Source organism: Spermophilus citellus (assembly GCF_964194105.1).
Source record: "Spermophilus citellus genome assembly, chromosome: 17".
Classification (NCBI taxonomy): Eukaryota; Metazoa; Chordata; class Mammalia; order Rodentia; family Sciuridae; genus Spermophilus; species Spermophilus citellus.
Genome location: NC_138199.1, coordinates 44,439,688 through 44,511,776, shown reverse-complemented (window position 1 = coordinate 44,511,776; position 72,089 = coordinate 44,439,688). Strand labels below are relative to the sequence as shown.

The following is a 72,089-nucleotide window of genomic DNA, read 5'->3' as shown; positions in this document are numbered from 1 at the left end:
AGAAGAAAGCCAGATTGGTTGATTTGGGTTTCAAGACCACAGCCTCTGGCGTCCACCTAAATAGAAGCCCCTCCTGGGGAGGCATCTGGGTAGTTGATGGATTTCTGAAAGAAGGGTTCCATTAACAAAGTCACTGTGTTGTACTGTTATGTTAGCAATTATCACAGAGGAAGTTAGTCTAGGATTAGGACCAGATTTTCCAAAGCTGGGCTTGTAAACACCATGGAAGTAGACTTTCCTGTTGGTGTTAGAAAGATTGACATTTAACAGCAGCCTTTTGTGCAGAAATGACAGGTCTGATTATTCTGAAGTTTGACCAAGTGTGCAGGTTGATTAGATTATGGTTTAATGGGTGTTACTGTTCCACTAGGCTCTAGCTATCAACAGTGGGACCAAAATTTTTCACTTACGATTCCTTTCTGCTGTGCTAGCCCAAACAATATCTGAGGGAAGGTTCTAGACTGTAACCACTAGGTAAAATTAAAGAGACAGTATAGCATAGGCTGTCATGAAAAGCCCAGATCTGTCATCCTAAATCTCCTGGAAGTTCTCTTAGAATCAGTGAGGTTCCCCGCCCTCCCAGAAGAATTTATGCTCCAGTCCAGAATCTTAAAATCCAGCAACAAGTGTATTCTCTGAAGATTGGGAGTGAGAACATATTATTTTCCCCAAATAAATGGAAATTCATTGAAATTTAATGAACCAAACCTTATTCCATTGAAGGAAGCAATCTCTCTTCATTCCAAACAGGACCTATCTGAACCAGATTAAGATGATAGGAAGCTTAATGTTGTTTGCTTTTGAGCCAACAGAATAAAATGCTCCTGGAAAAACAACTGTAATACTCAGAAGATAGAAAGAAATGGGAAAGATATTCAATTAATCCTCAGAAAATGTTTCGGCCTTACCTTACTAAGTTGTCCCGGACCACAAAGGAAGGGCTAAAATCTGCTAATAAAAAATAGCTACCAGGGTTGATTTAATTTGGTGAAGCTTTAATGTTATTTATTGCATTAGAAAAGAAATACTACGATATCATTTTACTTTGAGCTGGCTGATTATAAAATCGGAAAGAAGACACATTCTCTAGAATAGTGTGGCAATGTGCAAAAATTGGCTATCATTCATCAGTTCTTTCAAAATATTATGGGATAAACTTAAAGATGAATTGGCGTAGTGCGAGGCTAAAAGTAGAGCAGAGATCATTTTGAGTCAGTCATGATCCTTGTGCAATAAATATCACTCTTAATAGTATTTTTAAAGTCACTGAAATTCGTAATAATTTCAAACCCCAGTGGACATGCTCTTTTGCTGGGCGATGTAAGCAATAACATGGGCTGCTACTAGTGATCATGTTGCAACAGGGCTCCACAAATGGAAGGCAGCTTATCCTTGGGAAACTTTCATTACTACAAGAAACAGGAACAGGGGTGAAGCAAAACTGAGAAATGCTGTTAACTTATTCACACTTCAGGCCAGTCATTCTCCAGTGTGTTCATGTGGGTGTGAAGAAGATGGTGGCCAAGAGGACACTTGGCAAGGTCATGCCAGGGTGATGATGTTAGCATCATCCTGTGGGTGGGGGAACCTGGGATTCTGCTACCCACCCTGCAGTGCACTTAGCATCCCCTAGTGACAAAGAACTAACTGGCCCAAATGCCAATAGTGCAAAGATGAAGAACCTCTCATCAGTCTGTGCAGTCTGGCTGGGCACAAGATCACGAGCCACTCACAGCTTTGTAGATTCAAACAGCAATTCTTTATTCCCGAACTCACACCGGCCTCTACACACGTTCTGGGGAAATCCAAGTTCTGCCGCAAAATTCACGTACTCCACCAGGCTTAGAATCCCAAATACTTTCTCAATCCCACGAGAACTCAACAGGAACTCAGGCAGCAGGATACGCCCTATTCCCAGCAGGAATAACCTTAAACCTGGAACTGCCCTAAACCCAGATTGTTCTAAACCGGGAATGCCCTAAACCCAAGGAGCGGGATACTTCCTAAAACCTGCAGGATACACCCTAAACCTGGATCCACCCTGGTCCTTGAGCAGGGTCACCTTTCTCAAACATACATGCAATGTCACAGCGAATGTCCAAGGCAAGTCCATTTCCACGAGTCCTTCCTCTAAGCAACATGGGGTACGCTGGCAAGGAAATTTTGATGCGTCATTCCTACTTGGCAATGGCTTTCAGCACCTGCTCTCTTTCTCAGAACACACCATTACTTTCCTTCAAAGCACTTATCCTCTTTGAATAATGTATTATTTGAGGGTAGGTGCTGGGTCCACTTGGCTTGCACTTTTATCCCCAGTACCATGCTCAGAGAAGGTCAATGGATATTTGTTTGAAGGGAAGAAGGAAAAAGACAAAGGAAGCAAGACAAGAAGAAAGCCCTGGGTTTTCTGAACCTTTCCTTTGTTATTATTTTGCTAATCTAACAATTCACATTTTTTTCCTTATTTCTAGGGCAGGAATGATAATTCATTCCCTGCTTTGTGGCTTGGGATATATGAAGAATAAAAGTGCATCCCTCTGGAATTGAGCATAGAAAGCTGGGAAGTGGAGGTGGAATGGAGCACAGCATCTGTTGCAGCAATTCATGCAGAGGCAGATTTGGGAGCAAGGAGTACAGGACTTCTGTCATCCTGGAGGAGAAGCAGCAGCAGCAATGAGCTGTTCATAGACCTGATTGACCTGCCACCCTGGCTGGGTTGGCCAAGGGCACAGCAAAGTCCTTTCATGGAGCTGAGGCTGCAGTTTAGGCAGGAGAGTAGAAAGCAGGTGCACCTCTCCAAGGAGGAAGAAGAGGTGCGAGGTGAAAATTAGAAAACACCCCTGGACGCACTTCAGCTTCAAAAGCAGTGACTACAACTGTTCTCAGCAGTACACAAGGGAAGGGAAAGGGAGGCTTAGGCAAGGAGGAGCTCTAAAGGGATGCCTTTAGACGGGGTCACCTTGTAACAAGATGGGTACCCAGTGAGACTGTTCCTTGCAAGAGAAGGCATGGGGTGAGAACAGGACAGGGAGCTCAGAACACCTTTCAGTGGGCTCCATCTTCCTGTGGGCTCCATCTAGGGGTTAGTCACATGTTAGGAACTCAGGAGATGGGAGGCAGCTGAGCAGGAAACAAAAAGCCAAAGAACTGGCTAAAAATGACAGCCATGCAGTGTGCTCAATTCCCTGTGACATGCCCACATTTTGCATAAACTTGTTGACTATTACTCACCCCCACCCCCCCGCTTTTTTAATACTGGGGATTGAACCCAAGGGCACTTAACCAGGAAGCCACATCCCCAGCCTTTTTAAAAATATATATTTTATTTTGGGACAGGGACTCACTAAGCTGTTTCGGGCCCAAGTTGCTGAGGCTGGCTTTGAATTTACCATCCTCCTGCCTCAGCCTCCCAAGCTACTGGGACTACAGGTGTGTGCCACTGCACCTGATTTATCACACCATTCTTATGACTAGATTGTGGGTAGAAAAGTAAGAGGGGACAGACTCTCAGATCTGAGTGTGGCAGAGCAAAGACCTACCAAAGCTGCAGACTTGGGAGAAAAGTCAAAGAAATGAATGAAACTTGGGGGACAGCTTTGCAAGACTTGCTCTCAGGTCTCAACCCTTGGTCTCTAAGGATTTGGGCAGGTAGGCTTGCTTTGGAATGAGGGCAATACTGAGAATTTATCTAGTGGGAATACTGCTATTCAATTACCTTGTAAACCTTCAGGGACTGCAGATTAAAAAGAAAACTGGATTTGCTTGGTGAAAAGGACCTAGGTGTTTTGGAAGGAATGTATTTAATATGAAAAAAATCTCTTCTTCCTCTCAAACATCAAAATGTCACAAATAGGGAGATATTTGACTTAGTTGAACAGATTGCCATGTATTTATAGACTAGTTCAAGGCAGTTTGAGATGCAGGGCTTAGCAGAACATCATAGTGGTCAAGATGCATTTGTATATAATTGCATGAGTGTATGTGTACGGTGTGTGTGTGTGTGTGTGTGTGTGTGTGTGTGTGCGCGCGCGCGTATGCCAGTGCACAGAAAAGTGGGGGAGTTTGTTCCCCAAACTACTAACATTGCCTGTCTATGTGTGATGGTATTTATATTTTGGTGATATTTATATTCTTTTATCCTTATGTTGCTTTAATTTTTATGATAAGATGTTTTACTATTATAATAAATGGCAATAAAACTGTTTTAGTTTTGAAAAGAGAGGAGTCTTATCTCTATCTATATAAATAATACTATAAAAATAAAGTACTTAAAAATACATATTTTTTCTTTTCGTGGGAAAAATAGTTTAAATAGGAATAAAATGGGAACAAAAATGTGAAATATAAGGCAAAATAAGAATCATGCCATAAAAGAAATACAAAGAAAGAATCTAGGTACTGGCAGGTAATGTGCCCCCTCTCAGAGAGTCTACATTGGGACCTCAAAATACCTCTTTTAAGACCCCAAAAGCATAAGAGATTAGTCAGTACTTGGAAACAATTATTATAGGAATTACAAGATGCTATACGTACATAATTAATTTAATTTCAAAAGAAGCACACGAGATATATGTTCATCTCTATTTGACAGATGAGTAAACTAAGGTTTAAATAGGATCATTAACTTGAACCTTCTGTCCCAGTAGATAGTGGAGCCAGACCTGACTCAGGATCTCTGATATCATAGCTCTGACTCTTACACATGTCTCAAGAGCTCATCCCAAAGGATCCTCAGCCTAGGATAAAGAGGAACTTGGTTTATGACAAACATAAATGATATAGATGCAGATGGGTCATGGTTCAGAAAAAGGGTTGTTGGGACACATTCAGTTGGGTGATTGAGGCTTCAATGAAAGAGCCATGTACAAAGCCATAGGCAGCTGTATCATGCCATTCGCTAGGAATGGCAGAGCACCCTGGGCAGTCATAGTGGGTGCCTCTTACTGTGGGCGAAAGGGATGCTTGGCTCATCAAAGCACTAATATCTATATAAGGGGCTGAAAGCAATGGAACTGAGTAACAAAGTGGATTTGTGAGTGGCTCTCAAAACTCATCTGTCATTTGCAGACACAGCTTTTATTTATCTCTTCTGAAGTTCCCTGGGAAGAGGCAAAGGATTACTCAGCATTAATGCATCTTTATTCACAGTCACTGAACACATGCAGAACAAAAATGGTGCTATCAACACCTCACAGAGCAATGTGGAAGATTCCAACACAGTGCACGTCGTTGTACACAGACCCTCCAAGCAACATGGAGTGGACAATGCGTGATGAGATCTCAGAGCCTTCTCTCAACTCCCTGCACGTTTGTCTTCCCATAAAACACACTCAACCTTTTTCACTTACAATCACAGGAAACTAGGCAGCAAATATCTTAAGATCATCTGGATTCAAAGGGCCCCTAAATATATTTCCTTAATGTTTCATCCTGGGGCAGAGGGAAACTGAGGCCCAATGTTAAGTAAGCATTTGTGGAAACGTCTCACCAGGATCAGTCCCAACAGGGCCAGCGTGTTCAAACCCACATTGAGCAAAGTATGTGCTGTGGAAAACCAGGCCTTTGTCCTCCGAATTTCTCTGGCTGGTAGGGAGTGTTGTTCTCAAGCTGGGCCTGGCTTTTCCTGAACCTCTAGGTATTCATCTTATAAAAGGAGCAACATAATAACTTCCTCCAAAGTTTACAATAATAAAAGTAAGTGAATGTATGGGGCTGGGGTTGTGGATCAGTGGTAGAACGCTTGCCTAGCATGTGTGAGGCACTGGGTTTGATTCTCAGCACCACATATAAATAAATAAAATAAAGATCCATTGACAACTAAACAATATTTTTTTTAAAAAGTAAGGGAATGTGTGTAAGCTTTATAAAGTATAAAATGAGTAAAATTCACTTAGTTATCCACTAATAAGTTTAACAATGTTCACTGATGGCCAACTCTACCCTCCTCCACTTGGGCTTTGGAGTCCAGCTCAGCTCAAGACTTTTGCTCCCGAAAGTTCCCTTTATTCTGCCTCATTTTTTTTTTTAAATAAACCCTTTATTTTATAAGACTTGGGTTTGCAGAAAAATTAGCAAGATAATGCACATTTCCCATGCACCCCACACTTGAACTCATCTGTTTTTTTCTTTGTGACCCTTCCCAACAGTGTTCAGACATAAAGTAGTGCCACCTACCTAAAACAGAATGGAAACACTTTTTTCTTTCACCTTCCCCATCAACTACTATTTTATCTTCCACTCCACAGCAAAACTACTCAGTTACTCATCTCACTAATGGTCCAGGCATTGGTGGATACAAGGGTCCTCCAGAGGCTCCCTGGAGATGCTGCTGAACACAGAGCATCAGTGATGCAACTAGATGTCCCATGGCCAGCCAGGCCTTGTTTGGCTTAGTTTGTGCCTGTGGCTTCCTTTCACTAAGCTTTAAACATTTGGGGAGTTAATTGGATATAAAGGGGATGAAGAAATGGAAGTCAAGAACTGAGTGGCTCAGGAGGCTGAGGCAGGAGGATTGTGAATTCAAATTCAGCCTCAGCAAAGGGGAGGTGCTAAGCAACTCAGTGAGACCCTGTCTCCAAATAAAATACAAAATAAGTCTGGGGATGTGGCTCAGTGGTTGAGTGCCCCTGAGTTCAATCCCCCGAACCGAAAAAAAAAAAGAAAGAAAGAAAGAAATGGAAGTCAAGGATGATTTCCTAGCTTTGGAGCAGGGTGTTTTGTTTAATTCTTTCTTATTTAGAAGGAAGATCATGAAATCAGATTGGGGTTATGTTGAGACAGAGGTGTCTATGAGACATCAAGTGGGATGCTCAGCTGAAGAAACAGGGTAGAATCTCAAAATGAAAAAAAAAAAAAAACTAAAGAAGCTGAGACATGGCCTATAAATAATAAACCAAAGGATGGGAAATACATCTTCTGAGAGGTGCACTGTGGAATTTAATAACCCATATAGAGGGAATTGTTTTATACTATAAAGACAAGGCTTTTTGTTGCTGTTGTTGTTGTCTTTAACATTCAAGTTTCTTTCATTGGGGCAATAACCCAACAAAAAAATAAAGGAAAGCAAACAAAATCAAAGCCCTACACCACCTTCTCTGCATATTGTCTTTGAATGAGCTTATCTTGTCTTGTATTCTTTAGCATGAAATCAGATAATCATTTCCCTCAAGGGAAGGAAGGAGGCATAAAAATTGAATTGAATTCTAGCAAAATCACCTAATATCTTTCCCCTCCACTTATATATGTAATCTCAGTTCATCTCAGCTATGACAGATGCCTCCGATAAGGGAGCCCCACATCTGTGGCTAATTTAAACCAAGTTGTACAACACATCCTCCATCAGGAGCAAACTTTTATGTTTTTTTTTTTACATTTTTTTTATTGGTTGTTCACAACATTACAAAGCTCTTGACATATTATATTTCATACATTAGATTGACATGGGTTATGAACTCCCAATTTTACCCCAAATGCAGATTGCAGAATCACGTCAGTTACACATCCACAATTTTACATAATGCACTAATAGTAATTGTTGTATTCTGCTACCTTTCCTATCCCCTACTATCCCCCCTCCCCTCCCCTCCCATCTTCTCTCTCTACCCCATCTACTGTAATTCATTTCTCTCTTTGTTTATTTTCCCATTCCCCTCACAACCTCTTATATGTAATTTTGTTTAGCAATGAGTGTCTCCCTTCATTTCCATGCAATTTCCCTTTTCTCTCCCTTTCCCTCCCATCTCAAGTCTCTGTTTAATGTTACTCTTTTCTTCCTACTCTTCCTCCCTGCTCTGTTCATACTTGCTCTCATTATATCAAAGAAGACATTTGGTATCTGTTTTTTAGGGTTTGGCTAGCTTCACTAAGCATAATCTGCTCTAATGCCATCCATTTCCCTGAAAATTCTATGATTTTGTCATTTTTTATTGCTGCATAGTACTCCATTGTGTATAGATGCCACATTTTTTTTTTATCCATTCATCTATTGAAGGGCATCTGGGTTGGTTCCACAGTCTAGCTATTGTGAATTGTGCTGCTATGAACATCGATGTGGCAGTGTCCCTGTAGCATGCTCTTTTAAGGTCTTCAGGGAATAATCTTGTCTTGTTTAAAGGGAAGCTTTTCCACTTTTGCTATTTTTTTTTTCTTGTGAAAATGAAAAGACAGATGTAGACTTTGAGACAAAAGATCAAGATTTCTCAGCAAAATGAAATTAAACCACTATCTGGGGAACTGAGTTCTCCCAAAGACACAGTCATATGAAGTGAAGATCAAATGAAAACCACGAGTCTTCATAATACTTTTCTATTTCAAAGATGAGGCATCACTTGTAATTTTCCTACTCCTAGCTTGGGTGTTAACCTAACTTTTATTTCATCATGGAGTTCCTCTGATGGCTTCTGACATGACCAGTCACGTCTCTGAATCAAAAAGCAATTGAATTGGAACTTCTTATGCAAACTATTTATAGTCCAGTGGCTGGGATGGCTATGTGGGTGTTTATAAACTTTTTCCAAGAGATCAAATTGGAGGGAGGGAGCACAGGGCAGAAATGGTGATGGTTGTTTTATCTCCCTAATTTAGGACAGGAAATTAGAACAAGGAATTAGAAAGAGCACAGGGTAAGGAACTAGGAGACCTGGCTTTTCTATGAACTTGCTGTGACTTTGCGAAAGTCCTTCAACCTCTCTCAACTTCTCTCATTGTGTCTAGAGGTCAGGATAGGGAAGATAGCCTTCCCAATTTCCAAAGTTTGGATTTTTAAGGTGATGGAGCATGCTGGAATAGTAGCCACAAGGAGCTTTGATGAGCTTTGGAAAGCTGAGAAACTTCAGAAACGGCTACAGTAGCTCAGGTAGATCAACTGAGATGAGGAGAAGAGGAAGGAGGAAGAAGATCACCAGGCTCTGATGGCCTCAAGACTGTGGTGTGATCCAGACAGAGACAACCAAGCCGCAAGAACTGCAGTGTGACAGCACCACAGAAATTCACACACATGGATTCATGAAGCTTCTGCCTGCCTAACTTTGACAGGGGGTACAAAGTCCAACAGGGTGTTTGAATAAAGGAAAAAGAATGGTCACAGTGGGAAAAAAAATACAGAAGTGGGGAATAACGCAGGAAAGGGAGCTTAAAGAAGAGAAGAAATCACAGAAGAAAAATCTCAAAAAAAGATAATGCTATTTGCTATTCTCTTCCATGAGTACCTTCTATCAAGTTCAGGACATGCCCTAGCCACTGTCTTCACCTGCCTGGATTACTTCAGTGAACTCCTAACAGACCCCCTTGCTTTCAGTCTTGACCCCTCTGATCCTTTCTGCATGGGCAGCCAGAGCATTTTTCCTAAAACACAAGTCTGGTGACCATGTCACTCTCTTGCTTAAAGTCCTTAATCAGCCTTCCTGTTGTTTTTCAGAATAAAGTCCAATTTTTAAATTTTTTTTTTAGGTTGACATCTGAGGGTTTTCTATTCTTATAGCAATAGCTGGTGTATTTGTCCGCTCTCCATCATTATAATGAAATACACACTTGGCTCCGGATACTTATGAAGTACAAAGAGGCTTATCTTGGCTCATGGTTCTGGAGGTCCAAGTTCAAGATTGGGCAGGTGCATGGTCTGGGCCTCTGGACGGGCAAAACTTCATGGCAGGAGTGTGTGTTGGAGTGAGTGCTCACATCTCGAGCCAGGAGGCAGAGAAAGGCAGAACTCAGGCCAGGTCCCCCAGTCCCTTCCAAGGGCATGCTTCCCAAGGATATAAGGACCTCCCACAATGCCCCACCTCTTAAAGGTACACCCTACTTCCCAATACTGCCACTCTGGGGACTTTTGGGTAACACTCTTTCAAACCATAGCACTTTAACAGTGTGGATCTTTTGTAAAGGCCAGATAGTAAGTAAATACTTTCTGCTCTGCAGGCCAAATTGTCTCTATGGCAACTACACAACTCTGCTGACATTGCAACAAAGTAATCATAAGCAACATGCAAACGAATGTATGTAACTATGTTCCAATAAAGCTTGACTTATCAAAACAAGCAGCCCTTTGTGGGCCTTAGTTGACTGACCCTGCCAGAGACCACCTCCCTTATCTATTCCCTTTGCCCTCTGTATTCAAAACCCACATAACTCCCTGTAGTTCCCTAACCCTGTTTTATACCCCCTCAACATCATGCTTTTGCACACACTTCTCTGAAGTCTAGGTCAGCTTCTCCCACCACCCTTGTGATTCTATTTGAATTTTCTGGCCCAGCCCCTCCCAACATCATCACATTCTAGTGTAATTACCGGTTCGCCTGTGTTTCTCACAACTTGCCCCACCAAAGCCCATTAGGGGAACTGAATCACCTGTTGCTGATTTCTGTAATAACCAGCATCCTAGCCAAGTAGTAGACACTAAAGTCCATTTGTCAGGGTAAGCCTAAAATATCCATTGTTCTCATGCCTCGTTACAGAATGAATGCATGGCACGGACTCTGACGATTCTAGGAGAACATAGGCCATATTTTCAATAATTCTAGTTCCTAGAAGTTAAGGGTTTCCTATAAAGTCCCATAAAGGAGAAACAACTTAATTTGGAGTACATTTCAGAAGATGAGAGGGTAGAGGCACCAGCAGTGTTATATGACTTGGAAAGACTTTAAGTGATTCTAAAGGCTGCTTGAAGAGATGCTATGAGGAACATGCAGAGGAAATCGAGCAGATGGTTCTGATATTGGACTGAAAAATAAATGAGCCACTAGCTCTGTGACAGGGAGAGTCACACCTGCTGTGCTCTTTTCATCTGTAACAGAACAATTTTAGCTGATAGAGCTGATAGCCAAAGAAACGCCCAGTCAATACTCAGCACAGAGAGTGTAAGAATGCAGACACATTTCTGATGTGGAGAACCAGACCTTCGAAGCATTTTCTATGGAAGGGGATTGTGAATAATTGCCTTTGTGAATGTGAAAATCACCAAGAGATTGCCCCAAGGAGAACAGGGATAGCGAATGTTTCCTTGGATGACTACTTTGTGCCCAGCACCGAATCTCACCACTAATAATCCTCTCAAAAACACATGAAGCATGTTCCAATTTTATGGGTGATAAAAACAAGGCTCAGAGGGCTTAAACAACTTCCACAGGATCACACAACTCTGTTCTTTCCAATGCACTAGCAGGTGCAGCACAGCCAGTGTCCAAGGCAGGGGAATCAAAGAACTGAGCTGGTTATGGCTGGTCAATTAAATGGAGAGCATCTATTTGGATTTTTAAAAAAGAGAGAGAAGACAGGAGACTAAAAGCTCATAATGGGCACCTACATGTCTTTCTTTCTTTCTTTTCTCTGTTCATACTGCTCCCTAACAGCACTCCTGTTTCCTGGTGGAGAATAATCCACCCCATTTTACATACACTTGTTGGGACTGTAAATGAAGCAGTCCCCCCCTACCCGCCGCCCCCCCCCCCCATTTTCTGCATGGAAGCTGAAGGGTCCCTAGAGGCAATTTCTTTTTTTTTTTTATGGTTTTTTAAGAATTTTATTTTATTAAGAAATTATCCCATGTGAAATATCACAAGACTATAAATATTCAACAATTATGATACTATTTTCATAACAAAAGGACATTCTCATCTATCATGTCAAAGAATAATTACAGGAAATTGAATATAGATCTTAAGAAGTTCAATTTAGATATAAGTTAATAATGTTATAAGGAGTCTAGGAAAAAGATGAAGTATAAAAGTAGAGAATTATAAACTTGTTTAAAAACTTTTTTTTTTTTTAAGTGGGATAACATGTGTTTATTTTTTTTTTTTTACATTTTTTTTATTGGTTGTTCACAACATTACAAAGCTCTTGACATATTATATTTCATACATTAGATTGACATGGGTTATGAACTCCCAATTTTACCCCAAATGCAGATTGCAGAATCACGTCAGTTACACATCCACAATTTTACATAATGCCATATTAGTGACTGTTGTATTCTGCTACCTTTCCTATCCCCTACTATCCCCCCTCCCCTCCCCTCCCATCTTCTCTCTCTACCCCATCTACTGTAATTCATTTCTCTCTTTGTTTATTTTCCCATTCCCCTCACAACCTCTTATATGTAATTTTGTTTAGCAATGAGTGTCTCCCTTCATTTCCATGCAATTTCCCTTTTCTCTCCCTTTCCCTCCCATCTCAAGTCTCTGTTTAATGTTACTCTTTTCTTCCTACTCTTCCTCCCTGCTCTGTTCATACTTGCTCTCATTATATCAAAGAAGACATTTGGTATCTGTTTTTTAGGGTTTGGCTAGCTTCACTAAGCATAATCTGCTCTAATGCCATCCATTTCCCTGAAAATTCTATGATTTTGTCATTTTTTATTGCTTCATAGTACTCCATTGTGTATAGATGCCACATTTTTTTTATCCATTCGTCTATTGAAGGGCATCTGGGTTGGTTCCACAGTCTAGCTATTGTGAATTGTGCTGCTATGAACATCGATGTGGCAGTGTCCCTGTAGCATGCTCTTTTAAGGTCTTCAGGGAATAGTCCGAGAAGGGCAATAGCAGGGTCAAATGGTGGTTCCATTCCCAGCTTTCCCATGAATCTCCAAACTGCTTTCCAAATTGGCCGCACCAATTTGCAGTCCCACCAGCAATGTACAAGTGTACCCTTTTCTCCACATCCTCGCCAGCACTTGTTGTTGTTTGACTTCATAGTGGCTGCCAATCTTACTGGAGTGAGATGGTATCTTAGGGTGGTTTTGATTTGCATTTCTCTGACTGCTAGAGATGGTGAGCATTTTTTCATGTACTTGTTGATTGATTGTATATCCTCCTCTGAGAAGTGTCTGTTCAGGTCCTTGGCCCATTTGTTGATTGGGTTATTTGTTATCTTATTGTCTAGTTTTTTGAGTTCTTTGTATACTCTGGATATTAGGGCTCTATCTGAAGTGTGAGGAGTAAAAATTCGTTCCCAGGATGTAGGCTCCCTATTTACCTCTCTTATTGTTTCTTTTGCTGAAAAAAAACTTTTAAGTTTAATTAAGTCCCATTTGTTGATTCTAGTTGTTAACTCTTGTGCTATGGGTGTCCTATTAAGGAATTTGGAGCCCGACCCCACAATCTGTAGATCTGAGCCAACTTTATCTTCTATCAGACGCAGAGTTTCTGATTTGATATCAAGCTCCTTGATCCATTTTGAGTTAACTTTTGTGCATGGCGAGAGAAAGGGATTCAGTTTCATTTTGTTGCATATGGATTTCCAGTTTTCCCAACACCATTTGTTGAAGATGCTATCCTTCCTCCATTGCATGCTTATAGCCCCTTTATCAAATATAAGATAGTTGTAACTTTGTGGGTTAGTCTCTGTGTCCTCTATTTTATACCATTGGTCCACCCGCCTGTTTTGGTACCAGTACCATGCTGTTTTTGTCACTATTGCTCTGTAATATAGTTTGAAATCTGGTATCGCTATACCGCCTGATTCACTCTTTCTGCTTAGAATTGCTTTTGCTATTCTGGGTCTTTTATTTTTCCATATGAATTTCATGATTGCTTTATCTATTTCTACAAGAAATGCCGTTGGGATATCTCATTTTTTCTCAAACCTCCCTGATACTTAGCATGGCCAATTGGACTCCATCTCTGAGGTCTTTAAAACTTGAGTGGAGAGACAGGTGCCAAGGAAATGGCTGAGTTCATCCACGACCATTTTCATGGTTGACAGTTCCCATCCTATTTCTAATCCTGTTTCCCAGCCTTCCCATTGATTCTTTAACTCCCAATAAGCTGCTCAGGGAACCCCCGCTTTGGTCAGTGTTGATTCCCATTGCTATCAATGAAAGGTGTAATCGTTTCTTTGTTAACAAGGAAAAGAACAGAACAAATAATACATAATCAGGTCTAGGATATACAATGATAGCTAGGTTTTAAGAATAACTCAACTATGTAGATTAAAGAGGCCAACTGAGTATCAGACTATATTAATGTAAACAGGCCAATAGTCGAACAAATTTTGGTGCAATTTCTCCCTCTCAGGGATAAACTGAGAACCCTATAACCTTGTATGCCAGAAATGTTCAGCTATCAACAAGGGAATAAGATTCAGACTAACATGAAGCTTCTCCCCAGAGATTAAAAAAAAAAAAAAAAAAAACTGAACTTAAAAAAAAAATGAGCATTTTGAGGAAAAGCAGTTGTAACTCAGGTATTATTCAGTTGTCATTCAGCCCCAATACTATCTAATCATGAAAACAATAGAAAGACATTTTCAGATAACCACAGGGCATTCCACTCATGCATACTTCCTGCACAACACAATCCAAGCAATATCTGACTTGGAAGAGCTCGATAACAAGTAAACCAAAGTATGAAAACCAGCATAGAAAAATTAACAAAATATCCATATTCAATTATAGTTATATATGTTGTATTTATATAATTTTATATATAATTCTTTTACAAACATATAAATTATACATATGGTAAAATTAGAAGGGGAAATAAGAATCTGAGCTCACAAATATTAACGCATAGGACTAGTAGAATTTATAGTAACTAATTTATCAAACAGCAAAAGCTAATTTGTAGGAATAGAGAAGATTTGAGCCAAGAGGATTAACACACTTGGCTAAAGTGAAATATGGCAGCATATGATCAAAAAAAAACCTAGTATTTTTCAAGCACACATACAACATGTACTAAATTGGACCAAATTCTGAGCCACAATGGCAATCTCAATAAATCTCAAAGGCTTGAAATCATATAGAGGACATTTTCTGAGCAGATGGTATTAAGCTAGAAATCACTTAACATCTACAATCACCACCACAAAAAACAAACAAACAAGAATATTTTCAAATGTTTGAAATTTTGTCAGTATACATAAGTAGTACAAATAAATTATAAATATTACACAGAAATGAAAGAAGTAAAAATGTTAACTATATTCAATATGGTTAAATCTTATAAAATAAAACTGAGTAAAAGAAAAAGACATAAAGAGACTTATTGCAGGATTCCTTACACAAAGAATAAAAATATAATATATAATATGTGTGTGTGTATATATATTATTTCTGGAAGTTGGAGTAGAGTAGTGGTTACTTTCATGGTGGGATTAGTGACTTGGGAGGAGATGAAAAGGTGTCCACTGTTTCCTGTGATTGATGCGTATGCCATAACATGAGACAGAAAGCCAAGGTTGGGGGGAGACAAGAAAACTGAAAAAAATAAAGGTAACAAAATCACATATATTAATTTTGACAATCATGTGGACTGGATTATCTTCTTTTATTCAAAGTACACACTCTCTCATTGACCTAACAAAACTCCAAACTATACCATTTGCTGCCTTAGAGCGATACAATGAAAACAAAGCAAAACAGAAATGCTAATGGGCAGGAAAACACAATGCAGGCAAACACTAAAAATAGGAATAACTTAATATCAAAATAACTCACAAACATTCAGCAAAGTTGACAGTGAAGATGTTGTAGCTTTGAAATGTAGGCCATGAATAATATTACCCTACCTCTCCTCCTCTTTCTCGTTATCTCTCTCTCTCTCTCTCTCATAAAAGAAAACATTTCAAGTATACAAATATAAAATGTACCTATGTTTTCATTAGCCAACGAAGCCAAATCCTAACACAGAGCTATGGCCTGGAGAACGGGTCATGGCCATGTGGACCCTGCCACACCAAGCATGAGCCAGGGCAGTGGCAAGCCAGCATGCATCTTCATGTCACACCCCTGACCAGTCCAGGCTTAATGTGGACACCCACTCCACACAGCCCTCAGCCCCCACCACAACTATCCTTCGACTTCAACCTTCAGCTTTCTAACGGGCAAGGGGAAAACAGAAGTGGGGCAGACCTGAATGAAGATTGCAAGGCTGACCAATAGCACCAGGACTTTTCCAAACCTTGATTTGCATATATTTGGGCCAATAGTGTTGACCCAAGTGCTATAGAATCCCCTGTAGGAGTACACTCAAGCAGCAACCCTATTAAGTCCCCTCTCTTCCTGTGAGAGTTCTGCCTTTTGTTTTGTGACTTGAGTAAATTCTATCTTTTGCACATACTCTTCCTCTTCTGTGGATTTCAATCTTCGAATTTGTGAGATAAGAACCCAGAACAGAGAAATTGGCAGTGAGCTCCTGGGGTCTGCTGCAACAGTGGTGGGCATAGTTCACCACTAAGAGCTGCAACTCTATGGTGGTGGAGAAGAATTGGTCTTTGCTGGCTGTAACCCCCAGAGCTGATGCTGAATGGCATCCCCTAGCTGCTAACACTATAATAGGCTTTTTTTTTTTTTTTTTTTTTTTTTGGCTGTAGAGGCTGCAGCATAAACAGACCCCACCCACCAACAGAAGCAGAGAAATTCCAGTTTCAATAGTTTTAGAAATTAAACAACATGGTTATTTCCACACATTCTTCTCCTCCTCGGTGGTTATTGAACTAAGTTTTCTCACCTTACTACCCTTTCAGTCTTTTTTTGGACACTTTGGCAATTGGCTGTATTGTGGTTAATTGTGTGAATGATTTTTACTGAAGACTTACTCAATGACAATATTCTTTGATTTTAGATGCTTTACTTATTTACCACTTCCGCCCACCTTTGAAAATGTGGTTAGATGGAGGAGATAGTGTTATGCTCTGTAATCTTCATTTCAGGATATTTCACATACCTGAAACTGATTCTCATCTTCAGCAATTACTATCTCAATTTTTGAGATAGGACTATGCAAACCCAGGTTCGCATACACTCTACCAACCTGATCGAAGTCCCAAGCATTCCCAGAGAGAAACTCTGAAGCCAAACCTGCTCCTTAAGAAAGGGGGTTTTCATTGACTTTTTTTTTTTTTTTTTTTTTAGAGAGAGAGAGAGAGAATTTTTAATATTTATTTTTTAGTTCTCGGCGGACACAACAGCTTTGTTGGTATGTGGTGCTGAGGATCGAACCCGGGCCGCACGCATGCCAGGCGAGTGCGCTACCGCTTGAGCCACATCCCCAGCCCCTTTCATTGACTTTTATTAAACAATTAAAATACTATAACTAAAGGTACAATGACTTTAAATGCAGCTGGTTGGAATAATTGCTCTTGGTAATCTTTTATCTATATGCTGTTATTTGAAAGCAGATTCTTTGCACTGTGGCATTCTGCCTATTTATCTTCTTTTAGGGTTCTCTGACTCTGTGATCCTCATGCCTCTGAGTCCTGGTGATAACAAATCTTCTCTTCCTATCCCTGATGGAGCTCACTCATCTCTTTGATAACTGTCCCATGACGGATCCTCTTCACATTATCCTAATTTGAGTATGCCCCTGTTTCCTACTGGGTCTCTGGAAAAACAAAAGGCAAGTATCACAAGGAACATTTATAGTCACTCAGCCATTTCTGCTACTTGTAGGCACACAAATCCTTCAGCCCCTCTTCCTGGGGTTCTCCTATCCTCTCCTAATGATTTTCAGAGAAAGAGATTCAATGGCTTCTCTCAATACATTAACCTTCTCACTAATAAATCCAGCACTAACTCAGCCTTTGCTGATGAAAGTCTACACTTCATATTCATTGAAAAATCCATTTGTCTTTCCCATTTATGCTCACTACTAAGCTATAGGATGTCAGGGTGAAGAAGGGGCCTCAGACACCATCGAATCAAGAAGTTTCTGTTTATCCCTGACAAACTTTCTCAAGTTCAAATAAATAAATGGAAAATTTTCTATTACCTGGGATAGGACCACATGGGTTATTCTGTTGTTTGCACTATATTTGAGTGGACAAAATCTTTTCAAACGCACATAGTCTGTATGAAATTTTGAAATTTGGGGAGCTCACTTACCTAGTTAACCTCCTCTTTTTACTGTAGCTTAGAGAAATTGCAGTTTATCCAAAGTTGTACACATAGTTTGTTGTGGCTTGGAATGATTCCCCATTACATAATTGTCTTTCCATCACATAATTGTCTTCAGATGAAAACTTCCTGCTCCAATATAGCTATATTTGGATAAGTATAGGTATTGATATATGTATATATATCAATACCTAGATAGATAGATAGATAGATAGATAGATAGATAGATAGATAGATAGATTATAGAGGTAGATGTAGTTAGGGAGAATTATTATAAGAAATTGGTATAAACAATTATGGATGCTAAGTCCCAAGATCTTCATTTGGCACCTGGCAACCCAGCAGGGCCAATGATAGAGTTCTAGTCTGGCTCTGGAAGCCCCAGAACCAGGAGGACTGAAGGTGCAAATTCAAGTCTGAGTCCAAATCCAGAGGGAGAAGACTGATGTTCTAGCTCAAAGAAGGTCAGGAGGGAAAAGCGTAGTCTCACTTTGTTTTTTTTTTTGTTCTTTTAAGGTATACACTAGATTGCATAAGGCCCATGCACATAGGGGTTCTCCTATCTGCTTTTCTCAGTCTAACTATTCAAATATGAATCTCATTCACAAACACCCTCACAGACTCACCCAGAACAATGTTTAACCAACCATCTGAGCATCCCAGGGCCCAGTCAAGTGGACACATAAAATTAACTCTCAGATTCATATACATAGAATTTAAGACACTTGACCCATCATCTTGCTAATTTCCCAGTGTGAATAGAATCTATAGGCAACTCCTCTAGATGCTCCCCAGAATCCAGATGCTCAATTAAATGTCTGTTTCCCCCAACTTTGTCACTCCCAGGAAAATTTCTATAAAAAGGCTCATAGACAAAGGAATTATCTGATACATTCTTTCTTCTCTGAACCTAAGGTAGGTGCTGCATTAATGTGACTCCCCAGACCCTTAAGAGATCTCTGCTTTAAGATTAAATGAGTTTCAACGTGCCCACTGTTAGGTGTCTTAATTAATCAGAACTCCCTGAGAACTCACGTTTTGGCTACTTTGTTATCTAAAACCTAATAAAAAATAGGGAATTAAACTGACAGGGATAAAGGGGACCTGGGGGGAGGGTGTGTGTTCAACCGGACAAAGTGAAATCATTTGCAAATTAAAAAACAAAACAAAATATGAATGCTGGAGTCTGGAAGTTGAGGAGGGAAGTTTTAGGTCATGCTAGCCAGGTGATGTCATCCTTCTCTGACTGGCCAGGGAGGCCAGGGGAAGGGGGGGATGTGGAGGAGGGAAGAACCCAGACCCCCTCCTTTACATAAAGCTCAGCTTTATGTGTGTAGAGTGAGGTCAGCCAGAACAAAGGGATGTGTCTGAGCCACAGCCAGGGCCATTTCCCTGCAGAGATGATTCTGCAATCCCAAAGAGAAGGCCTGCTGTGAGTTTAAACCTCTGTCATTCTTCTGGGCCTTCCCCCCTCCCTTGGCCAGACTTCTGTGACCTCCTGAGCCCACCCACAGCAGTGGTGACGCCTTCCAGCCTTCCAACTCCTCTGTGTTCAGGAATGGGAGGGTCGGGGCCACTGACACACACCAGTATCCTGCAGCCTATTATTTCCTGCCTGTCCTGGCTCTCCTCCAAGACCCAACAGGGCAGGTGGATGAAGTTCATCAGAAAGCTCAGCAGTGGGCCAGTTTTCCAGGAATGCTGCTGCTAACTAGATTCACAGACTAAGCCAACTCCTCACCACCTGAGGCTTGAATGGAGAGGCCGCTGAATGGGGGTGGATGCTTTCTTTCTTCTTCTTTTTTTTTTTTTTTCTTTCCCCAGCTCTGTCTCCACTCTAGATCCTGTGATATTTTTTTCAGCTGCTAAGGATCTGCTAACTCAGATTCCAGGGTTCCGAGTGCTTCCAAGGCCCATGTAAGGAACACAGGTAATAAAATTCATGCTTTCATTTCCAAACCAATGACCCACAATTGAGGACTGGAAGAGAAGACAGTTTGTGCTATTATGGAGAATGGGAGGAGCGAGGGAGCAGAGATTCTTGGCTTCCTTTAGCAAGAAAAGTCTCAGGGCAATTAGTATTCTGACTGTGGAAGGAGGAGGTGAGAAACAGCAAACAAAATCAGTACTGGGGCTTAAATTTATGCTGGACACATTCTCTATCTCTGAGCTACATTCCCAGCCCATTTTTAAATTCTTGAGAAAGGATCACACTAAGTTGCCCAGTCTGGATTTGAACTTGCAACCCTCCTGCCTCAGCCTCCCAAGTCACTGGGATTACAGGCCTGTGCCACTGTTCCCTGAAATATTACACTTTTTAATAGGCAATCTGGAATGATGTAGAGAGCCAGATTAAATTTAGACAATTTATTGCATTTTTTTAAAAAAATATTTTTTTTAGTTGTAGATGAACACAATACCTTAACTTTATGTATTTATTTTTATGTGGTGCTGAGGATCAAACCCAGTGCCTCACATGCCTCACATATGCTAGACAAGCACTCTACCACAACCCCACAACCCCAGCTCCATTTATTGCATTTGAACACAGCTTAGAGATTATAAGTGTCTGTTCTTCCAATGTTTATGACATTTTTCCCCAAGTCAAACTATAAGTTAATAGAACAAATAACCATACAAATGCTTTTTATCTACTGCCTCAGCCTAAGCAGTTTAAACAAACACCAAGCCATCCTATACTATATGGTCCATTCAACATAACACCCATTGTGCACCTAATCTGTGCCTTCAATTGTGCTGAGACAGAGGATAGGGAGGGGATGCAGAAATAAGTGTAAGTCCCTGCCCTCTTGGGTCTCATATGCAAGCAAGAAACACAGACACACAGCTGGAGAGATTATATAATAATCTATCCCGTTGTGACGGAGCTAGAGGTGGGTGGAAAGGCTCAGCCAATACAGAGTAAGGAGACACAGGAAAAGACACTAGTGCCAGGGGATGACAGCTGCACTCTTTACAATTCTGGGCAAGCAGAACCAGAATGAGATAGTCCTGGCCTACCAGATTTTAAGGTGGTAAGACCTGCTAATAAAACTGGCAGCTGGAAGAGTGACTAAATAAAAGGACCCATTTGTGGGTCAGAGTCAACATCTATTTTATCTTGAGTTCTCAATGCATGCTAAATAATCACCACCTCCTACTACTGTGTTCTCAGACACAGGTAAGGTAGGCATTCTCACAGGAGTCCTTAGAAAGTTTCCCAGAGTGAGCCTGGCTGCAGAGGGAGCTAGCTTCAGGCTTCATACAGAGTCCCAAAGACCTGGAAGGAAATTATTTGGGAACAGGATTGCTACCTAATGTCCTGGCCAATATAGAAATATCTTAATTTAATTGCTGCCTCCATGGTTAAATAATCCGTCTATGTTTCTATGTTTCCATGTTTTAGAATCAGTGCGAAGGTACAAAACAAACCACCCCAAATCACTTCCATTCTGCCTGCAGATGGGGAGGGGGTGATTTTTTTTTTTTTTTTTTTTGTGAATAAACTCTTTTACAACCTCTGAACAAGATTTAGAAAATCTACCACGCGGCCTGCGCAGTGGTTTCATTAATGAGGTTCTGGCATTCAGTTAGTTAGAAGAGATCAAAATAAAACACACAGACAGTACCTTATTTTAATGCTAGGTCCGAGACGGCTCGGTCTCCCTGTTTCCCTGCCTCCAGCCGCTCAGCAGGGCAGCGAGGATTACTCTGGGCTAGCAGGAGAGAGAGAGAGCGAACACGCCGGGGATCAGCCTTTTATTTGGGGGAAACAAGAGATTCAGGGGAGAATTCCATCCAATGAAGGTTGAGGGGGGGCTGTACTCCAAGGTCAGGGTCAGTGATTGGGTCTCCAGGGTCAGTGGTTACGCACACCCCCACACGGATGGGCTCTCTCATCAGGAAAGGGTCGGGATAACTCCGACACAGCCAGAGTGCCTCAGGCCCTTAACGGGAGTCACCCAATCACGTGTCAGAATGGCTCCCCACATATTCCCCCTTTTTATTCTTAACAATGAGGCGGCGGTTCACTCTCTGGAGTCCCCGGATTCTTGATTGGAGGACTCGCCATCCTATAGTTACAATACAAAAGAGAATTAACAGCAAAGAGAATAATCCAATAATGTACCAAGCGGAGTGTTTAAGAATATTTCTAGGGTTGAATCCATTTAATTCCTTCAATATTTGGTTAGCCAAAGAAGAAGGATCTGAAAAATCAGCTCTATTATTTTGAATGTCTTGGATATGGTGATGAAGTTCCAGAATATCCAAGCTATTATTACTATTTTGCCAAATACCTAATAAATGGTTTTTAACCTTCTCCCAATCCCAGAGAGAAGCATTGTACTTGGCAGCTGTAACACATACATACTTATAATTAGCATGGCATTTAAGCCTTTCCTTAAATTTTAAGGCTGAAAGTTCATTACCAATGTTAATAACAGTCGCCTCTAAGGCGTTTAACTTAGTCTCAATCCTTTCATCAATATTTACTTGATTACGCAGAGCCTTGGAAGTATTTTGAGCTAAATTATTAAGAAATTTTGCATGCTGAATATTCTGAGACAATGTCAGAGATGCAGAGACGGTTGAGGCAATAAATGAGACCAGTGCTAAGGCACCAACAATTATGACTCCAATAGCACGTTTAGGTCTTGTTAGCTGGGCATGAATTTGCTGTAAAACTTGTAAACCAGCATCAGCATACCATGGCTCTGAAATATTAGCAGGTAATAAAACAAAAGAGGGCTGATGAAGTATCAGCACTCCTTTTCCTCCATTATACCTAGAAATACAATTGGTTAGGTTGCACTTATTACAAGTAACAAAATATCTATCATCTATCCATCTAACTTTTACATTTCCAATAATTAAAACATAAGGAGATTGGACACAGGCTCTTAGGCCATAGCAAGATCCCTCTTTACAGTTCTTGCCAACAAATTTTGGTAAAGGTTTATCTGTAAAATGTAAATATTCTGAGGCAGCAATTAAACGCCAAATATCTCTTTGAATGCCTCCTTCACTATAAGTCAAAATATTACTAACAAATCCTGTAGGTGTCATAGCAGAATTTCTTCGTAATTGTCTCTTATCAATTTTTGGAGACCAGTCTAAAATATACCCACTAGCTTTAGACACCTTATGTCGTACAGGAAAGGTATTTACACAATCCATCCATTTTGGAAAGGTGCCAATTTCAATTATAGAACTATTTGGACAGTGGGGTACCGGTGGAGGTTTTGCAGAAATGACTGGCTTGTTATGGGAAAGTCCCATCTTAATTACTGATCTAGTATTAGGTTTTAAGTCTCCATAAATAGAATTATTTGTCAGTCTAGGTTTACCAATCGCTGTCTTTTCTTCAAATGATACTTTCAGACAGCCAGCATGTTTATCATGTGACCAACATAAAGGTAATTGGGCACTGTAGCCAGAATAATTAAATCTAGTCACATGACTGGGAGTAATATGAGTATCTGTAAATCCTCCCATCATGAATGAGTCATTAGTAAATACTGGAATAGATTCTCCAGTCCACACAGCTGGGTGTACCAGGGGTGGATCTGGGAAATATGTCCAATAAGTGTCTACTTGATTCCCTTTTACCTGACAGCCCAGTAGGGCAATTACTGTCGCTACCATCAAGACTGGTGTCCTGTTCTTTCCTAGGCGTCGAAGTATTTGGGAAGCCTGGGTTGTCAATTTCTTCACATCTTTCCATGAAATCAGCTTCTCAGCTGGTTCAATCTGGTCTTTCTTCATCTTTTTCCGGTATCTCCTCCTTCTGGGTTGTGGCTCCTCCGTGTCTATCCTCAGTCGCTTGAGTCTGGGTTCTATTTCCTCCATGTCTGATGGCACGTTCAGGCACCCAGATGGGACGGAAAGCACCTTCTGGAAAAACACAAGCATGCCCTCGGCCCCATGATATTACCGGATCTGGGCCCTTCCACTGACCAGTCTGTAAATCTTTCCATAGAACTCTGCCTAAAGGGCCTGTCACCGAGGGAGACATTTGCCTCTCAGCAGCAGTGTGACCTTCTGTGTCACAGTTTAAAAAATTTAAAACAAATAAGGCATGATTAAGGCTATTTTGGGGAGTCATTATCTTATTCCCCCTTTTTAATTTTTGTAATTGAAGTTTAATAGATAAATGAGCTCGTTCTACAATGGCTTGACCTTGGGGGTTATAAGGAATTCCTGTTTTATGATTAATTTGAAACTCTTGGCAAAATTGTTGAAAAGCAGAGCTTACATAAGCTGGAGCATTATCTGTTTTAATCTGCATAGGACACCCTAAAACAGAAAAAGCTGCTAAGCAATGAGAAATTACATGTTGAGTATTTTCCTTAGTACGTGCTGTGGCAAAAATAAATCTAGAATAAGTGTCCACTATGACATGCACATAACATTGCTTACCAAATTGAGGAATATGAGTTACATCCATTTGCCATATTTGATTTGGTTTTAAACCACGGGGATTTACCCCTGATGGCAGAGATGGAGTGTAAATAACACACTTAGGGCATTGGCTTACAATCTGACGAGCCTGTTCTTTGGTAATACTAAATTTTTTACGTAAGCTAGAAGCATTTTGATGATGCAAAGAATGGGAAGCTAGGGCACAGTCATATGAAGACATCTGTTGACAAAAAGCTACTAATTTATCAATATTATCATTACCTGCAACCAAAGGTCCAGGGAGGCTAGAATGTGCTCGGATATGTCCAATAAAATATGGGTACTTCCTCATTAGCACTGTCTTTTGTAAATTATGAAATAATTTAAATAACTCCTGTGATGAAGTAAACCCAATAACTGAGGTTTCAATATTTTTGGTAACTCTGACTGCATATAAGCTGTCAGAATAGATATTAATAGGCTCATTTGAAAAATAATCTAAGGCCAAAATCAGGGCTTGAAGTTCTGCCCTTTGAGCTGAAGTATAAGAAGTTTGTATTACCTCTGTGTGAACACGGCTGAAGAAACCTGCCTTACCAGAGCTGGAACCATCTGTGAACACCGATAAAGCTCCCTCTATTGGATGGGAAAGTACAATCTTTGGAAAAATAAGTGATGTTAATGATGCAAATTGTACAATCTTATCACGAGGATAATGGCTATCTATCTGGCCAGGGAAATCTGCAAAAGCTATCTGCCATGAACTAGAAGTTTGAAAAAGCCAATTAGTCTGTTGAACAGAAAATGGAATAATTATGATATCAGGCTCAGATCCAATTAATTGTAAAATCCTAGTTCTACCCTTAATCACTAATTGAGCTGTAGAATCATGAAAAAGTGTTAATGTCTTTTGAGGGGAATGAGATAAGTAAATCCATTCAATAACTCCTAATCTTTGCCATATGGCTCCTGTTGGGGTATGTTCAGTTGGAAATATTAATAAATACAGTATTTCTTTAGGATCTATTCTAGTAAGCTGTGCATTTTTAATTGCAATTTCCACTTTCCTTAAGGCTGTTTTGGCCTCCAAAGTTAGTTGACGTGGAGAGGTTGGAGAAGGATTTCCTTGTAATATCTGAAATAAAGGACTTAACTCAGAAGTAGTTAACTTTAAGGATGGTCTTAGCCAGTTAATATCTCCTAATAGTTTTTGAAAATCATTAAGGGTACGTAACTCCTTAACTCTTATCTGAAGATTTTGAGGACGGATTGTACTCCCTTGAATTATCTGACCTAGATATTGAAAAGGAGATACCTTTTGAATTTTTTGAGGAGCTATACTTAAACCCAATGTTGTAAGTGAGGTCTCTAACTGAGTAAAAATTTTTGAAAGTACTTCTGAATTAGCATGGGCCAATAATATATCATCCATAAAATGAATAATGTATGCATCAGGGAAGCTATTTCTAATGGGATCTATTGCCTGATCAACATATTTTTGACACAGTGTAGGGCTATTACGCATTCCCTGAGGGAGGACTTTCCAGCAGTATCTTTTAACAGATTCCTTAAAATTAACTGCTGGGACAGTGAAAGCAAATTTTTCACAATCTTCAGGATGTAACCTTATAGAGAAAAAACAGTCTTTTAAATCTATTACCATCAAGCTATAATCTAAAGGAATGGCTGTGGGGGAGGGAAGTCCTGGCTGTAATGATCCCATAGGCCGAATTGCCTGGTTTATTGCCCTTAAATCCTGTAATAATCTCCAATTTCTTGACTTTTTCTTAATAACAAAAATAGGTGTATTCCAAGGGCTAAGTGTTGGTTCAATATGACCAGCTTGAAGTTGTTCCTCAACTAATCTATGAATTATTTTAAGCTTTTCCCCTGAGATGGGCCACTGAGAAATCCAAATAGGCTCTTCTGTGAGCCACGTAATTTTTTCAGCTGTTTTAAGGATCGGGGAAGTACTCAGTGCCCCTAATAAAAATTTTGTCCTGAAGTATTTACTAATCCTTGCCGTGGAGACTGGCTTGTAAACAGATATTCTTCCTGAAAGTTTTCCCTATCATCTCCAGGAAAATACCTTTGATTAATTTCTTCAACTGACCTTATAGAATTTGGGGTGACTAGTAGCAGTCCCATTTTGGCTAGTATATCTCTTCCCCATAGATTAGCTGGTAAAGACTCTAACACATAAGGCTTAAATATTCCACTGTTCCCATCAGAATCTTCCCAACGGAGATAGTTGGCACTTTGAGCAGGCTGTGAAATTTTTCCTATTCCTTCTAGATTAGTTGAGGCTGTATGTAGAGGCCATGTCCTGGGCCAAAATCGGCTGGACAATATTGAACTATCAGCCCCTGTGTCAATTATTCCTAGGAAATTTTTATTATTAATTCTAAGTTTTAATAAAGGGCGTTCTTGTCGCACTAACTGGGACCAATATACTCTGTTCGGCGGTTTAGAAACTGAATCTGCCGGCAGGTGCCTTTCTGAGACACAAGGCAATAATATTAATTGAGCAAAAATATCCTTTGGGGTGAGTCTTAGGGCATAATTGGATCTTACAGTGACATATAATTGCCCTTTAAATTTTGAATCTATCACACCAGGTATTACTTCAATAGCTCCCTTTAAATTATTACGCCCCAAAATTAAACCTACAGTATTTTCAGGAAGTGGCCCGAAAATCCCAGTAGGGATTTGTGTTGGTCCCGTTTCAGGATCTAATTCAACTGTCTCTGAAGGTCCTAAGAAAACTGTCTGTGATCCATGTCTCTGCTCCGGTAAAAATCGCGGACTGTCCTGGTCGGCGCCGCTAGTGACGTCACACTGTGCGACCGTTCCTGGAATTCCCGGGCTCCCACTAGGAGGGAATGCCGGCAGCGGTGAGAAAGCGGGCTGATCCGCGCCATTTAAATCCTCCGCATGGGGTTGCGACTTTAAGTTTACATTTCTAACCTTGGTCCCTAGTGCTTTTGTTAACTTAGCCTCAGGCTGATTTTCCATTTGAATAGACTTAACAGCTCCTTGAATGGCTTTTATAAGGTCTTCAGGTATTTCAGTAGAAAGACAAACTCTCTGTAACTTTTTTCCTAATTTCTCCCAAGTAAGTAAATTTGGAGACTCTTGGTCACAAAACCAAGGACAATATTCACCTACAATCTTTAAGAATTGCAATAACTGAGTTTTCTTTATCTGTTTTCCTTTCTGATTAATTATACTGTCTAAAATAGTTAGATACATTTCCTTATCCGAAGAAGTAGAATTTCCCATTTTAAGTAAATTAACGTCTCTTTCCTTCAATATTTCCCGGTACTTTTGTGACTCAAATGTCATTTTTTCCTTTCTCTTATCTTATTTCTATTTTCTTTATTCTCTTTATTACTTTTGTGACCCAAATGTCACTTCTTCCTTTCTCTTATTTCTTTATCTTCCTTATTTCCTCTTTATTTCTTTATTTCTATTTCCTTATCTTCCTTTCTCTTTATTTCTTTCCCTTAATCTTTTTAGCGCGCGCTCCCACTCAATCTAACTAATTCAGAATGCCCCCCTCTTGGGCGCCAATTCTACCACGCGGCCTGCGCAGTGGTTTCATTAATGAGGTTCTGGCATTCAGTTAGTTAGAAGAGATCAAAATAAAACACACAGACAGTACCTTATTTTAATGCTAGGTCCGAGACGGCTCGGTCTCCCTGTTTCCCTGCCTCCAGCCGCTCAGCAGGGCAGCGAGGATTACTCTGGGCTAGCAGGAGAGAGAGAGAGCGAACACGCCGGGGATCAGCCTTTTATTTGGGGGAAACAAGAGATTCAGGGGAGAATTCCATCCAATGAAGGTTGAGGGGGGGCTGTACTCCAAGGTCAGGGTCAGTGATTGGGTCTCCAGGGTCAGTGGTTACGCACACCCCCACACGGATGGGCTCTCTCATCAGGAAAGGGTCGGGATAACTCCGACACAGCCAGAGTGCCTCAGGCCCTTAACGGGAGTCACCCAATCACGTGTCAGAATGGCTCCCCACAAGAAAAAGGCACTGATTTGGCTCTGCATATATAAATTATCTTCCCCTTGGTGGTGAGGTCTTTGAAGCTTGTGTTTATATTTAAAAGAAAGATTTCACTTCTTAATAAGGCTCTGGACCACACTTTTCTAAATATTAGCATTCATTCTTGAAAGGAAGAGAGTATGTGCTTGTGTGTGCAGGTGCTGTTAAGTGTGCCTTTGAAGCAAAATCTATTTGCTTGGAAACTAGGAAGAAGGAGAAAGCATTTCTAGACATCACACTGGTAAGGATTTATCAAACAGGATCACGGTTCAAGTATGAAAGTTCACCCTTGACTCTCTTGCCAAAGTCCCTTTCTCTCCCCTTAGGTATCATTCTAAGAGGAATTGATGAGATTTAGGAAAATTACTGTAAATTATTGTTCTCTAGCAATTATGCTGTTGTGATTGGAACAGAGATGGGGATGGATCCGGGAAAAGGGTGGAGGATCCCAAAGGAGCAAAGTTATTTGCAATGCAAAGGCTTAATACAGAAGCCAAAGCAGCACTCTCCCAAAGAGCCAAGTAGGATGGGCTCAGGCTGGCTAGAGGAGGGATCATGCTCCTGAGGAGCTTCTCCTGGAAGGGTTTTGAATTATCTTGTTCTCTTACTTTGTTCTATTATGACAGTCTTGTTTACGTTTGAAGTTGGTTTCTAGTTTGTAATTTCCCTTTTATTACATCAATATTCTGGTAAATTTTATACTTCTGGGAAAGATATGTAGGAGTTAGGGCCTTTCCATTTTCTTTATTGATGGAGATGAGATCCTTGTTACAGTAATAGTGTCATCTTAAGAACAGTAGTCCAGGCATTCTTGGTGGGAATAAATCTGGGACCAAAGATCTTTTCCAAAAAGATATGAGAGAGAGAGAGAGAGAGAGAGAGAGAGAGAGAGCGCATGTTTAAAGAAAATTTAATATTTGGATATAGAAGAAATTATGAGAAGAAGACAAGAATAATCCTGTAACACTGCTACACTCCAGGAGCTGCTACTTTAGTCCAAAAGTTAACACATACACACAGGACTCCATTGCTCCAACTAGATCATTTCCCTGTCCTGCCTTGCCCCAACTTGCTTTCTCTGTTGTATTCCTATTTTTAAGACTGACACCAACACTCATCCAGTTTCCAACCAGGAACTTGGGTGCCATGTTTGATTTGATTCTCTCTTCTTCATTTCCTTCTGCCAATAATCAGTCTCAAAATCCCTTGGTTTTTATCTCCCTCACTGCTTCTAATATTTTCGTTTGATATTTTTACAAACATATTGGGGACACTATAGAATGAGGAGGCCATTGGATTTGGCGAATAGAGAGGCTGTGAATATTTATGAGGATGTAATGTCAGGAGCCACATTACAAAGGGTTGAGTAAAATATTGGTGAGAATGAGAGGATGTGGCTATTATAACTGGTAAATACTATGGAGTGATGTTATTAGTGCATGCTCAAATTACAAAGAAAAGAATTAAAGTATGACTTTAATTACACTGATTGAGATGAAGATGAGTAGTTATGGTTTTGATGTCAAGTGTCCCCCACAGCTCAGGTGTGAGACCCTGCAAGAATGAAATGATTGGGTTACAAGAGGCTTAACCTAGTCAGTGCGTTAATCCACTGACAAGGATTAACTGGGTGGTAACTGTGGGCAAGTGGGGAAAGGGCTGGTGCAGGTGGGTAATTGGCCAAGTGCCTAAGCTGCTCTCCTCTGCCACACTCTTCTGCCATGATGTTCTGCCTCATCTCAGGCCCCAAGGAATGAAGCTGGCTGTCTATGGACTAAGATCTCTGAAACTATGAGCCCCGAAATACTCTAATATTTCTTGTCAGGTCTTTTTGGTCACAGCAGCCAAAGAAACTGACCAAAACATGAGCTTCCCCCTTTCCCAATGTTTTATTTCATAATTTATTTTTGCTTTTGGAAAGTACCTTCTAGAGAAGTATAAAAATTACATTTAAGACATACCATCAGCATGAGAAATGACAAGCAGATTTGTAAAAAGCATGGCGGTGCTGAGGAATGACCGAATTTCAGTGTGAGGGAAGAAGGACAGTAGTGAGAAGTAAAGTTGGAGAAGTGGACTTCTATTGACATCATCTATGTGGGCTCCATCACTAGGCCAAGGTCTCCATCATTTTTGATCATGCGTTGTATCATTAAAAACTTTTGAGCCCCCCAAATATAGGTACACTTACTTATAAATTTTATATAGTATTATGATGGATCCATATATGAGTTACTAATTATATTAATTTCATATTTAAGGAGAAACTATTAAAAAAAAGAAAACTCCAACACAGTAAGCCCTCTATATCCACTGGTTCTGTATCTGGGCCTTCAACCAACTGTGAAGTGAAATTATTTGAAAAAAAAAATTACTGTACTAAACACGTACAGACTTTTCTGTTATTACTATTTCCTAAATAATACAGTATAATAAGCAAGTACATTGCATTAGATATCATAAGTAATATAGAGGTGACTTAAAATATGCAGGAGGATTTGCATGGGTTATATGCAAATACAACACTATTTTACACCCATTTCATACTAGGGACTTGAACATCCATGATTTGGGCATCCATGGGGGGTCTGGAACCAATCCCCCATAGAAGCCAATGGTTGAATATTTAGTTTTTCCACACTTCAAAGGATTGTCTTGCTTTGCTTTCAGTTTGGTGTCTTTAGGACAGTTTATGAGAGAGGAAGGGCACACTTGTGCCATATTATAGAACTCTACCTACAGTACGGAAGAAGGTTTGGAACAGAAACCTTGGGCTTTAATGTATATTAAATTCATCAGGATTGCTTTAAAAATGGAACCACAGTCTTGGAGGACTTCATGGAACTGAGCAACCATCATCAATAGCTACTAATATTACAAAAAGACAACCAGACATTTAGTGCCCCCAGATGGAAGCACTTGATAGTTCACACTAAGTAAATCCTTGCTGAAAACATGAAATCTGAATCTGATCAAAGCTTTATATTTAATGGATGATAAGGAAATTATTAACTATTACATATCCATGGTCAAATGACATCTAATAAAGTTAATTATTATATAAATTATTAACATAGGAATTACAGGGAATGCAAATATACAAAGGACATGTTATATGACATACATCAGCCAATATCCATATATTTAATTTCATTCAAAAATTATAATATAATTTGATAGTGGGGTGATAATAGATATCGATCATATGCTGTATATTTCTTTTTTTGCGGGGGTGCAGGTACCAGGGTTTGAATTCAGGGGCACTCAACCACTGAGCCATATCCCCAGTCCTATTTTGTATTTATTTAGAGACAAGGGTCTTACTGAGTTGCTTAATGCCTTGCTTTTCCTGAGGCTGGTTTTGAACTTACAATCCTCCTGCCACAGCCTCCAGAGCCACTGTGTTTACTGGCATGTGCCACCATAACTGGCTATATGCTGAATATTTCAAAGAAGCTGGAAAAAGAAATCTTGAATATTTATACCAGAAAAAAAATGACAAATGTTTGAGTAGATATACTAGCTGACTTGAACATACACAGTGTACATATGTATAGGAACTTCGTGTGGTACCCATTAATATACCCAATTTTATGTACAATTGAAAAAGAAAAAAGCAAAACATTCGTAGACACCATAGGAGGTTTGAAAGCTGACTAGATATTTGATATAATAGAAACATTGGTAATTTTAAAGGTATAATATATTAGACTTTTAAAAAGTTTGTCATATAGAGATACACATTGAAATATTTACAGATGAAACAATATCTGAAATCTGCTACAAAGTACTCATAGTTGGGTATATTAATCAAGTAACATTGCCCACCAATTGATAACGATTAAAAATGAGCAATAGGTTCATGGTAATCTGCTATATTTTAGAGATAGAATATACTTAACATTCTCCTAATACCAGGCACTTTAAATTCCAAATGCTGGGTTTCATCTTCTACAAGTCCTGAGCCCACAGATTTAAAGTGGAACTCAGAAAAATTTTTAACAAGGGCTCTAGGGGAGTCAGAATTAGATGGCTCCTTGATGACCATTTGAGAAAATTGACAGTGCAATGATTTGCATGAAGAAATCCAATGAAAATTGGTGGCGTCCTTCACAGGGAAGGTGCTGATGAGAAAGAGCCACCAACTTTGACAATTGCTTGGAAATAGCTGCCCCCAATCTTGATAGTGTTTGCATATAAAAACCACTCTGTGTAAAATTCCGTGCAATCCCTTGTTTTAAGAGTCCTCTGACACTTGCCTCCTGAACCAAGGCTAATTCCCTGATTAGATAATCATCCTTGTGACTGCTCCTCCGTCCTTTGTCATCACAATGGTAGGAGGGAGGTTGCCAGGCCTCTCAGGAAGGGAGAGACACCCAGTTTCGACCCATTAAATTGGTATCAGTTCTCACTCCACCCCTTCCAGTAGGAAAGGATCTTATAACCCTGGAAAGAGGAGGGAGCAGAGAGGTGACCCATCTGTCTCAGTGTTGTCAGGTCCTCACACAGCAAGGCGCACACTCCCCACCCCTTTTTCTTTCCACATCAGAGACCTTAACAACTGCAAAGTGCCCTCAGCCCTGGAGCTGGGATGTGTAAGGAAGGCAGGGCTGGCTGCTGTGTTAAAAAGCAAACAGACCGAAAATGGGAAGATCCTGTCCTAACTCCTCAGAACATGGGTCCCTCTCCAGCCATTAGCCTGCAGGTGGCCCTCCCATTAAAATCAGCACAAAACTGCTGCTGCTGCTGGCTGAGCCTCCCTGGGACTCTAAATATGCTTTCTATGCAGGCACAGCTTTTCCCGTCCTACCAGCAACAGAAATCAGTCTTCCAGAAGAATCTTCTTCTTATCATGGGAGGTTCCAGGGGCTTCAATCTCTCTGGGATCATCAGCTCACCTCAGGGTAGGTAGATGGAGTGGCTGCCTTCCACCCCTGCCCCAACTCACTGTGAACTGCAATGACCTTAAATTAGCTCTCCTGCCCAATCCAGGGAAACCTCATTAAATGAATTAGGTAATGAAACAGTAATCGCCAGAGATGGCACTGTTCATATCCTATTCTATAGACAAAGACCTTGAAGCTTAAAGTCCCAATAACTTGTAATAAGGGCACTAAGATCAGGGTCAGAACTAGGATGCAGGTAATTTTCTCTAGATTTTGCACATTCAACCACCTTGGAGATACTTTTATTTGACTGACATAATCAACTTGTCCTGTTCTCCTCCTTGTCCCTGCAGATTACCCACGCCCACCACAACATGGGCAATGTGCATTTCAATTTGTTCTCATATGCTTCCTTACCCTTTAACTTTTTCCCTGATACTTCCTGAAAGTTCTCCTCCCCAACCCCAGTTTTACCAATTGAAACCTGCCTCAGCTACAAGACCCTGTCCAATATCACAAAGCCTTTCAGGATTCATCCCCCCAACCCCATCCATAGGAAGTACTTCCTCACTCTGCAGCTTCATCTCATTCTGCTGATGTCATTTGTTGTTGTTGTTGTTTTGTCATTCATATTTGTTTTTTTTCTTCTATTTTCTTTATTGTGGCATTATATGGCCAGGTGAGCACTTGCTTTAAGACTCCTGTTGTTTACTTTTTGTGCCTAGTGATCATTTATTACTTGATTTTTTATTTCCCTCAACAGATACAACTGTGCTTTATGTGTAGCAGGGTCTTTAAAATATCTGTTGGGTTGGATATATTTGCAATCCTGAAACATACATGATGCGGTTTGCATTTATCAAATTATGAGTAAGTGCATTGAGTGGGGGAGTTAGATGCTGTGCTTCATCCATCCACAATTAAAAACTCACAATCCTTAAGCAACATTATCACGGATGTCTTTGCTGTGTCTGTATTTACATGGTTGAAAATGAAGTGCTCCTGAGTTTGGAATATCTTGCTTCACTACTCCAGGTTACATAGATGACAAATGAACTAGCAGGCAGAGCTGCCCAGGGAAGTAACTCTGTTTGGATGCTCACTCCCAACCTTCCTTGCCCTTTTGTGATTCTGGATTGGATTGGGTGTGTGAGGAGGGAAAGGGCAGCCCTCTGGGGAGATTAATAATATTGTCTGAAGGATGAAGATCAAAGAACAGCCCTGGCTGTAGACTATGTAGTAACCGTAGTAATCGGCAGAGGCTGACTGTTCTCTGTGCACCCTGGTACCCCTGTAACCTCACACTTTTGCACTTTTTCCTGGGGTCAGCACCCTTCTCAATTACTCTGTCTCCCCTCCACCTCTGAAGCGTCCTTTTGCAAGATTATAAGGCTGCTGTTAGTGTGTGTGTGTGTGTGTGTGTGTGTGTGTGTGTAGCCATCAGCCAGCACCAGCCAGAAAATTGTTATAAAATTAATATGATTTTTTAGTTAGCATGAAATATTTCAGAGTAAATGTGCTTAAATTTTTCTTAAAATACCTGTTTAAATATCTTATCATAATTGGTCTTCTACATGTAGTGCCTAATTTCCCTGACTAATTTAGAGCTGGGTCATAAACCTCTTAGAAGTTAGCCTTTAAATCATCTATTTCATATTATTTGAGATTTTCTTCTAAATAATCTGGTGGTGAATGGGAATTAGGGATAGGGTAAAATCAAAACTAAGACTGACCATAAATTGATGATTGTTGAAGCTGGAGGTATCAGGGGTTCTTGATGTTATTCTCTCTCGTTTTAATATATTTTTGAAATATTACTTAGTTCATTTTTTTTCTTTATAAAATCTCTGTTTTATTCCCTCTGCCTTCATTATTATTTCACTTGTGTCTATCTTGATCTCTCAGTGAAACAGGTGTCTACCTGCCTGGTGAATCTCAAGTACCATCCACAGAGCAATCCAAGAATCTTGGGCATGGCCCGGCTGGATGCTCAGACTCCCTTGTAACCATTTAAAAATGTGTCATGGTAGCCAGAGTTCCAACTTTGAGGGTTTTATTTTCACTGGGGACTTCAAATACTGCCGCTGGGCCATGAATAGAAACTGGGATGGTGGCTCATTCATAAGAGTCATTGTGTTTGTTCTTTTTTCTTTTTCTGCTTCTTTCTTTCCTCTTTTTTTTTTTCTGTATTGGAAAAGCATCTGTTTGTGAGCAATTATCAATTTGGAAATACAAGAACTATCTGGGGTTAAATATTTCCCAGGCCATCCGTAAACCAAGGTTGTCTGAACTTCGATGAACGACACAGTAAGTTGGCACCCTTGGTTGTTCTCTTTTTGGAGAGTTAAACTATATTATTGTTCTGTGAGGAAAAAAAAAAAAGAGCTCAAAACCAAAATTTAAGACCCTGGATGAAGAGGTGACACTCCAGTCATGCTTCACATTTTGTCACCAGCAAGTCAAACAGGACATTTCTGAAATCAAATGAGCAGATGGACTTGCCATTTGATCCCTAGAGTTTGTCTTGCACACATCAAGTCCTAAATATTCTGCTCAGTGGGCAATTCTCTGCAATACCAGTCACTGGCAGGGGGCCCTGGAAACTCTCTTGGGAACTTCACCAGAGGGGTTGCTTTTCTCTAAAGCTTGTCTTGACCCCACAGACAAGAGACTTCTCAGGGCCAAAGAGACCTTCTGAACTGCCAAGAAAGGCAGGGTAAATAAAAAGAGCTGTTTACAACCTTGGGCGGTGAAGGAAGATAGACCCAAGAGCCTGGATTTATAACTGTCAATCATTCTCTCATTTTGCTCAGGAAAGACATTTCTTTAATTCACCTGCTCAGTTATTTATCATGCTGTGTGTTTCCTCTTAATTGTCATAAAGGCAAAGCCTTTATGTTGTAAGGGGACACCCTAGTATTTTTTAACGACCTTAGGCAAAGTGATTGACACTAGATCCTGGAGTCAGATGTTGCTAGTGACGCAACTTGTTCTCCCAGTGGCAGAAAAGCTTCCTGCCACGATTAAGTTAGAACTGTGAAAGTGCTAAAATGTGTTGTCAGCCTTCCTCTGATGCAAGCACTATTATGGTAGAACCTAGTTGTAGAGAAGTGTAGCAACACCTCCAAACACCTCTTTCTCGGGACTAGCCACTCTATACAAAAAAAAAAAAAAAAAGCAATGTGTTCTAACTATGCACTGGGCCCTGGAAATATCCAGGATTACAGTATGACTTTCCCAAACTTGGTTTCTCTGGCTCTCCTCCTTCTCCTTTTCCTGGGTTCATACAACAGTAGGATCATAACTGATTTATGGCTGGCGGGCTGCCACCGTCTGAACCCTCATCAAGTATCCTTGTTGAGCAAAACAAGAAGCAATCCTTTCTGGATTTGAAACTGAAATGGAAAATCATCTATTTGCTTTTCTCAGTAGGAGGCTGAGATGGAGCTGAAGTGTAATTCTATTGTTTTTGGACATGACCTACATTTCCCAGTGCAAATGCCTGGGAACCTGAGAGCAATGGGCTGTCAAAGCCATTGCAACCCAGGAATGGATTAGCCATTTTATGTTAAAATAACACAAACAGCGTTCTCAACTCCCTTTTCCAGGTAGTGCCCCTTGAGCTTGCTACTCTTCAGGGTTCCTTGAAGTTTCTATCACTGCGACCTAAGGACCTGACAAGAACAGCACAGAGGAGGAAAAACTTATTTTGTACTCATGGCTTCAGGGGTCTCAGTCCATAGACAGCCAACTCTATTGCTCTGGGCCTAAGGTGAGGCAGAAAATCAAGGCAGAAGGGTGTGGCAGGGGAAAGCAGCTTTCAACAGGGCAACAAGGAAGCAGAGAGAGCTTTGCTCACGGGAGGCAAAATACCTACCCCAAAGGCACGCCCCCTGAAACTTACTTTCTCCAGCCACACACCCTACCTGCCTACAGTTACCACCCAGTTAATCCACTTAAAAGGATTAGTGCATTGGTTAGATGAAGACTCTCCTCACCCAATCATTTCACTTGTAAACAATGGGGGCTCCTCATATCCAAACCATAACACTTGGCAAAGATGGGGGCTCCTTATATCTAAAACATAACACTTGGCAAAGGGTATTTTTAGGATGTGGCTGTCTTCTAACTAGGTAGATGGGAAATAGTCTCAATTATTATCAATTCATCAATTTACCAATGTGGTACCACAACTAATGCAATATTACCAAAACATACACAGGCTATGGCCTGTGAAAATTTTGACGGATGTGGAAGAGATGGAGAAATGGATAGAAAGTACTTTGCATTCCTTTTACTTTTATACTCAGGACTCTTAATAGGTATTGCTTAGTGAACCATGCTTCTTGTTTTGTTACATCGTGTTTTCTCCATGATAAAACTGCCCTTATTTTATATATTGATGCTCAACTCGATTCACCACCGTAACTTAAAAAAAAAATATGTTTGGTACAATCAGAAGAACATAGCTATAGATATAAGCAATGTCAAGATGTATTGAAGCATCCTTAACTGTATGGCCAGGGGACATAGAACTCCATGGGAGGACATCCTGTAGGAACCCGCACTGCCTGGGTTAATGAGCCAGTTGCCAGATGGAATGGGAAGAAGGATTTGCAGCCAAAAGAGCTGAATTGGGATGTGAGTCTTATTTCTATCACATGTAAAGCATTTGATCAAAAGAAAACCATTTAAGCTCTCCCAAGCTCAGTTTCCTCATGTAAAAATGACAGTAACTTTTCATAGAGTTTCTGGGAGGAATTAGTAAGGTCATGCAAGAGAAAAGGCTCTGTCCATTTTCAAGGACCAGGCAGAGGCTAACCAGCCCTCTGTCACGTAGTCCTGATAGCATCCCGGGTTACTTTTGAGAAAAGTAAATTTGGATACGAATATGTGGAACACAGTTTCTGACTGAGAAACCAAAACATCATGAAGTTCATGGATTTAGAGGGTGTGGGTTCCTGCCGGATACGGTCTAATGCATTTTCTCTCTGGATCTGCAATTTCACTCATGACATAAATTGTTGTTTTTCCATCAATGTCCCACCTACACTAATTTTCTCATGGCTCTCATAGTTTGATGTCACACAGACTCACTCAAAGCATCAGTTAATTGTAATTTAGAATAAATTTTGAGGTAGATGATAAAAATGCCTAATACCCTAATATACTGAGTACCAGACATCATCATAAGCACTCTTTATTAATTCCATCCCTATGAGAAATACCATTATTATTCCCATTATGTTGATGAGATTACTGAGGCATAGAGAAACTGATATAGAGACATACGGTTAATAAGTGGTGAAACTGAATTTTTAAGTCCCCAAGCTTTAACCACAGTCCCACACTATCGCAGGAAGACAGTATTTGATATGACGAGGAGAAAGATTTTGATTATTTTTTTTTATTAATGACTGCCAAATGGTTAGAGATTAAAGTATTTGTGTTCCCATTAGAATTTGGACATTTGGTTCCCGGTAGTAAATATAAGCCCTATGGATATTGGATATTTTTTAATCCCATTACTTGGACAGATTTTGTAATTGGTAAATTCACTTAATGTATTCTGTTCTTTTCATCTTACATTGACCCAGTGTGGTGGAAAGGGTAAAGGCTAACTCTCTCCATGATCTTTCATCCTTCTGTCATGGTGTTCCCTTTGGGAGCTTCCTGATTGCTCCTCCTCACCTCCCTTCACCTGGCTAACTCCTCTACCTGCCCTGGTCTTAATCAAGTCACCACCTGCAGAAGCCTTGGATTTCTCCTGAAGTGTGTTCCCACCACGAGGCTGGCTTATCTTCTGAATCTTGAATTTCCTGCACAGAGACCGAAAATGAATGGGCCAGCCTTGATGGCAATGTAACCTGCGTCCTGATACAGTGCCCTGTTCAGAGAAGAGAGTGCCTTGATGTTTGTAAAATGCTGCAAATATATGGAGGTCATCCTAAGAAGGCCCGGCTGCAGATCGCCGGTGACTTAGAATTCATTTCCTTACCCTTTCGCTTAAGACTTCTGACCTTGAGTTGCTCAGCTTCTGTCTGGGACATTAATTCAGAATTAGGTGCTGGAAGTTTACTGTGTACAGGCAGGATCCGCTTAGTGGGTATAGGGGTGGGTCCTGGATTTTGAACTTAGGCCGTGCTCTTTACTTGAGGCCGTGGTCTCAATTGGCTTCATGAATCTGTGACTCAATTTCGTTATCTGTAAAATGAAGAGAATAATAGTATCCACTTCATTGGGTTGTTGTGAAGCTCAGTTGAGACATTTCATATGAAGCTCCAAGCATGGCGTTTGGAACACAGAGAAAGCTTGATAAATGCTGCTGGTCTCCAGGGAACATTCCCAACACTGTATGTTGCTGCTTTCCTTAAAAGGTCAGAGCTAATTACATTTTTCTCCTTCCTTTCTCTTTTCTATCGAGACCACTCTGTCCTGGTGCACACCAAGTGCTGCTACTGCATCCCCTTTCCCAAAGAGATACTTTAAAAGTAGACATTGTGCCGGGCCCAGGGGCTCACGCCTGTAATCCCAGTGGCTCAGGAGGCTGAGGCAGGAGGATGGCAGATTCAAAGCCAGCCTCAGCAAGTTTGTGGGCCCCTAAGCAACTCAGCAAAACCCTGTCTCTAAATAAAATATAAAAAGGGCTGGGGGTGTGGCTCAGTGGTTAAGCTCCCCTGGGTTCAATCCTTGATAGTAAAAAAAAAAAAAAAAAAAAAAAAAAGCAGACATTGCACCCCCTGGAATGACAAGTGGTAAAGATGGGAAGTAGTAAAAACCGATGAGACATGCGGTGCATCCCACTCTCTCATAGTGCTGGTAGGAAAGTCTGGCAGTGAGGCTGAATTCATACCTATCCTTTAATCCAGGAATTCCATGCCTAGGTCTACACTCAATGGCAACACATACACATAAACATCAAGAATCACGCAGAGGAAGTTTTATAAGAGAAATACATCAGTTACCTGTTTCTACACAACATATTACCTCTAAACTTAGCAACTTTAAGCAACAATCATTTATTGTCAAACCCATTGCTGTGGCTCAGTAACCTGGGAGTGACCTAGATGGGTGCAGGGCCACCTTGTCTAGTAACTGCAGGAAGCACAGTACCCAGGGCACATATTTGTCAGTTTAATTTCCTCCTTGCAATACTGGAGATCTATGTTTTGTTTGTTTGTTTGTTTGTTTCTGGAGGACGGGGTCTACAAAGACAAAAGTGTCTAGATTGCATGAAAGTCACTGGCTGGGTAAGCTCTGCTGAGGTTTTGGTCAAGCTGTCAGTGGGAACACACATGTTGGAGACAACACAGGGGAGGATCCACTCCCTGTCACTCAGGTGAGGCTGGCAGGCCTCAGTTCTTCCGTGGTTGTTGGCTGGAGGGTTTAATTCCTCACCATGTGGACTCTCCATAGCTGCCTGCCTGTCTTCCTTACATGGCAAATGGCTTCCCCCAGAGCAATTAAAAAGAAAGCAAGAGAGAGAGGGAAAGCTAGAGGAAAGCCTCCCCTTGTCTTTCATAACCTAATTTTGGAAGTGACATCTCATCATTTCTGCCATATTCTATTCCACACAGACAAACTCTGGGGCAGCAAATTCCCAAAAGTCAGGCATGCAAATACCCAAAAGTCAGGGATCACTGGGGCTATGCCAGATGCCAGTTACCAAAAGTACTGTCCTTAGTAGTTAGGGACTAGAAACTTAACTACTGAATGCCTATCAATAGCAGAAAGGACGAAGGAACACTATGGTGTACTTGTACAAAGGAGTCCCACGCAGCAATAGAAATGAACCATTATAACTGGATACAACAATAGGGGTGTATCTCATAAAAATAAGATTGCAGAGAAGAGGTCAGGCACCAAAAGTGTACACTATGTGATTCCATTTATGCAAAGTTAAAAAAAAAAAAGCAACACTACTCCAAGACTCCAAGTGTTAGAGGCCAGAACAGTGTTTCCCCTGGGGAAAGAGTGCCCAGAAGCAGATGTGAAGGGAGGTGTTGGGTGTTTCTTCATCTGAGTATTAGTTCCACGTGTTTGTTTGTGGAAATTCATTAAGCTGTGCGCCTTTCTCTATGTGTATTAATACTTTCATAAGAGGGTTTTGAAAGTAGGTGTAAGAACAGCTTTATTTTCTCTCTCTCCTAAAGAGAACTTCTGAGAACAGCTTCGTGGCTAAGCACACCCTGGGTGTTGTATATTGAGGTGTGTGCCCCCCGCCCCCACACTCCTGCAATTCACATGTTGAAACCCAATCCCAAGCTTGGTGTTATGTGGAGGTAGGGCCTTTGGGATGGGTTTTGGCCACCAGGTAAAATCCTCCTAATTGGGATTAGAGGCCTCAAAGGAACTCCTGTGCCCTTCACCTGGGGAGGGTGCAGGGAGCAGGCTCTATGAATAAGAAAGTAGGCTTGACCTAGTAATTGTAGAAATAAATTTCTTGTTCTTTGTAAGCCACCCAGGATACGGTATTTCTGTTAGAGCAGCCCCAAAGGACTAAGGGGTGGGTCTGACTCTAACATAAGGTCAATTTCTTAGGCCCAGTGCCAGGCCTCATTTGGAATGAGATCTTGGTTGAACAAGTCACCTAACGTCCCCGAATGGTAGTGAACTCAAATTCAAAATAAAGTGGGCACTTACTCTCCTGGCCTCAGGGTAGTGTGGGTAGATTAACTAATATTAGGTGCAGTTGAGTCTTTTTATACATAAGATCAAGTACTACAGTCAGTGAATTATGTGAAAGTCAAAAGTAATCAAATTACTCATGAAAGTTCCTTAGATAGGCCTTATATCACTGGGATACAGGCCCTGGTAAGCTCAAAAAAGCCAAGAGTCAAGAATTTACTACTTTGCCTTTCTGTAGACTTTTACCATGGTCTTCCTTTCTGTAGAGCGTCAAGGACCAGCTTGAATGACAGGTGGGGGGTGGGCAAGGCAGGGGATTTGTCTCTCTCTTGATCTCTCTTCTTTGTTGAGGGGTACCCTGCTGAATTTCCACATTTAAATATACCTTTTGACAACTCCAGTGCATGTGAAAGCACTAGAAATTAGAACAAGATTAAGAAATGTAAGTTACTATTCATCTTCAGAACAGGGGCTCTCCCTAGATTATTTTGGGCCTCAAAAGTCTGTGGACAATGTCAGAGTTAAAGTGACTGATTAAAGTTATTTAATCAAAACAGCGACTGCTTGATGCTTCCTACATATTGGAACAGTAAGTGGAGAAAGAAGATGAAGTTACCGTTAGATATTATTATACCTAGCAATTTTGTAACTTCAGAGTACTTTATAGTTTGCAAAATAATCTTTTCTTTATAACAAACCTTATTTTAAAGATGAGGCTTAACTTCTCAAGATCACTTGGCTAATTTAATAGGAGAATTGGCATTCATAACCAAATATTCCAAATTTAAAGCAATAATACTTACCAGGAGATCAGTATAACTATCTATCATCTATATATTATCTATTTATCTATCTATTCATCTTCTTTTTCTCCTCCTCTTCGTCCCTCCCCCTCCCCCCCCCCCCCCCCCACTGTACAGAAGAAAGAGATAGGTTTGAGGATTTGTGATCTGGCCTCTGACCTGCTGGATTTATCTTCTGGTCTCAGCTATCTGCTGTATTCACATGACCCCTGCAAACACCTTTAAGAAGTGGTGGCAGGAGCAGCGCCTCTAAGCAGCTGTGGTTCTCACCTGGACCAGAAATCCATTGCATAGGATAAGGGTAAAAGCTGTTCCTGTGCACTCTATGTGTGAGGCTTAAGAGGAATCCTTCCAAGTGACACACTGGTTACTGTTGATCCAAGGTGGAGTCAGATGACTTTTTAAATACATTTATGAATGCATAAAGCTTATGCACACACTTAACATGTGCTTATCTGTATATAATAGAACCATTTGTAAAGATAGACCTTGCCCAATGAAGTGTATTATGAGATAATTTTTATCATTGTGATTATAAGTCAAGTCTAGTTTATTTCTCTCATGGGAGTTGAAATTCACAATGTATAGGACTTTTTCTGTGCCTTAGAGCTTTGCACAGGTTTGTACCTTTTAATGTGACTGGAAGTTCCCCAAACAGGGCAAGTCCTTCCCATTGTAGAACCCACTGTAAAGTGGCTTGGAGAAGGGGATGGTGGGTCAAATGGAGACTCTCCTACAGCTCCTCACAGCCAGGACAGATATTGCTATCCCCGGATATGATCCCCTTTTAGTCATCACAATATAAATCTTTCTAAGTATTTCATTGGGGACATGGTAGCAGCCTGAGGCCCCCTGGTGGCCGGAAATGATTCATGAGTTTGTTTTTCAAGCATTTGGAAAGGTAGGAGGTCTAGCTGAAGAAGTAAGATAGTTCATACTCTCTTAGACCTGGTGCTTACAGGAGGAGCAGGGTGGAGTCGGGTGACCTACAGAGCAGAAAGTCAAGAACCAAGTATTTTCTGTCAAGAGATAAGAATGGTACATAAACCTGTATGAACCACTTTCTCATTTTTCATTCTTGATTCACCTAGCATCTCAATTATGTTCTCCTTGAGTTAGTTCCTTTTTGCATGCAAGATATTATATTAGGGATCATGCTGAACTTTTTTTAAAAAAAGTTACATCATCACATGTCACACACTTCTTGGGAACTTTGGGAGGGAGATAAAATATTTATATCACCAAAATGCTAGAAACTGAAAGGTACCCTAAGGGTGAATGAACAATAGTGAAAAAGCAGCTACTTTCAGATAGAAGGGAGGGCTTCTGGGAAGAGGTGTCTGTGAGATTGAGAGCTGATGAGAAGCAAGATTTGGATAAACAGAAGGAGGAGAGGATGACATATCATTATAAAGAAAGGGAAAGAGAAGTGTGGAGACAGGAAAGACAGAGAGGCAAGAAAACCGGAGCCTGAGGCAGGATGGGGAATAGTCTAGCCAAGCTAAGACCTAGGAGCTTTGGGAGTTAGGATGAGAAAAGAAGCTAATACATCTGTTTGGAGCAGATTGGAGAACTTCAGCCTTGCTGAAGAGTTTTCCTCATAAAGCCATGAAGAGCCTTTGACTTATCTTTGAGCAGAAAAGGTGTGGTCAAAACATAGCCTCCTTGGGGCTGCACTGAGCAGTTTCACTGGCTTGCAGTAGGTTGGGAGGAGCGCTGATCCTCACAGTCACCATCTGACCTCCAAAATCATTTAAGGTGTTTCCAGTTACCAAAACTGCCTGAGTACCCAGGAGTAGTGGGGGCCAGAAGACTCCTGCCATATTTAATCAAACTCTTCAGTAGACTACCTTTCAAGGAATGTTCTCTGCTAGGCTTTATTGTTTTATTCTTGGAATTTTAAGGCTTTTATGACCAACTATCTTTCTGCTCTAGTTTGACGACATAAAAGAGGAATATTTCTGGCTAGAGTTAAGGAATAGCTCAATGTCCACAGAAGAGTCTCAGCAGTAACCTTATTTGCCTAATATTGGAACTAAGTACATAAGCAGCCTGAAAAATCTACATAATGCCTGTCTTATAGTCTGTGCTTAAAAACTTGTTTAAAAATATGTTAAAGCAATAGTTAGTGACTAATTCGACAAAAATGTGACACATTTAACAGAACATTATAAAATTTCTGACCCCAGGCATTGATTTCCTAATTAAAATGGCATAGAAATCCTTTACAATGTAGTAAACATAACTAACACTGGTCTTCAAAAGTAATGAAAATAATAAAAATAAATCTTCCAGTAAAGAAAAAACAACTTGTCCTTTTGAGAGAAACACAATTAATTGATACTTTGCAAATGAGACAAAGGAAAAATGGACAATTTGGGACCACAGTATAAATAACTAAAACAAATAATCATTTAAGAAGTTTCAGCAGCAATGAATATTTATTATTTTGAATGAAATATACATTAAACTTTCATATAAAAATCATTAAAAGTGCTATATTGGATTATTTTAATATTAATTTAACCCACCCCCCATGTCATCTATTAGCTATACCTTTCATGTTCACTTCTGAGACAACATTAAAATCACCTTAAATTGTCCAATGTTAAAATATATATAAAAAATATTAGTTTATTCTTCATGATAAAGTACCACCAGTGATGAGTTACTGAAAATGAAAGATAAACACAGATGTCAGAGAATCAACTTCCTGGGGGGAAAAAAAAAGTGACAGAATTTCATAGATGTATATGTGAAGTCCAAGGTAATGCAGCAGACCTTCAGCAGAACCTGTTTCTAATACAAACTTCTTAAGAAGGAGTGCAGGGTATTTCTTTTGGAGGCAGATGTCTGGTGTGCTAGGACCACATTGTTATTTTCTCATCACTTCTTGGCTGCTTTCCAAGGTGAACCAAATGTTACCTAATGCTGTGCTATCTCCCACCACCCCAGAAAGGTTTGTCACAGGTGTGTGTTGGGCGGGGTGGGTGGGGGGATTCTTCGGTCTTAGAAATAGCCCTTAGGATTAAGGTTGTCATTAAAGAAGAATGACAGGTGACTCCTCACAAAGGAGGAATCCCCTTTCCCCCACCTTCAATCCCCACTCCCTGTTTTTTTTTTTTTTTTTTTTTTTTTTTTCCTAGTCTGCTCCCAAGCCAAGCCCATTCCATCACTGGTTCTGGATGAATCAAGTTAGAGCAGGGCTTTGGGACCACAGAGCCATCCTTTGGTCTCATTCAGTCTCAAGCAAACAAGCTTCTCTGATTGGCCACGAGCGCCGTCTGGCTCTCGCGTCTCTTTGCTTTCTTGCTTCTCTGTCTCACCTTCCAACACAAGGCGCTGGAGGCTAATAAAAAAAGTCCAGATGACAGGAGGACCAGGCCAAAGATGGAGATGATGGAGCCGTGGGAATTGAAGCTGTAAGCCACGCCGGTGACCACGACCCCGGCGATGAAGACCACCAGGGCAAAGGGAATGATGCAGCGATAGCAGGAGAGCTCCGCGCCCCCGGTGGCGGCCAGCAGCTGGACCTCAGTGACCAGCGGGGCCGTGTTGATCACCACCTCGCTCTTAGAGCTTTTCTCCGATGTCACTGGCATGGGAGACTTGGGGGTTCCCAGGCTCTCTTTCACAGGCTCTTCATTCATGTTTACTGTTGCTGCTTTCTAGCGGGGTTCAGAGGCTGTATCTGGTCTTAGCAGGGTGGAAACTGTGGAGATGGAAACAGGAGATGTCAGCAAGAAGAACTGAAAAAGAACTGTAAACACACCTCCTCTGCAGGAGTCTCGGATGCATGTGAAAATCAACTATTATTTTTTCCTCCTGATTGATTGTGTTGTCTTTGCATTGAGCAAAAAAGCAAGATAAACATAAAAGGGAAGATATTTTTAAAAAGCAGGAAGCACTTTACAGTGTTTAATATTCCCTGGTGGTCCACAAATGTTTTCTTTTTTAATAAGCTTTTCCTCTTTGTCTATTGCTTTTCTTTTCTCTAAACACAGAGGAGCCTGGATCCTAATTCACAGACATCCTCATTCAAGAGGAGACAACATTATAAACCGTTAGTTCCACAGCTCAGAGCAACTTAAGCTCTGCCAATTTTGCAGGGTATAACAGGCATTCTTTCCAAACTGTCACCCATTCACTGCTCGTGAAATCAGTGTCAAGACAAGTGACCAGCGTACAGATGATGCTCTTCCCTAACTACTGACTGCCAGTGAGTCTTTACTGCGTTCCCGTTAAACACAGTACAGCATGTGCCTGGGACACCCCACCCCACTGCAGATGGGCAGTTCAGCAAAAAGTTTGGCGACAACGTGGCAAGGATTTGAGTTCAGAAATGTGGCAATACTCCATTTGAAATGAAAAAAAAAAAAAACAAAACAAGAAATAATTCAACAAATTCATGGAGTATGATTTTGGGTTTTGTCATGTTAACAGATCAAAATCAACTGTCAGAGCAACTTCCTACTAACCTCAACCAGGAATTTTGATATTATGTATACGAAGACCTTCTTAAACAAATAAGCATGCCAGGTAGTCAGCAAAATTTGACAAATTCTTTTTTTTTTTTCCTTTCTCCAAGCCTTTGGATATAAAACTTGCCCCATTCTAAATATTTTTGAACTGGAAATTCCAGGACAAAACTTGAGACCCTTATTCAAAAGCATATGATGGAAATGCTTCTATGAGGAATCACTGAGAAACCTTATCTGCTGCTTGGGCATGCTAAGGGAATTCGCTGTCTTGGATCTCCAGGGCCTGTACAATTGTAGTTACTGAAAGAATTTACGGGAAGAAACTTGAGATGAGATTCATCCTTTAAATATATTAAGCATCATTTGAAAATAAAATACAAGCCCAAATAAAACCTCACTGGTTCTTTGTAGCCCTAGGTGGTCAAAATATCAATTCCTAAGCAATGAAATTAATTATTAAGGCTGCCTACTTCCACTTCCACATAAATTTTAATCACCAAATTAATCACTGCTCTCCAATGATGCCCTAAGATCTGGCTAGGTCAGTCAAAGGATATTTGACACTCTGAAAATAAAGAACAAAAAAGAAGTCTTCCCACAGCAGAGACTGCGCTAACCCGAAAATGAAACTCTGTCCCCAAAACTATTCACACCTACCTCAGAGAGAGACAATCCATTACCAGGGAAATCACTGGACTTAGAAGGAAAGAATCAGGCTCTTTGCAACTGTGAGCGCACCTTTGTACAACTTCTGGGAAACAGGCTGTTAAGGCAGGGCTGTCAATCAAATGAGAGGTCTGGATCTCTTCTGGGGAAAAGAAAAAGACAGAAACATACTTTGCTGTTGGTTTGGTCTTGAAGCCTGGAACTCTTCTTTCAAGCTACCTCTGCTTCTAAGTGCTGTTTCCCTCCCTCTTTTTATTCCCTCCCCCTCCAGTCTGCCCCTCCCTATGCCCTCCCTATTTTTTTTTCCCTTCCTTCTTTTCCTTGCCAGCAGATTCCGAGTTTTGGCTTCCCCAACTCTGCTCAGTGACATGATAAGTCAGGATCATTTCTAGAGTCCCCAGAGACAGGAGTCAGCTTTTACTTTTATTTCTCTTGCAGCGTTTACTAAGCAGGCTGCTTTGAATTACTCATTTTTTTTCCCCAGCTAACCTCCAGCCCATCAGGCATTTTCATAAGAGAATCCCAGAGTCAGCCTTGCAGATCCAGCTGAGGAGACAGAGTCAGGGGACAGACGCACCGGGGAGGCAGAAACAGCTGTGAAGTCACCAGCAACTGAGTTCAGCGTCTATGCCAGCAAGAGTCCATGTTCTTAGGTCTTGCCAGTACTCTTGAATTATATGTGTGTGATGGTCATCTGAAGCTTAATCCTCCCTCCCTTAGTGTGATGTTAATTCATTGAGGAAGGAGGGCGGAAATTACTGATGTGTGTGTGGCTAAGGGGGAAACCATCATCTTGATTTAAACAGGATTGCTTACTTCTTAGGGTAGAAGTAACAGTTTTGGCATGCTAAAATCATCATTAGCAGGAGCATCCACATTGCCACTATTTACAGAACAACTATTAGGGGTATGGCATAATATTAAGGAATGTCACACATTAATATTAGTTCTCATTAGTTTATAAATGAGGACATGAAGGATCGGAGAGGTTAAGTAAACTGACAAAGGTCACACAGGCAGAAAGAAACCCTTGGTTTCTAATGGGTAGATAAATCACCTGGCAGGGGTGCTTGTTTGTAGATTTTGAATCAGAAAAGTCTGTCAAAAGCCCCTCACCTATGCTTATGTCTAGGCCTGCTTTAAGGAGCAAGGTAATTTAACATTCAAACACATATGACTTGACACATTATATTCTCAAATAATAAAGTCAAAAGTCTATTTCCAGGCTGGGGTGTAGCTCAGTGGTGGAGCATTTGCCTACCATGAGCAAGGACCTGGGGTCAATGCCTAGCACCCCAACGCACGCGCACGCACGCGCACACACACACACACCTTCCCATCATCAAAAAGTTGCTTACAGGTTTATGCTTCCTTACAGACAAGTTATGTGATATTTTAAAGTACATGAAATACATAAAGCCCTAGATCTCCCATGCTTCTATAGCTCGGAGTTACCTGTCCCCCATTTTAAAAATCTGTACAAGTATTACTGACTCCTTTAAATTAATACAGCGAATCTGCAAATCCCCATTAACTCCTGGCAGAGATTTGCTTTCCTCCTTCCTGTGGGATTGTTAGACTTCTCTAGCAGCAGGCAGAGGGTCTGGGTCCTTTCCAGATCTCACCTGTTCTAAGGTACCCTGCTCTTTCCAGCCTCTTCTAGAAAGAAAATCTTGATGCTACTGTCACAGAGAAAACAGAAGCCCCTCCTCCTTTTTCTAGAATGGAGGCCACAGAGAGACTTTTTCATTTCCAAAAAAAGTTGAAAACTTTTTCACTTCCAAAAAAAGTTGAAAACTTCTTGAGACTTGGCTGAGTGGGGGAGCCCACACACAAAGGGCTACAGATACCTGGAGGCCACCTGGAGACCCCGGCCACAACATCCTCAGTTTTAAATAAAGATGGACCTAAAGAACCAAGTACTATGCACAGGGGGTGTTGTCACTTGGTGATGAAGATCAGGGATATGTAGAACCAGGGTATTTCAGAACTTGCCTAAGTTGCCCCAGGAAATGGTGAAGTGGGGCACCTGGTTATATTAACCGGAGGTTTTTAACAGAGCAGCGTTCTTCCCCACCTGAGAGCTGCCACCTTAGAGGGCAATTCCTGTCTATTGCTTGGTGCAAGTCATTTTCTTTCCCTCTCTCTCTCTCTCTCTCTCTCTCTCACACACACACACACATACACACACACACACACACACACACACACACAATGCAAAAGCACAGAAACTCCAAGGAAACTCTGGGTACCACTTTATCCTATTGAAGATCATGTTTCCCTGTTACCAAGCCAAAGGTCCATGCTCTGAATTTCTAGAGAGGCCAGCAGCACCTTTTCTCAGCCCTGGGTGATGAGCCCTGGCTGCATCCAAAACAAGGTGAGGTACCTGTTCCCAGGAGGGAGGACGGAAGCTTTGTCTATCTCTGACACCAAAGCTTTTACCCTCTCAGGCTTCAGGTGACTCATTCACCCCATTCTCCTGTACTCTGTGGTGTGTGTGTGTGTGTGTGTGTGTGTGTGTGTGTGCGCGCGCACCTAGATACATAGATACACCGCTCCACAAGGAGGATTTGTACTGATAAATAAGGAGAAAGCTTCAGGACAAAATGCAATTGGTATCAAAACAGGTACCTATCCTTGTAACCAGACACAGGCAGCTTAACCTGACTTTCTCCCTTCAAGCTGAAATTCAAAGAGCATTTCTCCGTCCTCCTGACTGCTTATCCCTCTCCACTCTTGACTGGAAGGCAAGAAACAGGCTGGCGAACCCTTTGGGGACACCTGCCCCCAAATCCAAAATCTCGTTCACAGTGCAAGCAGGCTTCTTCCTGCAAGCCCTCAGAAGGGAGAGGGAACCTTGGCTCTTTATAATGCACATGGCTTTAGAAGACTCCTGTAAGTTTGGAGAACTTTTCTGAAAGCCTCCAAATGCATGAATTATATCAACACTCCTCACCCCACTCCACCCCCCGCCCCTGACTCCCAGTAGGCATTCAACATTTCTTTCAAAGAGCAAAGAAGAGATCCTTACCTTTCTCAGCCAGAATCAGACTGAGACAGCTGCCAGCCCCAGCCTGGAGCAACCCGGAGAGGGGGATGCAAATCACCACGCTAGGGATCGTACACAAAGTACTCAGTGAGGCTTAAACACCATTAAGGGACCGGAGACAATTTGGTGAGAGGAAATCCCTTAAACCCTGTTGTATTTTACTCTGCCTTTCCTCTATGAGAATGTAATTCATACTTTTTTTTAAAGCACTGTTGAAACAACATTGCCTCCATTTTTTTCTTTTTATATCCTAATTCACATTCATTTCCAAGGTTTTCCCTTTCCAAAGTTCCCATTCTTAGGCATCCCTCTAAAGTTCTGTGAACCAGCAGAAAAGAATTTGTAATCTTTGTTCTGCACTCTTAACGGGGTATAGGGTTTGGGGAGTGTGTGGGGGTGGGAAACAGGACCATATCATATACCAATAATAAAAAGAATAGGAGGAAGATAAGGCTCCTAGTAAAACAACCTTGCGTGCCTGTGAAAGTCCTCTCCCTAAGGCCAGGGGAGGGGTCTACTTGGAGCTGTTCATCAGAGGATGCCAAGACACCACGGAAGGGACATACTGGAAAATCACATCTCCTGGGAATTGAGGTTGCCAAAGGCATCAGAAATAACAGAGCTAGGAACTTTGTGTTGTGGAGAGAATTCCCTTCCAATTAAAAAAAAAAAAATCATTTTTCTTAGAAATAAGACAAAGTGACTTACAGCCCGGTCTTCTGCCTTCAGAAGCACTTCAGTTCCACCAACATGTCCTGCACTCCTTTTGGAGGCCAGTGAAGGGAGGGAGGGAGGTTGAGGACCTGAAGTCTCCTCCTTTGGGAACACAGGAGCTTTGCATTTTGGGCCGAGCACCCCATGTGCATTCAATTACCTGCCCCTGTGTGCTCTCAGCTTGCTTTTGCTTGGTGTGGCTGAGTTGGCTCCTTTCCAGCAGCCTGGAAGATGCCAGCTCCTCCAGACCCACTGTCCAATCACCACACGCCTTTGATTTTGGTCATCAACCCCGTCCAGTTGGATCAGCGAGATGCAGGAAGCTGGCCAGGTTTTCTCCTTTCTACGGCTTCTTTTAAGGGCGTGTGCACAGTTATGTTCTGAAATCAGGGACATTTTGGAAAGCCATCTGTGCTTTTGTGTTCCTTTTGGATAGCAGGTCATGTCATCGTCTCCCCCACCCCAACTTTTTCCCCCAAGGCACTTTTCTTTGAGGCCTAGCATATTAAAAAGAAAGATTTGGTAGTAACAATAAGAACAAGGGATATGGTTTAGATAGAAAGAAAAATTTACTATTTGCTGATCCTTTTCCAGTCACTGGAAATCTATAAGACCCATGTGGGTATAGAAAGGACAGCAAAGATCTTTTAAAATGCACCTCCCAGCCCCTGATTGAACTCATTTCATTGTGAGAAACTAAAAAAAATAAAAATAAAAATAAAAAAATAAACAAAAACAAAAAACACATAACCATTAAAAAAAAAAAAACAACCCAGATTCACTGAAATAAAATGACACAACAGACTTTAGGGAGTGCTGAGTAAATCATCTCTCACTTCAATAGGGACTAATTGTTATTCTGGCTGAAGATGAGAAGAATTGATTTTCTTATTTGAAAATCATAAAGTGCACACGTATAATCCCAGTGACCTGGGAGGCTGATGCAGGAGGATAAGAGTTTGAGGCCAGCTTCAGTAACTTATGGAGACCCTCAGCAACTTAGTGAGACCCTGTCTTAAAATAAAAAAAATAAAAAGGGCTGGAGATGTGGCTCAGTGGAAGAGCACCCTTGGGTTCAATCCCTGGTACCTCCCCCTACACGAAATCAAAATATATGTTGAAATTTCTGAGCTTCTGAGATATCCTCATGCATTTTGTACAATTCTTTGTATTTACAGACATTACTCTTTGGAGGCCTATGATGAGAAAGCACAAAAAAAGAGTTATAGCCAATTGGGAGGACACTTTGCTATGACAAGTGCATACTTCTAGTCTCAGCCTCCTGTAGGGAGCTGTAGGTCACCCATTGCTGAAACTTGCAGGAACTCACACTTGCCTTTTCCCAGGGAAGGAATGGGATAAGACCACAATAACCTTTTCACTCTTTTCTATTCCTGGTAACTTCTGCCCTATTTACAGAAGCAATCCTTCAATCCTTGGTGACAAATGCCACTTGTCCTGTCCATAAAATGCTGTATACAAACATTACATGTCACCAGTTCACCCCTAACTAGCACATAATTTTTAGGTTTCAATCTAGTGCTGGGATTTGAAACCATCCTGCCATGTGTAAAAATTTTTAAAAAGTAATCAGCTATGGTCTCCCTGTAAGTCAGTTAGCTTGTCTCAGTTCCACATTCATAGAGCAGAATATATTTGACTCCATATGTCATATCATGCAGCCGTAGTCTTAAAATGAATGGCTGAAGATGGGCCATCAGGGCTGGTCCTTCCCCCAAATAATGAAAGATTCAGTTTAAACCATAGACTGTAAGCTCTGTGCTTGGCTCAGAGAAGTGTCAAGCATACTTTCCCATTAAGCAGTTCTGTCATTTCCATTTTGTGGAAAAAGAAATGGAAATCCAGAGAATGGCATTGTTGCTGGGTTTAGGTCCAGGGTTCCCTCATTCTGGGTGGACACACACATGCGTGCTCAGTTTGAAGAGGAAAGGAGCAGATGCTTACCAACCATCTATTTTGCACCACACAGACCCTATCTCAGGACTTTGTTTTTACTGTACTGATGAAGGCACTAAAACTCAGCAGGGTGAAGTAATTTCTTAGTCTACTATGAGGGAAAGAGACAGAGCCAGGTTTCCTACTGAGGTCCCTCTCATTCTATGGAATGCCATGAGGACACTGTTGCTTATTGATTTTTATTAGATTATGTGCATATTCCTGATTTAGCTTCAGTCTCATTTTCTTGTGTACAGGGTGACATGATCTCATTGAATTTAATCTTGGAAACATACTCCCAAAAAAGGTCTACTTACTTCTACAGGGGTCCCCCTAGTTCTCTGGAAAGAGGTTTAATGAGTAAGCTATGTATTTGGCCTAGTATGCATCTGACTATTGAGAAATGGAGTTTTGCTACTCAGCAGATTTGGGTAGGTGTGAGTCTAGGACAGGCGCAGGATGGCATGTGCAGAGTCTATGGGAGACGGCATAGTGGTGGGGGCTTTTCAGGGGACACTCAACCCATTCTTCTGCCTTCAGAAGCACTTCAGTTCCACCAACATGTCCTGCACTCCTTTTGGAGGCCAGGCACTTGCCAAATGCTCTAGCTGAGCAGATAAAAATCAGTGGCTAAAACCAAGTCTCTACTGTCAGAGAGCTTACAGCGCAGAACAGGAAAGCCATGGTCATGTAGATCATCTTTGTACTAGTGGATGAAGAGTGAAATGCTATGAGAGGTCTGGAGAGGACTCTAATCAGTTCTGGTCTAGGTGTGTATGAGTGTGAATGGGGGTGGGGCTCGGATGCTGCCAGGTGGACAGATATTTGACATTATAAGTAGAGGGGCAGAGAAGGGGATACTAGGTGGAAGGCATAGCCTATATACAAACAGAGCTTTTAAAAGTCCAAGTCTTCTATGTGGAGTGTTGAATAGCTGATTTGGCTGAAGTTTAGAAAGCCCAGGGCAGCAGAGTGCAGTCAAAGTAAAACTGGAAATAGTTTATGGTCAGATGATGAGTTTGGACTTTATTTTGAGAGCAATGTGGTTTTGAGCAGGATGTTGTACTCAGTTCTGTGCATTGTAAACAGTGGCCTGGCATTGGATTGTTAGAATGCTCTAGAGAAAGTCAATACAGGGAAGGGGGCTGGGGACTGGGGGCTGGGACACTAGCTAGGAAACCTTTGTGACTAACCAGGTGAGAGGCACTGGGAACTTGGTACTAAGGAATATGGACAGGTGGGAACTAACTCCAATGGTTAGAATCAGTTGGCAATGAACTTCCTTTGGGGGAGGCTATCAAGAGAAAACAGTGTGGAAGGTTTTAAATCCTGTGTAAGTAATAGCTTGGTGGCACTGTCAGCAGAAATAACGGGGCCAGGACAAAGAGTAGCTGTGGGGTAAGGGATAGAGACTTAATTTTATCGGCACAACTGTTCATTTCTCCATTGCAGAGGCAAATGCTAAATAAAGTTGACTTTGCTACTTGACTACTGATTTATTCTCTGTTTTCCGATTTGTTAGATAATCTTATCACCAGGCTCACTGGTGAATTTTCCACTAAAATTATGAATGGCTTTATATCTCATTTTATTGCACACACACAATTGCTGACACTCACATACATGATTCAAGATGGCTAACTTTCTGCAAAAACAAGAAAATATTTTAAGAATTCCGATTTGTACCTTTATTTGTACCGACTCTATGCAAAGAATATAGTAAGTATATGTTCAATAGTAAATTTCTCAGAAAAAAATAGATATATACAATTTTTTTTCTATAATGCCAGTTCTGGAAAAAGCATCCCATAATCCCATATATGTTTTCTGGTAATTAAAATGTTTTCAAGTTCACTCTGTTTTTGTTTTGCTTTGTTTTTAGAAATGTAATGTTTTGAGGTATATGAAATATAAGGATGCTTCACATTTGGGTTCATCATGGTCAGGTTGAATGGAAAATATTTCAGAAGTTCCTCAAGGAAAGTATTAGCCTTTAATGGATAAATGAACAAATAGGCAAAAGAATGACTTTATGTTGAAACCAAATGTCAACTTGAAAACTCAGATAATGACTCAAAGAGATTATTTCAGGGATCCAGATATTTAGTGCTAAGTACATTAGTTACACCTTATAATTCCAATTCTGTGATTATTACAATCATTTATAGTATATTACATAATACATAATTATAGAACATTATTATAATTATAATTCCATTTCAATTATCCTGTTACTATTGGCATTTGTCCCATTTCTTGTCATCCATAACATCTGCCATCCACGTAGATCCACCCAAAAGCTTGACCTAGTAAGAAGCCTCCATATTTATTGTGTCCTTACTTTATGCTCTACAACTTTTACAGATTGATCATTTCATTTTATGCAAATAACCCAAGAGGTAGGTGCTAGAAGTAGTCCCATGACAACAGTGATGAGGTTAAGGGACCTACCCTGGGCTATATGTTGGAAAGTGGTTGGACCCACGACTCGAACCAATTGACTCAAGCATGTCCTCCTGACCCTTGTGGAATATCGTTTCTGTGTTCAGACAATGTGTATACTCTCTGTGGCTCATAAGGAGTAAATACTGAACCCAAAATAAACTTTCTGAATTTGAAAATGATCATGTTGCAAGAAAAAAAAAAAAAAAAAAAACAACAACAAAACATGCAATTGCCTTGCCACAGATCCCTTGCAGTGTGGTACACCGCTCAAGGGTAGGACCAGCTCAAGAAAGCTTTTGAAAGCATTTCGATCCACTTAGAAAGTCTTTGATGTCCACAACGTGGGTGGGTAGTGGGAAACAGAACAATTTGCCCAGCTGAACTGAGGTCAAAATAGAACTGTTTATCTTATAAACTTATCTTATGGAACAGGGCGGAGAACAGATCTTTTGCTTTCTTTCTTTAGATAAAAACTGTAAAGTCTTGTTTCGCAAAGGAGACAGCACGCTGCTGTCTCCTTCTTGTTTACTTAAATAAACTACACAGGAAAGAGGCATTATTGTCTTTGTAAAAGCAACGTAGAACTTAGTAAAACCAAGGATCCCAGGAGAGCGTGTGGCCACAGCATGAGAACATGATGTTTCTTCCATCGGGGCACAGGGAGGGCACCAAGTCTTCTTTGAACTCCAGTTGGCCACTTGGACCCAGTCAGTAAATCTGCCATTGATAAACTTTGGAGGAATTCCAATTTGATGGACTCGGGAGCCTCAGGGCACCTCTCTACCCTGCTTTATTTCTTGCTCTTCATTTTTCTAAGTGCAGCTTAGTTTGGAAAACTTTCCCTACAGTGTTGATAGGACTTACTCATTTTTTCCCCCTGGGGTCACAGCATCAGCATTTGGATCACTTCCACAATCAAATGAACATTTCTGCCTCTCCATGTCTGTTGTGCAATGAAAATAGCCATGAACTGAAAGTCAGGAAACTTGGGTTGGAATCTTCTTTCCTCTTTGTGGCGTGGGCAAGCCCACCAACTTCTGAGTGTCCCATCGGATAGGGTTCTCTGTCTGAAGATACATTACTCTTATTTCCTTTTATTCTATTCGTTTTAATCCTCTGTGAGCTCCGAATATCAGAGAACTGAGACAAGACAACTTGAGGAAATAGCTAGCCCTGCTACTCAGGCTAGGACAGCTATAGGAAGCTTCTTCTTTAAAAATGAAAAAAAAAAAAAATCCCTGGTGCAACATCTGTCAGCAAAGCCATTGACCTCGCACTGTGGATATCCATCTATTTCCCTGTGAAGAGTCACAGGCGGCTGGCTCAGGGACAGACTACAGTGCAAAATCTTCTCCAATTCTGAACAGAAATTTGAGGTTTGCAAGTGTTGGCACACTGATTTCCACTCTTGTTGACTAAAATCCAATGCAGCGAGAAACACTGGGGTGTGTCCGGGCACACAATAAAGTGCCAATCCAATCTGAAAGTAAAGCAGCAGGGGCCAGAAGAGACACTTGTGGAGCCTCCCTCTGCTGTGACTGACATGACGTAAGTCCGAGACCTCAGTTCACAGTTTTATGTGACAGGACACAGGACAAGCCAACTTTAGGGAAGAGGGAGAGGAAAGCCCAAGGGTGAATCTCTCTGGGAACAGGAAGCAGGTTCCTGCTGTACCAACCAGGCTTTTGGACTGAGGAGTTTGACAGGCTTTGTAGAAGCAATTGGGCTCCCTGCAAGCTGCCAAGACGGGGTGCTCTGGTCACAAGAAGCGTGCACTTCCTAAGAGCTTCTCCTCTCCCAGCCCCCAGAATCCAAAAGCAGCTGTGCTCTGGTGTGGCTCCCCTCCAGGCAGCGGATCTCTTTAGGAGCTCCCAGTTTGGACTCTCACATGATGGATTGAAGCAGTGAAAAGTCTGACTCTGTGCACTCCTCTCTCTCTAGAATTTCTTTTTATTTCCCTCCTGGTGCGATTCTAAACTTACCACAATCAATATGATCCATAAACCAGCAAAGACTCGGGACCACCTGAATTGCACAGGGTGCTGGGGGAAAAAAATACAGGTTCCTGGAATCCATCCCATTGCATTACTATGTGATGGCATTATGGCATCAGGATATTTGTTCCATAGTACTTGTGTGTGTGTGTGTGTGTGTGTGTGTGTGTGTGTGTGTGTGTGTATGTGTGTGTGTAGGTCAGGAATCTGCATTTTTATTTTATATCCCTGATAAAGTTTGAGATCCTCTGTTCCATACTGATATAGTATTACTATTAGGTATAAGCCTAACTAGACCACTCCTCTGGTGAAGACCCATCAATGTTCGCCTTCAGCATGACACACAAGACCTTCCTCCAGGAGCTGGCCTCCCCATTCTTTTCCAGCCTCAGCTCCAGCTTGGGTCAAATTACAAATCACAAACAACAGACTTGTTCAGGATCCTCCTGCCTCTCTGGCCCTTACCCTCGGAATCTATCCATCTTTTCCTGACCAGCTCAAGCATCCCCTGCTGCTAGAAGTCTTCACTAGGAAGTCTTCATCTCCAGACTAGGTCAGCCTGAGCTTCTTCCCTGATCTTCCCACAATACTCCCTGCCAGTCTTTCTCAATTTGGGCACTTTTGACTTTCTGCACTGGAAAATTCTTTTATTGTGAAAGGCTGTTCTGTTCTTGCAGAATAATTAGCAGTATCCTTGGCCAGTAGTAAACACCCCCCTCAGCTGTGACAACCCAGAGTGAACTTCAGACATTACTAAATAGCTCCTGGGGAACAAAACTGTCCTGAGCTTAGAACCCTGTCCTGTGCTTACCCATACCCTGACTCTCATCAAATAGGGCAGAAAGTAGCTTTTTGTTTATCTCTTATCCGAGAGACTGAGAGCTTCTCAAGAGTAGGCTGCATACAAACCTTCTCTTTATGTCTCCTGTGCAAAGATAGCACCAGGTGTATGGTGAAACTGATAATAGGTGTTCCTTGAGAAAACTCTTATTGGTTCTGGGCATCAGAAACTCTAGCATGTTTTATTAATCAGCTTAAAATGTGACTGGGGATACATTAGTTAACATGTCTGTGCCTCAGTTTCCCTCATTCAGGAAAGGGGGATAATAACACCAGTCTTGCTGCTTTGGGCTATTAAGTGGATATAACCAGAGCGGGTGCTTTGAAGGGTGAAGTGGAGGAAGCAGCCTGGTCAAGGCAGCAGGTCCTAAGGGATTCTGCTCTCGTGTTTACATTCTCAGGGCACAAAGTTTGGATAACACTACAAACTCGGGTCCACCCAGACAGTATCATACTTTATAAAAACATCTGGAGAGTTCCTTTCCTGCAGAACATCATAAATACACCAGACACAATGGCACACACATGTAATTCCAAAGATTCCAGAGGCTGAAGCAGAAGGGTTCCAAGTTCAAGGCCAACCTCAGTGAATTTGGGAGGCCCTAAGCAACTTGGATAGAACCTGTGTTGGTATAAAAATAAAAGGGCTGGAGTCCTAGCTCAATGGCAGGCAAAGTGGTCCTGGGTTCAATCCCCAGAAGGACCCTTTTACCCCCTGCAAAAAGACCATCATAAATACAAGAAAAACTAACAAGCAATTGAATCTCTAATAGGGGACCAGACTGACATAATTCCTGAACAGTTCAGGTCATAATGCTTTGCATTACGCTCCCATCACAGCAATGCCTCCTGAGAAAGACTCAGCCAGGCCAAAGGAGTCATTTCTGCTCTAGACCTGTCTGATTGACTGTGTCCTCAGGGGTCCTGCATCCCATTCCTTGCACCCTATTCTGTTCTGGTTCCTTTTTGATCTGTTGCTGGGACAGCCGGCGACTCGCTTGATTTCTGAGCCCTAATATTGGTGATAGTAAATGAGCAGATTTTGCAGTTGCAACTGCTCAGAATTCAGTTAGTATCTACTCTCCTAGGTGGTTCCTCCATGGAATGGCCTCTCCGGTTATTTATGGCCTGTGAGAAGGGCTCCTCACCTTTGCTCTTGCTCTGTTTACCTATTTTATGACTTCCTTTCACATTTCACACTCTGGGCACTCCATCACTGTTGCCTGTTCTCCCCACACTGTGGTAGCTGATTTATAGATCTCTTGCCCTCCTTTTAGCAGAATTTGTTTCGGACTGAGTTCTGCTAAGAGCCCGTGGCGTGGAAATGTGGACTTGATACCCCAAGTGCCACCCTTATCCTGCTCCAGCTGCAGCTGCTCAGGGCTTTCCCCTTAACCACTTCCTGCCCTGAACACGTGGACTGCAAAAGCACTTACGAATTATAAAAAAAAAAGCACTTACGAATTATAAAATTCTGTAGCAGCTGGTCAAAAAGTCCCAGCCACATATGCTTTTAGGGCTGCAAGGGGAGCCTGGAAATCATCTAATCTGGTTCTTTTATTTTGAGCCTGGGAATACCGAAGCCTAAAGGCCTCTGTTAAGTGACTCACTCATTACTACTTTCTTTCCAGTTTCTGACCATCTCAACAAGCCAGTGGGAATCATTCCGGTTTCCTTTTAGTGCCTCATGGCTAATCATTATTTTTCATCCTTTCTTTGACTACACTTCGGGATTCTCTCTTTATGCTTAAAATAATTTTTTTTTCAGCATAGAGATAGCTACATTTCCTGAGAGGTGATAGAGTTTTTGTTTGTTTGTTTGTTTTAATAGTGAGTTTTGTGTCTCTATTTTTTAAACAGAATCACAGATTTAGAGTGATGGGCAAGTTTTTATTTTATTTTATTTTTTGTTTCTACACCCCCAAAGAAAATGTTTTATTTTTTTATTTCATGCAATTTGAAAATAGCTTTATTCTATTCTAAATTTTTTCTTACATTAAAAAATCTATTTATTTATTTATTATTATTATTATTATTATTATTATTATTATTATTTTGCAGAAATAATAATAATAATTATTTTGCATGGTTGTTTATGAAAAAACAACCATGGAGAAAATATGCCCCTCTCATTAACCACTAAAATTTTTCCACTGGAGAATTTTGGGGAGCATGCAGTAGGGATGCCCCCCTTTACCTGAATTGCTCATCAAGGGCTTCATTGTGAGGATTGGCAGCTGCTGTAGCCCAAGAGTCTCGGATCACACATTGCTGACCCAAGCAGATAGTTCCCAAAGGACTGAAATCAGTGGGAAGTAAAGAGGTGCAGTGAGGGGGGTTGTGGTGGTCGTAGAGACTGACAGTATTCCAAATTTTTGTTTTGCTAAACATGTACTCAAAAAAAAAAAAAAAAAAAAAGAGAGAGAGAGAGAGAGAGAGAGAGAAGGCATTTCTCCTCCACACCAGAAGAGTTTCTTGAAAAGAGTACTCCAGGGTAAAAACAACCAGCAGGCTGGAACCTCACTCCTTGCTTTCACTCCTTCCTTTGGAGCGACTGTCTCCCAATTGGCATTTGGAAATCACCGTATCTAGAACAATGAATCCAGAACCTATAATCCTGAAATATAAAGTCAAATCCTGTTTTTTATAAAAATGTAACAACAGAGGGCCAAAGTTCTTTATTTGGTATTAACAATAAATGCTTCTCCTACTGTGCGTTTTTTTAGGGAGACCAGATGCTATTTACATAGGAAGATTCCTCGTTTATTAAAGAAACAATATAATGAAACCCGTTTACCCAGACACACAGGCTTGGCCAGGAGAATCTCTCACTTTGCTGAACTCCTTAATAATCCCCTTAGTTACTTGCTTCTTCATCTTTAATAAAAGGCTGTATTTTAATAGAGTATGGTCTAAAATTAAAAAAAACAATATATTTAAAAACTGAATAAACCTAAAAGTTGTATGTGACTGTGATGTTGTGTCAGTGCCTCTAAAAACCGATGGGTTTTTCAAAAATGAAAACCTTACTACATTCCAGACAGATTTTAAAATGTGAGCTAAGTCAACCGTTTATTCATATAAGCATCTTTCTGAAGAAGGCTGTTACAGAATGGGCACTTGGACCAAAGCCTGCGAGAAAGGCTTATTGATTATTATTCACTGATTTTAATTTAGGAAAATGGGAGTAGCTCCTACTTTCAAGGATTTGGAAGATTATCTGGGGTTTCCACTTCTATTTTCTATGCCTTCTTGAATTTCACTTTGGAAGGATATTAAGTAAAAAAAAGTAAATAAAGTATTTTGAGTATTTCTGAGACATCTGGAAATAAACTAAGGGCAAGTTATCATAGATTCTTTGTAAATCTAGCTTTTGAAGAATATATATACATATATATGTATATATATATATTGAATTAACTATGACTTGCTTGATTATTCATTTATAAATATATTTATTTATAAATTTCTATTTATTTATAAATTATAAATTTTATTGTGGTCAGTATTTAATAAGGCATCTACTTAGAAAACTTTAAGTGTTATGTACATTATTGTTGACTAGAATTAAATCCATTCACCATATAATTCAGTAAAACATGTTCACTTGGGAAATATATGTATTTTGCTGTACTTTTTAAAAAAGACATGTTAACTTCTATTTGAGTATTTCCTTTTTAACGCATTAACTATGCTTTAAAAATATTCCCCATCAACGTTGTGTTAATTTGTTTATAATGACTGGCTAAATTTAACAAAATAAATTTTACACAAGAGATAACAATACATAAAATGAAAATATATGTCTCAGTGTCTGGCATAAAATAGGTATTCGATTTTTTTAATTTCCTTTTACCCACTAAAAATATGTTTTGACTCTCCAAATAATATGATGCCAAACATTTTGCAGCATAAGTGAAAGCCAAACTAAAATTATGCTTCTACGATCTTTTAGAAAATTTCTTGGATGGATGAGTTAAAAGGAAAGCAAAATAATTTTTCAGTGTTATGAAACCTTTCAACCCAGCTCTCACCAGCCTGCCCCAGTCCTTCTGTTTCTCTGCGCCCTCTACTGGTCGAAAGCAGATATTGAATTAGCAAATTGAACTTTTACATGATCACCTTACTACCAGCCTCGGACCAAAAATCAAAATGACATAGATAATCATTTTAATAAATCATGGTGTCATCCTTTTTGGTTTGAATGGCACCAGAAAAACCTAGTCAGAATGTAAAAAAAGGAAATAAATATCACTATTAACTCTACCTTCGATAAACTGTCAACATTTACTGTATTTTCAATACATCCTTGTTATATTTATTTAAAAGCTTATGCTGTATATATACAATTTTCACAAAGTTTTTTTAGTAATTATTTAGAAGTATATGCTGTATACATTTTTTTTTAGCATTACATATACCTACATATAGCAAACTCTTTCCATGTCAAGAAAAGAATGATCAGGAATGGCTACATAGTGTTTCATTGCAGAGATGTCCCATAATAGGTTTATGGTGCTCATTCAATCTGCTTCCAGGTTTTCTTTCTTTCTTTTTTTTTTATTTCCCTCTCATGTCTCAGCTCCATGAAGATATGTTAAAAGCTAGAACCAACACTAACAACACTTGATAATTAGTATCGGGGAGCTAAAAATGATACACTACTACTCAGATCTCAATATATATATACTGTATTATCAAATATTCCTTTGGCCATGTTCCATTTCCTGCCCTGCCTATCATTTTCTGCTAAATTGCATTAAAATAATTATAATAAATAGTGAACATTTTAAGAAAGATAAAATGTTTTATAAGACTCAAACTATTTTTAGTCATGAAGAAGGAATAATTCAAATATATGAAAATAATTTTTAAAAGATAAGAAATAAGAAGTCCTAATCCAAGAGGTGAGTCTCTCAAACTAAGAATTTCGGAGAAGAAAATGAAACTTAGCATATGCAAAAATGAAAGCAAAAAAAAATTAAGGTTAAGAAATATTCAAGTTTGAAAAGAAATGAACATCTACCTAGCATATCCAGGCAAAACTCGTGAATATAAAAGGCAAATCAAGCTGGGTGGGGTAATGCACACCTGTAATCCCAGCAATTTAGGAGGCTGAGGCAGGAGGATCACAAGTTTGAGACCAAACTTGGGAATTTAGCAAGGCTCTAAGGACTTATCAAGATCTTGTCTCAAAATAAAACATAAACAAAAGTCTAGGAAGGTGGTCCTGTGGTTAAGCACCCCTGGGTTCAATTTCCAGTAACAACAACAAAAATTAAATGCAAGTCAAGCCTTCTATGAGAATTGAGGCTGTTGAAAGAAAACAAATCAAGTATCCTTGATAGGAACAAAAGTCAATCCATTTTACCCAACGCTGAATGCCATGCAATGTTTACAAAATTTTGAGCAGGAATCCAAATTAAGTACTGCAGAATAGAGAAGACAAAGTAAAAAATACTAAAGCAAACTATGAAATCATGCTTTTAAAACATTTTTCAAATGTAAAAATGTAATTTTTTAAAGAAAAGATGCCTACTTTAAGCCACATTATACTTATCCAGGTTTTTATTACAAAAACAATATAAGCAAATCTGGGGAGAAGTGGCAGATATTTATAAGATAAAGTGTAAATGCACTTCATTTATGTTATGCAGACAAAGTCTGTAATAATTGTTTTTTCTTTCTACTAACAAGTGTGTATTCAAAAATTTAAAGTTTATCTTTAGTAGACTTTCTTTCTTTTTAATTGTTTTCTTCTTTTCTACTTTTACTTCTTTTGAAATTCAGATATGTAGGATGCACGTGTTCTATTTTAGTTATCTACTGCAACATAACAAACCACTCCTAATCTTAGTGGCTTAAAAGAATAATAGTTACTTGTTTTGTTGTGAATGTATAAATTATGGGGAACACAATGGGAAATTGCTTCAGGCAGCACTAACTAGAAAAGTTCGAGAGGGTTTAGAGAGGTGGGTGGGCTGGAGGGCTCTTCTTCAAGATGACTCTTTTGAATGGCTGGTAAGTTGGTACTAACTGCTGATGGGGAGCCTGGAGGGGTTGTGGCTAGGGCCTTTGGACCTGGGTACCCCAGTGATGGGCTGCTTGAGTTTCCTCATGTCATGGTGTTGGGTTCTGAGAGTGAGTGCCAACAGGAACAGGAATCGTGCCATTTTTCATGACTCAGTCTTGGAGGTCACAGAACACCACTCCTGATAGAACCAGAGGTGGTGGGGACCAAGTCTCTACTTCTTAAGGGAAGGAGTGTTAGAGTCATACAATAAGAGATTATATAGGGTGAGAGATTTGCTAGTGCCATTTTCATAAAATCAATTAGTGCACCTCTGAATTTACTAAATGAGAAAACGAAAAATGCAGGCATTTTAAAGTCGCCAAAAGTAGCTTAATCGAGAAGTGGTGAGAATTAGAAAGATCTAGATTTGAATCCTATTTGTAACATTTTCTTCCTATGTTTCTGTGGATATGTTAGCCTTTCTAAACAATCTGTTAAATGGAAATATTGACACATAACTCAAAGTGTCGGTAGTGAGATAATGTACTGTAAAGTACTGAGCATAGACCCCGAAGCTCATGAAACAGTCCACAAATGTCTATTTAAAGATAAAACAAGTAGGGCTATGATTCATCTATTTATACTGTTGTAGAAATTCTAGCCCTGTGATTTTCAAGTTTGGTTTCAACAGAACAATTTGCCCTTCATAAAGTCTTTTTCAGAGTTCCAGTATAGAAAACCAATGATATGTACAACAACCACACACAAAAAAACATTCATTAAAGTGGCCAATTCATTCATACATATATGAAATATCTATCTATATTGATCTAGATCTCTATATATGTATATATGCACGTGTATTTATAAATACAGAATTCTTACATGAATTCACCTAACAAGTGTTTGGTGAATTATTAAATACCAGGTGTATGCTAGCGACAGGAGTTACAATGCTAAGTGGGACACACAGGTTCCTGCTTATTATCTGAGGGAGGAGACAGATGCTCAATTAATTACAGACTGAGGTCTGTGCTGGAAAGCTCTCAGCAGTCATTTATTTACTTTTTATTGTTTTCCTGCCTCCACTGGGATACGGGTCCAACTACAAAACAGACAAATTGTGCATAAGAAAGAAAAGGCTGAGATAGAAAAAGAAAAGGAGAATGGGGTGGGGGAGGGGCAGCAAGGATGGTAGGACTGTGCCGGCTGATGCCTGAAGGAGGAGGATGGGAGAAGAATGTGGGGTGAGCAGGTGAGGCCGAGCAAACAGCACAGGCGATATTCTCAAGGTGAAGAAACGCTGGACTTGACCCAGAATCTAAATAACAGCAGCTACAGCCTCAAGAGTGATGGGAGGGCAGAGAAGGTGAGGATGGAGATACAGGCAGGGACCAGTCTGAGGAGACGAATGAGAGTTCCATTTGCACCTAATTCCATGGGAAGCCATCCATCAGAGGGTTGTAAGGAGAGGGGAAAGAAGGCCTGATCTACTTAGCCTCTTAACGCAGCAGCTCCCTCTGCCTCTGCATGAGGAGTGGACTCGGAGATGGTTAGCAGGTCATTGAATAACACAGAGTCAGGGAAACAGTGATGGTGGCTCAGGTTAGGTAGAGAGGACACATAGAAGAAAAGAGTGAACAACCTCAAAACTATGTAGCAGGTTTGAAACCTATGACACAAATGGGAAAAATTGTTTATGAGTTAAATATGGGATTTGCAGGAAAGAGAAATATCTCTGTACAGTTTCCAAATCTCCAAACATCCAGTAGAAGGGACCCTAATGACTTCCCTTCTGCTGAAGTCACCCAGAGACTAGTCTTTATTTCTGGAAGAAGATGGCCTGGCTTCTGACCCAGACTGAGGGAATTCACTATAAAGGAGTTAAGGGTGCAGGAGGAAAGTCCTGATACTACAGAGGATTAATGTAAGAGTGTAGTTCTGCAGTTTGGAGACCAGAGCCCCAGTGGAACTCTAGACTTTGGGTTGAAACATGCTGAGGCTGACCTCGGATCCCCTGTGGATGGGACTTCGAGGTGCAATACTTCCAGGTGGTCTCTGGAACCCCCTTACTGGGACAAAGGGAGATGATGACTTAATCTCTGATCCCTTCCAGGATTCAAAGAAACTTAGTGTTCAGAACTGTCAATTTCAGTTAATGTTTCTCAGAGTGTATTTGTATCGCCAGGCAAAACTGTAAACTAATCTTTCCTGATACCTGATTCACATGTTCTTTGAATGCTCAGTCTTTTTTTTAGGAATCTACGACAACACAGGTTGACAAATGGAATAATACAGTTATCCAAGATTCTTGTGTCTCAATTCCCTTATCTATAAAAGAAAAGTAGAGGACTAGACAATATATAACACATACATAAAATAATTTCTCTAATTAATCATTGTGTTCATGTGTTCATAGGGTCTAGTGGCTAAGGATGGGATTTACACCTGATGCTGATTTGTTTTTATGGACCTAAGTTAACAAAATTTCATATTGAAGGAGATTTCAGATATTGCCATTTATTTATTCTTTTGTCAATTAAAGGTGCTCACTTTTATTAATGCATGGATGGGTCTATGAATATATAAATAAACAAATAAATTGAATGCAATATTTGAAACCTTTATCAGTTTAAAAGTTAATAATTTTATTATTTTGCTCTAAGAATGTTTTAGGAAAGAAGATCTTTAGAAATGTAATCTGATTAGTACAACCACTCTGGAAAGCAATATGGAGATTCCTCAGAAAACTAGGAATGGAACCACCATGTGACCCAGCTACCCCACTCCTTGGTGTATATCCAAAAGATCTAAATTGAGCTACTAAGGGATGTAGCCACAGCTATGTTTATATCAACACAATTCACAATAGCCAAGCTATGAGACCAAACTAGGTTCCCATCAACAGATGAATAAATAATGAAAATGTGGCATTTATACACACATGTGGAGTTTTATTCGGCCATAAAGAACAACGTTATGGCATTTGCTGATAAATGGATTGAACTAGAGACTATCACGCTAAATGAAATCAGCCAGACCCAGAAAGTCATAGGTCAAGTGTTTCCTGTGATAAGTGAAAACTAGTCCAAAATAAGTGGGGGTGTGGGAGAGAAAAGAAAATTGGGGGAAGAGTTCCATGAAAACAGAAAAAAGATCAGTGGAATAGAGGAAGAGGATTAAGGGGGAGGGAGAAGGGATGGGGAAATGGAAGAACAATGAAATGAATCTGACCTAACTTTGTACATATGTGAATATACCACAGTGATCTCATCTTCATGTATATCCACAAGGCGCTAATTGAAAATCAAATAAGAGATCAGTAGAGTAGAGGAAAGGGGAAGGGAGGAAGGCAGGGAATGGAGAAGTACTGGGAACTGGATTAGAACAAGTGATGTAGCATTCTTGTATAATTATGTCAAAATGAACCCCCAAATTATGTATAACTAAAATGAACTTAAAAAAAAAGAAAATCTGGGGCTGGGGATGTGGCTCAAGCGGTAGCGCGCTCGCCTGGCATGCGTGCCGCCCGGGTTCGATCCTCAGCACCACATACCAACAAAGATGTTGTGTCCGCCGAGAACTAAAAAATAAATATTAAAAATTCTCTCTCTCTCTCTCTCTCTCTCTCTCTCTCTCTCTCTCTCCTCTCTTACTCTCTCTTTAAAAAAAAAAAAAAAAGAAAATCTGGTTAGAAGTTGCGTTTGAGGCCCTAGATCCTACACCCATTATAGGTGAATAAATCTGGAAAAGTGAGCTCTAGAGTCCAACAGACCTGCCTCCAAACTCCAGCTGTAGCTTTGACCCACCATGAGACCTTAGACGAGAAGCTTTGTTTCTATAAACCTCAGTTTATTCATGTAAAATCCAGAGATTATAATATAATGATTTTAGATGTCATTATGGGGATTAAATGAAAACCCTGTGTTCATTCATACTGAGTCCTCTGCAAGTCTCAACTGTCATTAACTGATTATGAGTTATGTTATAAACCTTGGATGCCCACGACAATGTGCCAGGCCTCCCGTGTTTCTCTAGTTTCTAACATGAGAAAATCTGTGAGAATTTTAACAGGAGCAAACAGGGTGACATGTGTTAGTCAGCTTTACATCATTGTGACAGAATACCTGAGAAAATCAACTTCTAGGGAGGAAAATGTTTCTTTTGGCACATTGTTTTAGAGGTTTTGGTTCCATTGTCTGTTTGTCCCACTATCTTTGAGTCTGTGGTCAAGACAGAAGCACACAATGGAGGACCCTGTCCACCTCATGGTGTCTGGGAAACAAAGAAAGAGAACTGTGACAGGGTCTCCAGGGCAAGCGCCCCTAATGACCTAACATCCTTGCATTAGGCTCCACCTCCTAATGGCTCCACCCCCTACCGCCCTCCATAGCACCATAGGCCAGTGACCAAGCCTTCAGCATGTGGACTTTGTGGGGACATTTAAGATCCAAATCATCACACAATGCTACAAATAGAATAGAATGGATTAAAAGTGTTTGAGATGACAATTGAAGCAGGTTCAAATAAACTCTCCTAGAATTCAGAAATTCCCATTGATTTTCACTTTACAGAGTGCTTTTATTTATACTATATGCTTAATCAATTCAGCAAACCCTTGGAGTACATATTATTATTTTTATATGTCTATTGAGCAAACAGGTTTTAAAAATGAAAAAAAATGGCTTTCCTGGTGTTTACAAGTGTCTGGAACCCAGATTTCTATATCCCCAGGGAAAGTGAGAAGTTCTGACCTTTACCAGATGTTTTCTTCATGATACCATACATTTCATGCACTTGTTGCTTGGTGCATAATCATTTTTTACTAGTAAATAAGAACAGACATATTTTTTCCCTCCAATTTTTAAATAAACACTGATAAATCACACACAAAAAGGTGATCTATGTATGTGTTCTGTGCAAAGTTAGGCATTTTCGAGCATTCACTCATTCATGCATTTTTCATGAAATTCCAGAAAAGTGCTTGCTTTTCTTTTTCTTCTGCTATTTTAAATGGCAATGACAGGACACCTTTATTATAATTGTTTTGTGTATTTGTTGAAATCATGCATATTTCAGGCTTACTGACAAAGAGGATAATAAAACATTCACAATCCACAACCCAGCATATACCTTAATGTTATATCTTACTTACTTCATAATTTTTTTTTCTTTCCACATTTTTATTGGTGTATTATAGTTGTATACAATAATGGGATTTGTTGTTACATATTCATACCTTCACAAAATATAACCATATGATTTGCCCAGTATCACTCCCTAGCACTTCCCCCGCCCTCCTCTCCTTTCGCTCCCTGGTCTTTCCTCTACTGATTTCCTTTTGAGTTTCATGGGATTCTCCCCCTCCTCCATACACAGACACACCTTTCTTTTTGTTTTTCCTCTCTAGCTTCCACATGAGAGAAAACATATGACCCTTGACCTTCTGCATTTGGCTTATTTCACTTAATATAATGGTTTCAAGTTCCATCCATTTTCCTTCAAATGACATGATTTCATTTTTCTTTATGGCTGAATAAAACTCCATTGTCTATATATACCACATTTTCTGTTGATGGACACTAGGCTGATCCCATAGTTTGGGTATTGAAAATTGTGCTGCTATAAACATGGGTATGCATGTGTCCTTACAGTATGATGACTTTAATTCTTTAGGAAAAATACTGAGGAGTGGTGTAACTGAGCCATATGGTGGTTCCATTCTTAGTCTTTTGAGGCCCCTCCGTATTGATTCCCATAGTGGTTGCACTAATTTACAATTCCACCAGCCGTGTAAAAGTGTTCCTTTTCCTCCATTTACTATTGTTTGCATTCTTGATGACTGCCATTCTGAATGGTGTTGAAACTGGGATTTCTCTGCTTCTGCTGGCAGGTGGGGTCTGCACAAAGCTGCAGGGCTCTGTAGCCAAGAAATGGCATTGCCCCTTTAACAGAAGGCTATGGCTTCCAGTGTTGCAGCAGACCCCAGCAGCTCTCTGTCCATTTCTTCTTTCTGGGTTCTTGGTCTGGTGAATTCGAAGAATGCAATCAACAGACAAAGATGAGTGAGTGTAAGAGTAGGATTAATTCAAGCATGTGTAGAAACAGAACTCCAATAGGGCAAGAGGGGATTCGACAGGGGTTGCTGTCTGAGTGTGCTAGTCTAGGGGTTTATACAGCACTTGGGTCAATGTTATTGGTTCAACCTCAATGCCAATCAGGAAGTGGAAAAGTACTCATGCTATTGGTCCAAATTTAGGATAATAAGGGTTTGGGAAAGTAGTAATGCTATTGGTTAGCTCTTGAGTCTAAACTTCTTTTCAGGTCTTTTCCACTTCCATTTTCTCATTACTCATTTTCAATCAGAGCTTTCCAGGAGGTTAAAGTGGGTGGATAGAGTGGGTTGTGCATGCCCGGGATCTGGGGCTGCAGTGGTATCTGGGCTTTTGTGATGGGCATCTGCACTAGCCTGGATCAGGCCACCATGGAGTGACAGGTTGGCACACCTCGGTTCACCTTGGTGCTGGCCCTGTTTGCCTCGGGCCTGTGCTGGCATGGCGGGCTCCACACTGCTGAGGCCCATACATGCTGCCCATGTGCTCCACTGCCCCGCACTGCTTCTCCCTGGGAATTATTGGGCTGTCTCTGCAGCTCAGGAGTCAGGGGGCCAATTAAGCGTGAGATGAAATCTCAGTGTAGTTTTGATTTGCATTTCCCTAATTGTTAATGATGTTGAACATTTTTTCACATATTTGATGAACATTTGTATTTCTTCTTTTGAGAAGTGTCTATTTAATTTATTTGCCCATTTATTAATTGGGTAGTTTCTTTGGTGTTGTTGTTTTTTTGAGTTCTGTACATACTCTAGATATTAATCCTCTGTCAAAAGCATACCTAGTGAAGATTCTTCTCCCATTCTGTATGTCCTCTCTTCACATGAAACTCATAGAAGAAAACATAGGATCAACACTTCAGTGTACAGGCACAGGCAATGACTTTCTCAATAGGACCCCTAAAGTTTGGGAAATAATGCCCAGAGTTAATAAATGAGATGGCATCAAGCTACAAATATTTTGCACAGCAAAGGAATTAAGAATGTGAAGAGAGAAACTACTTCATAATTTTTTAAAGAAATAAAATGTTACAGCTACTGTTGATGTTCATGGGAATCCTACCCATAAGCATCTAGATGTTTTGAAGCAAATGAATAGTTCATAGACACTACGAGTTATTTTACTCTATGCATCCTCCTGTAACTTTTTTTCTTCATTCAACTGTGTTTCAAGGTTAAACCATGATATACTTACTAGTAGACTTTTCTTTTTTT

General features: G+C 40.4%; 1 protein-coding gene across 3 annotated transcripts; it reads right to left on the bottom strand.

Annotated features, from left to right (window-relative positions):
* Positions 1 to 45,574: 45,574 nt before the first annotated feature.
* On the bottom strand, positions 45,575 to 51,715 carry TMEM100 (transmembrane protein 100). Of its 3 annotated transcripts, XM_081270300.1 has the most exons (4): positions 51,509 to 51,715; positions 50,783 to 50,862; positions 47,740 to 47,890; positions 45,575 to 46,313 (listed from the first exon to the last, which is right to left on the bottom strand). In XM_081270300.1, the coding sequence occupies exon 4, from the start codon at positions 46,249 to 46,251 to the stop codon at positions 45,847 to 45,849; it is 405 nt and encodes a 134-aa protein (XP_081126426.1). In that variant the 5' UTR covers positions 46,252 to 46,313; positions 47,740 to 47,890; positions 50,783 to 50,862; positions 51,509 to 51,715; the 3' UTR covers positions 45,575 to 45,846. The 3 variants fall into 3 exon arrangements, with proteins under 3 accessions (XP_081126426.1, XP_081126425.1, XP_081126427.1); XM_081270299.1 differs by lacking the exon at positions 50,783 to 50,862; XM_081270301.1 differs by lacking the exons at positions 50,783 to 50,862; positions 51,509 to 51,715 and adding an exon at positions 48,238 to 48,460.
* Positions 51,716 to 72,089: the final 20,374 nt, after the last annotated feature.

Bases quoted from the DNA above. Each gene is read 5' to 3' on its own strand.
- TMEM100 (XM_081270300.1), bottom strand. From the start codon at position 46,251: ATGAATGAAGAGCCTGTGAAAGAGAGCCTGGGAACCCCCAAGTCTCCC.